The sequence below is a fragment of the Pyxicephalus adspersus genome, chromosome 11 (genome assembly GCF_032062135.1).
Source record: "Pyxicephalus adspersus chromosome 11, UCB_Pads_2.0, whole genome shotgun sequence".
NCBI lineage: Eukaryota > Metazoa > Chordata > Amphibia > Anura > Pyxicephalidae > Pyxicephalus > Pyxicephalus adspersus.
Genome location: NC_092868.1, coordinates 39,324,283 through 39,396,371, shown reverse-complemented (window position 1 = coordinate 39,396,371; position 72,089 = coordinate 39,324,283). Strand labels below are relative to the sequence as shown.

Genomic DNA, 72,089 nt, shown 5'->3' with positions numbered 1-72,089 from the left:
ATTATTAAACCTTGGCACTCATGACCATGTTGTCAGTTCAATGGCTGTCTTTTCATTCGACTTTTGCAGGTACAAACCACTACATACACATGGTAGGGGTACAAAACGCTACCAGGAACACCTTGCATGCCATTTTGGAAATGCTGTGAGCCAGTGGCAATGCTCGTAGCCATCACAATGTAGTCCTATGTAAAAGTCCATTAGATCAATGCCAATATATCCACCATTGCCAGGTGTTATTGTAACAGGACAATCAATGTTAATCTTCACCTGTCAGTAGTTTTAATATTTTGGATGATCAGTGTGCCCGTTATGGATGAGAATTTATCGCTATCATTACTTTGCTTACTTGCCAGTACTCACATTAGATACCGGCTAAAAAAGTAATATTATATCTTAAAGGGACGCAGAAGAGGCTTTCCTGTGAAGAGGCTTTTTTTTTTTTTTTGTTACCTTTTAGAAAAATACCTTTTTTAAAAAAGCCAAGACATTCTCTTTTTACACACCAAAAGAATTGTAGTTAAAATTTGAATACACCTTCTTGCTAGTCATAATTCTTAAGGTTAGCACATGTAAGTAGGGGTATGAATATGTCAATTGTTATTTAGGATTGCACATTCAACCCCAGAACTTTGAAAGCTCCCAAATCACCTTAACTGACATTCTTCATTATGTATATAATTCAAAGACATATCTGGGTTTATCCCAGGCTCATTCAATATTAGCTGCCAGGTATCTTTAGTTTAAACAAGACTCCAATCTGGTACACAGCGGTGTACCGGCAACACTATCAGTATGATTATACTCAGGATATTAACTACACTTGGCAGCAATACAATAGCTCCAGCTAATGCACACCCCTACTGTATGTTGCCTATATATTTATTTTTGTGCACGCTATTCATTCATTTAGGCCATTGATATAGGCTTAGTTGGAATGATAGGGATTGGATTTGATATTGAGAAACACCTAGTTTGATGCACAGTTAAAAGCTTCATCTATAAACAGGCGTCTATCTAACTGTTTCAGACATTCCTAGAGAGCGGAGCAAGTCTTATTTTTACAGGGAAGGATCTCTGTATTTAGACTGCCACACCTTAGATAAAACTCCGCACACACCCCAAAAATAAAACACTCTGTACTGAGCAAAACAGGAGCTGTGGTGGAACAGTTCTGTAAATGCCAGATAATAATAGCTGCCTAATGTCATATAATACCTGCTATTAAAATAGATCCAACCCAAATCTCTAAATCTTATATAAGCTTATATAGGTTTTATATATAAAATCTTATCTATGTTTTAATATGATTTGTCATTTTAAATGGTTTAGTATATATGGAATCTGCAGCTGGCTATCCTGCTTGCTTAGACACCTATGGTATTGGGTGACCCTTTAGGTGGCCATGATGAAATACATTGCTTAGGACTGATCCATTGGTGTTGCCATCAATAATCCAGAGCAGAGCATTGATGTGCAGCTGAGTTAGGGACAAATTCAGGCGATTGAAAACCGAGATGTTAACCGTTCCCAGCCACACCTCATTAGCTACCATGTTGTCAACTGCAACAGTTGACAACTGCTTTGTCCTTTGATTGAGGTTGAAATTCAGGTCTTTCTCCAAAGTAAGTAAGGTAACCATACGTCCAGAAACAACTTAATGCTTCAGGAGCTGCAGCACAATCCATAGCAACCACAGCTTAATGCAAACACATGCACAAAATAGTAACCAACCTCTCCTATTCAGCTGAATGGGAGCAGTTAAATGCTCAACTGAGCCTTCAGTAGCACCCTGTGACCAACCATTAATCTAAAATAGCCCTTAAAACATGGAGGCAGAATGTGGCTGAAAATGACTGGAAGAAAGCAGTACTGAGCTGTAAGAAAAGGCAAAAACAGTATTTAAAAAAAAAAAACTATTTTTTTTTTAATTTATTGCACTATATTTTATGCAGAAAAGTCTTACCTCTTACCACCCACCTCCCCAAACACACACAAGTTCTGCATTGCTTGTCATTCTACTGCTTCCTATTATGTCCTATGCTACCATTCCTATGTCTGGTATCATCAGGAGCCAAATGATACTGCATGTTCAGTGCATGATCTGGTGCCTGGAAAGTGTTTGCACATTGCTATGATGTTAGTATCATGCAGCGTGTTTTTGGATACACGTCGGGCATGTGATGGGACATGCCAATTGTCCTTGCCTATGCAAGGAATAAAGAACAGAAAATTACAAATCTAATAAAAGTCTAATTAAAATAACTTTTAAAAAAAAAATATGTTTTTTTTTTAATTAGGGAGGGGGGGTCTTTTTAATAAGATAATATTAAATTTCAGGTTAAAGGGAAACTGCAATAACTAAATGTTATCCACTGTTATGAATTCAATTGACATTTATGTGTTGCAGGCCCTGCACCATTGAGGGGCTTCTCATCTCAGCATGCCATGCCTGTTGAAGCTATTGTATCCAGATTTGTTAGGTTAATGAACATGATCTGCTTCCGGATCACAAAGCATGCTGAAAATTGTAGTTGCCAACATCATCAGGGCAAATAGATGCTTATTGGTAAAATATTTTATCAGCTGAACTCCTAGATCCTCTGTGGCTTGCAGGCTGTATTTCTATGCGGAAGACTTTTCTGAAACTTGTTCTCTATCAAGCTGAGGACTACAAGTTGCCCACTTGTGGTCCAGTACTTTAGAGACTTTTGGTGATGTGGCTTTATTTTAGGTCCAGTAGTAATCAGGGTTCACATTTCAGAATGAAGGTTCCAATTCATGACTTATATCAACATCTAGATAGGATATGGGTTACGGAATGATGCTTTATATTCTGTGGCAATGCATAGAACTTTTTCTAAGGTGACCTAATGTGAGGGTAGAATGTTGTATATATTATTATTAATAAACAGGTTTATATAGCGCCAACATATTTTGCAGCGCTGTACATTAAATAGAGATATACATGTTAAATTAGCTTTTTATAATGTAAAGTCACTGTTCACAAATCAGATCAGAAGTAAAAATATACCCTTGTGTTCTAGCCCTTAGAAAGATTTCTCCAAACAACATTGAGTTTAAACCCACCCCTCTACTAGCACTGTATTTACAATAAATGGTATGATATATCCATCTTTTATTATCAAAAATCAGCCATTTGCTCTTGCACTAGTTCATTACAACCAGAACTAGAAGCCATCTCTCATTGCAGTGAACACACCAAACTTTTTAAACATAATATTCATCACCGTCCTTCATTTTACTGTTAAATAAAAGTGAACAAACAAACCAGTAGATCTAGCTATAAAGGCCCCTGGTTGATTTCTTACATTTTTAAAATAAAAAAAATGATGAAATGAAATGAACAGAATATTGGAACCCAAATGCTGCCCACTTCTTTAAACTAAAACTTCTTTAAACTTCAAAATACTTCTTTAAACTAAAACTTATTTTGCAACAAAAAAAGATTTGCTTTGTACATTATGTTCACCTATATTATAACTTAGAATTATTCACTCACCAGAAATGTTCCTGAGTTGTGAAGAAATAACTCCGGGATGCTCCGACCACAGCACAGTTCAGGATACTACAATGTTATTGTTCTCCTAACACTCCCTCTCGGTCATTGGATCAGTCAGTGCAGTGCAGGTTGTGTTATACAAACTGGTTACTCCTCCACTGTCAGGTGCTTATAAAGCTTTACTGTAAAAGGTGAGTCAGCGTAGGTGATCCTCCCCTAGCAGAGCAATCTGAATCTCAGGTGTTTGCAAGAAACAATATTTGCTTTGTGAAATTTTCTCCCATGAAGTTCTTCAGGTATATTCTAAGATACTGACCTGTGCCATTTAAAGCTTAGCAATAATTAGGTTCAATGTTGGGAGGATAAGCTGCCATCCATATAAAGTTTACTAATTTGGAGGAATTCCTAAGTAATAGCCTGAGTACACATGAGCAGGTTTTTTACTTCTGATCCATTGGACCTTAAATGGAATCAAAGTCTAATCCTGACCATTTACAATCTTATCCTCAATCCGTCATGAGCAGATCAAATATATTGGTCAGTATTAGTAGACACTGTATATACAAATGATTGATACCATCATTCTGACAATCTGATCACTTTTCCATCTGAGAAAAAGGATGTAAAGGTCAGACGTGTGCAATGTCCAGAGACTTTTGAGCAATTGGTAACCAATTCTAAATACAATGGGATCGGTCGATTAAGTGTAAGATTGACAGCAAATCCAACTGTATGTAACAGTCTATGGAAGTCTGGGAACACTAAAATCATCCCCTGATAATTTATCAGAAAGGAGGTGCATGGCTTCATTCTCAGTGATTAGTTTCCAGACCCCTTTTCTCTGGGTAATTATTACATTGTCTGGCTAATTAGGCAACTTACACTCATACCTGGACATGCTGAAAAAGGAAATAATTTTCTTTTTCTATTGTTTATAATGAATTGTATAGAATGATATTAGAGTAACACCTGAACAATATTTGTCTGCAGATTTGCATATGGCTTATAATTCCTTGGAACATATTGAACACAGCAGGTGAGTCTCAGAGATAAGAAACCATCAGGGGGGTTTGAAGACTACCAGTACTTTTAGGTACCCCTTAAATGACTCCTTCTCCTCCGTGTGTTATAATTATCTGTTGTCCCCAAACATAGATCTTCCATTTGTGGCCTTTTGGGTTCTGCGCAAGAAATGGAGATTTTGGGGGTTTCTCAGAAAGTGGGGGACATTTTTAGGGTACTAAATATACAATTACGGTATCTTTCAACTCTCCAGCAGCAAAAACTGAATTATCAGGTTTGGGTGATCTGAGCTTTATAAGTTCTATTCCAGGTTCATGCTTCCCCACTTTCCTGGTAAGCTCCCTTGTGTGCATTTTTTGGTCCTTTTTCAGAAGTCTTTTGTCTATTCCCATGACACGCAGGGTTCTGTTGTCCAAACAGTTAATGATTCCAAGAGTGGTATTAACATGGTGCCCTCAATGTATGTGAATTCAATATGCCATGGTGATGCCCTCTAGGAGGCTAGCCTATGATTTTCTACACTTGCAGGCTGTCCTTAGTTTTTCAGGCATAATGACCATGGGAGTAGGGCATAATTCCTCTAACATTGCCATGTTCTAGAGCCAGTTTTCTCTAAATGATTGTATATCGGAGTTTTATCACCTAACCTCCCTGGCGGTATTCCCGAGTGTGGCATGGTGTTCATTTTCAGTGCCAAAAGCTGTTACCTGAAGCCACACACGGGGTGTAATTTTAAATAGGCTTGGAAAGCTTACCTCGTCCCCACATGCCTGCGGTGTACTCCAGCAATGCATCTGTGTCGCCTGGCGATGCCTACCCGGCATCTGCGTCCTCGGAATGTGAAAGTTGGGGACGCAAGGCCGGGGGACACAGTGTGCGGCTGGGGGGTGGGAGCATGTGGATGGGGGCATAACAAGGTGGGAAATTTAAAATATTAAGTAAGTACTGCTTTGAAATTTAAAAATACTTATATAATCGGACCGCCAAAGAGGTTATTGAGGCTTAGACAATGAGATAGCTAAATACATTCCATTTCTTGGCCATCAGTGGTTTAAAGTGTAAACAATGATGTTGTCTGTCTGCTGGATCTCATGGTATAGCCATGGGCCACTAAACTCACTTATATATATCCTCTTGACCCTGAATGTTTTTACTCACTTAACTCACTTTTTCCATTATTCTGCAGGGGTTGAATGATTTGTTCACTTGCTTTTTTAGTGCTTCTAAACAGAAAATAGCCCTTAGCTTTTTCCTACACACACCCAAAAATGATCTCCTTTGCCAGTTCTAGGCTTTCTTCTTCCCCATTCCATTCGAGGAATTCATTGTTGACAGATTTCTACCTTTGTCTATTGATAAGAACTTTGCAGTAGGTGTATGCATTATTTACAGTACATCAACCTTCCCCCCATATACGTAGTATTTAAAGTTGCCTTTCTAGTTGAAGAATTGAGTGAACAACAACTTTAGTAAGCTATCATTAAATATTTTCTGTAGTAATTTGCTTTCAAATAAAGAGAACAGCCTAAATAGTCCATCACTATTCTTTTACAGAAAGTAGACAATCACAGTACTGTCCTAGCCCTGCAGGATAAAAGTAAACAATTCAGATTTCTATCAAAAGAAATTTCACAATTACGTTTAACATGAATTCCACCAATGGATGTCCTTAGTTGCTTGAATGAATAATATAACAAGAACACATATACAGGTAGTCCCCGGGTTACATACGGGATAAGGACTGTAGGTTTGTTCTTAGGTTGAATTTGTATGAAAGTCAGAACAGGTACATTATTTTAATAAATGCAATTAGGACAGATGTTTTTCTCAACATATTATTAGGCAGTGTGGTGTCAGTTACTGTATAAAATCCTCACTGTGAGCTAATCACAAACAAAGCAAAAAATAAATCCACCCCTTTCTGTAGCCCTGTGTACTTCCGTTGTGTTGTATGGTGAGTCTGGGGATTTTGGAGTAATGACATATTAACGGAAGGCTTTGCCAAAAAAGTTATACATTAGCAGTACTCTGCGTCTCACTTTGTTTTAGACTGTAATGTATTTTATAAGTCACACATAAAACTGTTCATGGTCCTAGCAAGCTAACAGTAAACCTACCCTACCACAGACATACAGTTACCATAAACAATGTCCATCTTCACTAGATGTGATTCAGTCTAAGCATCACTGATTTATTATTTTTGTGTTATACTACATATATTAATTTTCGGATCTGAGCAGAATCACACAGTTTATATATCCCGTCGAATATAACTAATAAAAACTTTGATTTATGGCAGACTGATCAAAACATAATTGGTCTGATGGACTGGAGAAGATCAACTATGACCCTTTACAGAAACAAAGGGACAGGTTCTTTTTTAATTTTAAATTTTCTTGTGGACATGATTGCCAGATTTGTAGGTATTTGGTAATACCTGACTATATTTAATCAGTCACCAGTGGACATCCCTGGGTGATCAGGTATGAAAGAGTTGGATGTTCAGCCTGACAGATCTCTACTGTCTCTCCAAGGTAAAAATACCTGGTTTAAGAAGCCTTTGTGGCTATTTATGGGGGCTACCTGTTAGTCCCTCTTACCATAACATGTTTGGTTATATGTTTTGCTGCTCCTCAAATTTTTGGTCTACACCAACCTGCTGACCATGAACAGGGTTACGTGTGACTTATAAAATACAAAGTGAAAAGCAAAGTACTACTGAGGACCATCTGAAAATCTTATTTACTGACCTGGAGCAATCATGTAGTCAGTATAGTCAGAACTGGTATACATATCAATCCCAGCTCAGTTATCCAGTAGGGAATCAGCACCACAACCAGACAATCTGTATTTTCAGAAAAAAGACAACAATGACAAGCCTCCAAAGTAGTTTAACTTTCTGTTTAGTTTTTTTGCAATGTTTCTTCCAGACAAGATTTGATTGATTTCTGTATATGAGTAATTCCTTCTTCTATGAGTTACCTAATGGAAAGTTAATGATTTGTTTGGCTTTGAGTGTTAAGACAAAATTGATTGAATAAGGAAACTTTAGATATTAGTGTGGTTTCCTCATGGTGTGAGTCATTTGCAGTCAGTACTAAATATCTGGCGCATTCAAGTTCCTAAAATGACTATGTTTTTATAAAACATATTGCCAAAGAACTATTTTTCCCCCTGGCTCCCAGCTACACATTTGTGGGAATGGGGACGGGTGCTGGAGTTACATTATTAGTGGTCACCCAGTTACTAAAGAGGAGTAGCAGAGGGAGTAGTGGAGAAGATATTGGGGATGGTGACCAGATTGTCAACCTGCTAGATGAGGGATCAATAGAAAATAAATGTGCTGTAATTTGCAGGTATATTGAGAACACCTAAAATATGGTGTACAAAAAGTGAAATATAGTACAAATTGAAGAAAGTGAAGATATGAGATGTTAGATGACAGTCCAAGACAATGTATGTCTACAGGGCTTCTGTAGAGCTCAACAGCTCAGAATCATTTGGGGAAATATCGGTTGGACAGGGTAGAAATCATTGTCCAATCCCTATTAGTTTCCAATATTATAGTGCCTGCAAGGCACCTTCCCCTAAGACTTCCATACTTCCCTATAGACTGAAAATGACCTTTCATCCAATACCAAAAGGAAACCTAATTATAGAGACCAGTATAGAATTATTTTGTATGATTATAAATGAAACAGACTGATTTCGGTCAGTTGCTATCATCCTTGCCTTATCATAAATGTAAAATATTAATACCATTGCTAGCAGTGTAATCATGTAGCTTATGTAACCTTATTGAATGTAATGAATTTCAAAGATATACTCATGAAAATCTGCAGGTGACCTAATAATCAGTAATTTGCATAAAAAATAATTAAGACACATAAGTAAAGTAGCTGTACTTAACAGCAATGCATAGCTTAGAATGCAGGTTTGTGATATTCACATAGATAATCTTTTAATACCAGTTGTTCAGATGTTATCAGAGGCATGCCACGTATGGCAGCTGAACAGATGCCTTGTAAATGTGTGTAAGGCACGTTATCCATCATTGAGAGTATAGTTTAGATATGACACATTAGTAGTGATTAACAACTAATTTCTCCAGGCATTTCCTAGGACATGTTATTCTTTTTGTACTTACATATCACTTGGCTAAGCTTTACCAGAGCCTGTTCCAACAGTCATAGAGATTGCTTATGGTGGTTTAGCTGACAGTGTGGACATGGCATACATAATGATCCTACCTAAAATTAGGAGTTTAGTGATGACCATTATGTGGGTACCACAATTTGTTATCCTCTACTTACTTTTTCTTGGGGGAGCAATCAAACCAGCAGGTGAAATTTTTGACTAACGAATATTAGGATATGGTTGGTATTCATGTCATATCCACCTGCATAGTTATGCCCTGCTAAATTATGGGTTCAGTTAAGGATTCCATTTTTTCCATAGCTAATTTTAGCCCTTTAACAGGTTAATGGTACAATTTAAATGCAAATATGTTGTCAAACAGTGTCGGAGCCCATGCATACCGGCCAGGAGAGAACCCCAAGCCGATGCTAATATACCATTAAGATTCTTCACTAAATATACACAGACAGTAACAAAAGCTGAGCATTACATGGCTGCTTGTCCAGACCTGAAAAGGCAGCACATGAAAGATCAAAGCCTTTTCCGTTCCCAATTAAATCACACCATGGAACAATTCATGGCTCCCCACAGTGGCTCAATGGCTCCAGTTTTATCATTTAGTTGGTACCTGACTTAAGAATGTCATGCAAGACTGTATATGTACAGGTAACAGCAGAACATAGTAACGACCAAGGGACCCTGCTGTGTACAGCACAAGAGAGGGAGTTGGAGTAGTAAAACTTTGTGAATTGATACTCAAAATTGAGAATGAAAAAAAAAATCATGAATCCAAGCTTCCTTTTTTTTTTACTTGTAAAGAAAAAAACATTCATACTTCCATTGCTGATCTCCTCCTGAAAATGCTAGATTCCTGCCTGGATTCAGTACTTTTAGATCACACAGCTAGAACAAGAATGATATAAATGAGTGTGAGAAAAGTGTCCCAAATCCTTATCTCTTTACTTGTTCTGGATGAGCGACTTAGAATGTATTAAACCCAAAGCATCGCAATGACAGCTAGGAAAATAACATTCTAAAAAGAGGAGGTCAGCAATGGCAGCTCAAATAATTTTTGCCCAACAGATATACTTTAAGACTTCTTTCATTACAGTCTGCTTTATTGCTATACACTGAGTTTTATCCTTTTTGCAGGATACATATACACATCCAAAAAATGTCAAACTTTAATATTCAAGTCCATATCCCTCAAAAATAAGAAAATGACTGTTCCCTGGATGTCACCATTTTCATCTTCAGCCTTTCATTTCCCAGTGCACATAAGCAGCCCAGCCATTCTTCAGCATCAGCTTTGCAGCAATTCCTTGGTGATTTTAGAGTAATGAGCTCAGTAAAGGTTGATACTTTTTACTGTCAATTGATATTGTGAAGAGTATTCATCAAAAGCTTGAAAGTGCTAAATTGCTGCAAAAAAGTGGTTACGTTGGTCAAGGAAATCCAGTTGTATTTGTTAGTGATGGATTGTGTTTTCAGCTCTGGTTTTTCAGCACTATTTAGAGCTTATTCTCTTCAATGCTATTAAAGAAAAATCTTTCCTCAGTGGTCCCCTGTGTACCTTTGGCAAAAAGACTCGAATTTAAAAGGCATTATAAAATTAAATCTTTTTTGTAACTTCATTTATAGCAAAACTGCAAAGGTTTTAAAGTGAACCTAACACCAGATGTATTTTATGTTAAACATATATCCATGCCTAATAATGTGAAAGTGTAACAATTGCAGTTATTAATTATTTCTTAAAGAGCTTCCCCTGGCAATGCCCCTGTCTGCTTTTCCTTCCAACAAGATGGAGCCATATTTTGGGTACAGACTTGGAGATGACATTGTCAGGTAACTTCAGATGCATGAGCAGTCCTTGGCTACATTCTCATATGTCTGATTCAGATTTGCCTCCGTTGCAGCTTTTCATGCACTGACTTGCTACAAAGTTGCAATATATAAATAGAAATATCACAGCTTAAAAAGGAAAATAAAGTGGAATCAAATCTGCAATAGCATACAATTCTGACTCCTTGTTTCCAATATAAGTATCCTACATGCCTTTGCCCCAAAGTGATGTCATCTGTGTTGAAAGTCCCTACATTTTTCTCAGTACAGTAGTACTGGTAGCAGCCATTAGGCATGGCTAGGTCATATTCTGTCTAGAGGAAGAATTATAAATGTCAGACAAAAAAACAGCTTTCGTATGGCTAAGATAGGGCCGAGTTCCCGCAGTCAGTACCCTTCCCCTCCTCCGCCCCTTCAACCCCAATATAACACAACACACCACCCTGGTTAAATGGCCCTAAGACCGTTTATTAACAAAATAACCTATTAAAAACATTTAAACTCTTTTATAGATAACTATATATAACCATAAATAACATAATTAAATAAATAATTTACCTTAAATAACCAATAACAATACAATAATTAACCATAAACAGCAATAACAAATCCCTTTATTAAACATCTTTACTTAAAACCTTGATCAATTTAAACACTCCCCCAGGTCCTCCTCGAAGGCCCCACTACTTTACCCCCCATACTTTTGGGTCTGCACTGCCATGATATATATGCTCCCAGCCACAACCACCAGCTCGGAAACGATACCAGCAGCACTCGCAGACCTTCCAACCAGAACCATTCAACAACTACTAACACCGACCCTACAGAGAGTCCCATAGATGAGACTCTCACCCCCATTGTAAACTAAAACATATTCCCTCCAGGACCTCACCGCCAGCCTACTGCCCACCACCACGCCCCCCAACCCCTTAGATGGGGGGGTGGGTGGAAAACTTTCTTCACTTTCTCCGTCCCGCTGCAAAAAGATCCTTCTCTTCCATCTCTTGCGCCTTTTCACTCTCTTCTCCCTCCCCTCAATACATCACCCAGCACACTACTAACAACCTCCCCTCAAATCCTTTCCGCACTTAACCCTTTCACTGACTGCTCCCAATCCCCTCCCAGTCATGCAGGCCCTCCATTATCCCTCACTACATTCCCCCACTCCAGGCCTCTGTTTATCTGTACTAATTTAAAAACAAGATTCTGCTCCTAGAAGTAATAATGGTGTGGCTACTAGTAGGAGATTCAGGGCTTTGCATTATATTCTTTGTAAATGTTGGGTGGGTTCCCTCCTCTTTCCTAAATCACTTAATGTATGTGGGTGAAAAATGTACCTATAAATTCTAAAGTTAGAATTATACTTACCTTACCCTGCTCTTCACCTGCAGCACCTAAGCAATGATAAAATCACTGTCCTGTAAAACACAAAATAGTCAGAATACACTCTTGCAATGGACTGGAGTATCTTTTTGCAAGATATCACCTCCTGTGCATTCCAATAGAGTCAACCTGGAAGCCATAGCCAGCAATGTGGACAACAAGGGTAAGGTAAGTATATTGCCAACATTATCCTTTTAAGCAAGCTTCCTTCATAAGCAGACCTTTAAGAATGAAAGGCCAATAGTAAGCATTGTCAGCAAATAATGGCTTCCTCATTTTTCCCAGAGGTTTTCTAATCTGATAATATATAACCCCCATTGAAAGATCACATGATGATTTGTTTGTTCTATTTTGTTACATCTATTAAAAAAGGGAAAACTGCTTTAAATGATAAAATAGGATGAAGCAGGGCCCTCGTGGTCATTATAGGTTTGGACAGCTTTTTAAGGGATGCTGGGAATTTCTATTTAAGGAATAATAGTATTTAGTATGCTATAAACAAAAGTATCTGTGTGGCTTCACATGTGCTACAGATTGTGCCCGCAGCAATGCCAGGCTTGTGTACATTGCCAACTCCATGTGACCTTGAGAAAAACCCATTTTACTGACCTAATTTCATTGTTTACACCACTGCTACATTGTCTTGTTTTGCAAAAAATCTATTGAAAACAGTTTTTTATTGTTTATCTCTTAGCTCCCATTGGCTGCCTGTACTTTCAATGACATCACTGGTTAGTTCACCTTTACACTTACTACATTACTTCTCTGATAAAATTCTGGTTTCATCCTGCACCAGAGGATGTCTTAGCCACAAGGCCGTAAACCTAATGACAGCCTCTACGTGATATCTCTGTGTGTTGGGCTTATTGAGCCATTCACATTTATAAAGCTCCGTAAAGTCCTCTGGTTCATTCTAATTAGGTCAGATGGAAATATGTTGTCAGACTAAGACGTGCTATCTTTCCTAAGCACAATTTACAGTGTAGTTTGGGACTTTTTCCTTATTGCTTATTTCCTTATTTTCCAATCTCCATAGCTTCTCTGCAAAGCTCTAGATGGAGGGCCCGTCATATGTGATCATTGGTACCTGTATTAATGAAAGTATACAGCAAGGCAGAAATAGATCTGTTCAGCAAGGTGTGGCCTACATTAGGGGATGTAAGGGGAGCACGGCACGGTAAGGGGGATGCAAAGTTAGCATCATGCACATAACTCCACTGAGCCAATTTGTAGGACTTTAAAGGAACTAGGTAAAATATGACTCATTATACAGTATAATAAAAAATTATATAATATAATATATTTTTATTATATAAATTATATAATAAAAAAGATATATTAGCAGTTACAGAAACATTGTTTGTACATTCACTCTCACAGTGTTAGACACGTTTCACAACATAAGCCTGATGAATTGATACACCTGGTCATTGGATTCAGAGGAGCCCAAGAAAAAAATTCTTTATTGCTCCAATTTTGTATCAGTGTACAGTGATGCATGTTTAGTGGAATGAACATTTATTTTTACTCTATAGGCAGTAATGAGCACTTCCTCAAAAGTGCTCGTTGTCACTTTTATAAAGTGGCATTTTAATAACTAGACATCAAAGCTGATACCCAAATCTAATAAATGAATTGGTCCATGTTTGGGGACCTAGGAATTTCACTTGAATGCCCATTTTGGGGGACAAACATTTTATTACATAAAGAAGATATATTACGTATATATAAATCAATGAAAACTATCTATTAAAACACCGTAAGGATAAGCTGAGCCTAACATGGATAATGTCAAGCAATCTATGAATCATGGAAATGTATGGAAGTGGCCAAAAAAATTGTCACTTGTGCAATGTCTCATTGTCTGCTGGACAACTGCTTCCACAATTTCCTATTGATGTTTAGGATTTGAAAGGTGTTTTGAAAGAATTTCTGAAGAAGTACAAGCAATTGGCGTGTTGTTGCTTCCCTTACTCTTCAGCCATCTGCCGGAACACAGCCCAAAATTTTATTACAATAATGCTGAATTTAGTTTTTTTTTACAAGAAAATGAATAATCCATAAACTATCTTGGAATAAAAGAGAACCTTTAAAGGAGATTCTGCAAGGAATGTCTAAGGGATGGGTGGCAGAGAACAGCCTGTATATAGTTCCAAGTAAATGACAATTGAATTGGGGTGGAGTCGGTCATGCTCTTATAAGCAATGTGCGCACATTTTCATGGAAAGGGATTGTTGATTGAGCTGCATTCATAGAAATGATGGGCTGTCCTGGAGAGTACTCACAGATCTGCTACTGTAAATAGGTTACATCCATCCTGCTTCAACAATTACATAAAGAGCTATTTATAAAAGTAAAGGTTTGGAAATATTTATTGTTAGCTAACAATTTGTGATATCTGCTTAAGCTGGCATGGCTGTGATGGGGAGATATGACTTCTGACCATGGTCAAGGACTGGCTAAACATGTATTTCAGGATTTAGGGATAAGCAACTACATGCAGGATTTTCACTGGTGTTCAGCAGATATGCTGACTGTTTAGAAATATCTCTAGTAGTTTTAGTAGTGTTCTGTTTCATTTGCACCTCTCTAGATGAACCTATACTGGTCATCCATGCAGTTTATACATCAAGTACTGGTGCCACCATACTAGGAGAGAGTATATGTATCAAACACATGTATGATCGTACATGATATTATGTATCCTCCTGATATCATGTATACAAGTTGCTTCTACATCTACAAGACCTCACTAAGCATGGCTCCCTAGAAGCAGTGTATGCAGCTTTGCTATTTTTGTATGCTTGTGCATGTGTACATACTTGGGTGTGTCTGTTGTTATTCTGCTTACTAATATTTAATCCTGTATACTTGGAAACATTGCATTGCTATATAGGTTATATGCAGCTCTAATTCTGTTTATTGATTATTTCTCATGTACACACTATGCTTGGTCATGTAACATCCAAGTGCAAGGCAGCAGGGACAAGCATCACTGCCCTTCTCTCCAGCTCTTTGGCCTCTCTGCAGAGCTCCAAGTGGAGGTTCAAGCACAGCGTTCCCTGCCTGTAAATTTACAGCATAGTCTATAACAGTGTTTAGTGCGAGTTTTAGGAACAGAAGTGGAAAGAAAGGTGGGGTTTTCAACTAGGGTTCTGCAGACATTGCTAGGGGATCTTCATGCCATGAATAGATTTGTGCCTCTCCGTCAGTTCAACTGACTCCAATGATCCTTTTAGCTATATGTAAGGGTAACATTCTTCCCAATGGCAAGCAATGTAATAGGCATTAACAGATAGTTATTTCAGGGGTTCTCCCATGTTAAAAAGTTATGACCAGTCCTCTTAGCCCTCCAAGCTTATCTTTAAACTTGAATCTTTCTCATCTGTTGATTTCAATACAGGGATGAAGACAAAGGTGAGTGAGGGTAATGGATGTCCACATATACGCAGTTTGGTATCAATCTTTGCAATTCATTTATGTCACAATGGCACCTAAGGGATAACAAATGCATTGTCAGTGCTTTTCCTACCTGAAAAAAATTGTTTGACATGGCAGCAAATGTCTTGAGACTAGAACAGCTGTTCCTGACCTTTTTAACATAGCAAAACGCTTGAAACAAGTCTACAGGGAATTCCTGCTATAATAACTATTTGACAACAGTACATGATGGGGTAGTCAATTGGAAGAAAAACTTTTACATTGCTGGCCAGTGGGAACAATGCCACCTTTACAGATCATTGGTGTAAATTGACCTGAGAGGCACAAATTGCTCATTGCCAAGGAACCCCTAGGAATCTCTGGATGAACCTTAGAGTTCCATGTATCCTTAGCTGAGAAACGCTAGACTAGAAGAACGTTCTTCTGAGACATCCAGGAACCATTTTAAATTGGTTAATACTCCTGTACTGTCCATACCACCGAACACCACTACACCACTAAATAGAACGCATTCCCTTTAACAGAACAGTAGCTTGGGAAGCAGGAACATTCACCAACTATTATAATCTATACTCAAATATACCCCTGACCGGGACACAGCTTTGGCCAATTCAGTTTTCTCAATAGGGTCACTTTATTTAAAGGTTGAAACACCTTATATTTTATTTTGCTGTAATTTTATAAGCAAAGCAGTTTGCGAAAATTCCCACTACTAGAAAAGTAATTCTTATAGAACTTTGACTCAATTTAATTGATCATATGAGAACATATACAAGCTGTGTGTTTATAAAGCTGTGCATATTCTGGCCAAAAATACTATTTTTTTGTATTATCATCTGAACTCTATCTATATTTTTGGGTTGTTTGAATTTTTTTCCCAAAAAAAGGTATATTATATATGGCTTGTTATTGCATTCATTTAGGAGACATTTCTGTGACACAGTTAGGGTTTACATACTAGAGACTTTAAGTAGAGGTTTTATTTTTATATAACAACGAACTTATCAAAAAAGTTTTGTTACATCTGTTTTATAAACCAAAAATAAATCTTGTCAATGCTGTCCTGTGCCCCTCATTTTCATCTTCATATCTTAAATATACAAGTCTATTAGTGGCCATGCTTTGGTTAATAAAGCATCGTATAGATGTCTGTTACTGGAATTGTTCTTTTGTGATCTTTTCCAATGGTAGGAGAACAAACGAGCACTGTACACAAAGCATTGTTCTGTTCTATGAACAGATGATGGTGAGGACGACCAGTGGCACCCCAATGTGCTCTTCCTCCTAGAAATGTTCAGTGGTCATCTCCACTCACTCGTTCATTGCTCTGCCAGGGCAGATTGATAAACAATATTCAGGAAATGCCGTACACATGCTAGACTATTATCACCTGTCTTGGGTGATAATAATCTAGTGTGTGTATGTAGCTCATGACTCTGGGAATAACTGAGTAGTTTAAAAAAAGACACTGAGCAAGCCTGACAACACAGTCCACAAAAATGTTGTGTTGTCAGACCACAGTAAGTACATTCCTGGCAGATCCACAAGCATTTTTTCATACTTGCAGAGTCTTTAAAGAAATAAAATATGTACATAGGTGTATGCATTGCAGAGATATACGTTACGTGTTTTTTTTTATTTTGTCATGACAAGTTACAATAGTAATTACAAATGACCAAATAAGTCTTCTACATATATTCTAATGTATTTTTTTATGTTAGAGTTTCTCTTTTGGTTAAAGTTTTTAATCATTAAAACAAAGGTAAAAATATAATATGACCTAAACTTAAATCTAATGACACTGTAACAGAGTGAATCTAAAGTATAAATAAATCTCCAAGTAGAAGGTTATACTTTTATAGCAACAGGGAGCTTAACTTATCTTGAACCTATTCTGACAACATATCACAAGGTGGAGGTGAATTAGGCCAACAGAATAAAGCCAAACTAAAAGGGAAATTCTAATAGCAATCAGGTTGATAAGTGAACACAAACAGTTTATAGAAGCAAAGTGGTGGACAGAATATTTTTTTTGTGGGCCTATGTATTGCAAACTGTACTGCATAGCATTTTCTTGCATCTCTAATTATAGAATTTAGAATTTTTTAGGGGTGACAACCAAACTAGAAAGGAAAATGATTGCCAAACTACATGTTTCAGCATCCCTGCTTTACAATGCAAACAATTGTAGTTCATAGGAAGTAGGTGGTGAGAAGATGTAATACATTAATCTGCAAACATGGAACTGAGGGGCAAACAATGTTTTTTTTTTTATATTTTGTAAAGTTAAGTTCCAAAAGTAATACTAATTGATATTATTATTACCAACTGTATTGATACTTTTTATTAACAATAACATAATACTTAATAATGCTTTAGGGATTTGCCTTGTTCTGTGTTGGGTAAGTTGGGCTTTAGGTCAACAAAGAGATCCTATACAACTTTGTATACTTCCTTAAAACTTAAAAATCTAAGTACAAAATTGAATTTTACTCATTAAGTGACCATTGTTAATGTATAACAGTAAAGAACAATTTTGAGAAAGCTCTTTGGTCTCCTTGATATCTCTAGAGGGACATCTTTGTAAAAGGATAATGAAGTTTACTGTTATATAAAATGGTTGAAGGATGTGAAAGCAGATATAAAATCTATTGGGTTCAAAAGATTATGCAAATGTGCAGGAGATAAAGATGACTGCAAAGCTGTGATAAAGAATTGATTCTTAGTAGACCACGGGGGCATGTACAGTAGATGAGATTGTAATTATAGTTAAAGATACTCACTTTTTTGTATTGTATTGCTTGTAATTAGAATTGTAGAATTAGATTTAACACAGATTAGACATTTTATGTGGGAAAGATTCCCCCACTCAATAGATTCACTCTCCCCCGTCCTTTTTTTTTTTTGGAGTTTAATAATGCATTGAAAATGGATAGTTTAACAGAAAATGAATATAATGATATATCTATCAGACATTTTGAGATTAGTTGTATGAAGTCAATATGCTGTCAAATGTTGAGTTGAATTAATTGTTTTTAGCTATATAAAGCTATATAAATCATATGTATTGTTTTTTTGTTTGTTTGAAAATGAAAAATGTATTAAAGATATTGAATTGGAACACAAAAGATGATCCAGATGTGCAGGAGATAAAGATGACTGGAAAGTTGTGATAAAGAATTGGTTCTTAGTAGACCATGAGGGCATGTACAATATCTTAATATACGAGGGGGTGCTGAGAAGTCCCTGGCTTTGCCCCCTTCCAGATGAAATAGAAAAATGAGTGTGGGGGCATATGACAGCCTAATATCATAGTATGTAACTGTGCAAATATCAGGTCTTTGCGATTCTTAAAACTGTTTTTTCTTTTAGTTAGAAGCTGTACAGGCAGAGGCACAAGCAAGTTTCAAGTCGTTGGAGTTACAGTTGCCATAAAATTTTTGTTTCTCCAGGAAAAGTCAGCATTTTCCAGAGAAAGGCAACATTCACACTGAGATGTCACAAACACTGGGGGAGAAGTGCCCTTCCTACAGCACTGTCAAAACCTGGATATATCGTTTCAAGACTGGGCATTTCACCGTTGAAGCTAAGCCACGCAGTGAGCGGCCCCCCAACCTCAACTGACCCGGCAACCTGCGATGCTGTCCATGAGCTGATTATTGACTGGCGAATATCCGCAAAAAAGATAGCCCAGATACTTTACATTTCACTGGAGCATGTTGGGCTTGTTATCACCACTATCCTGGACATGCACAAGTTTTCAGCAAAGTGGGGGCCAAAATGTCAATGGAATGGCGCCACAGTGGGTCCCCCTGTCTGAAGAAGTTCCAAACCCAGAAATCGGAAAAAAGTTATGATGTCAGTTTTCTGGTATTCCCTTGGTGGACTACCTACCTCGGGGCTCTAGTATCACCGGACAGTATTATGCTAACCTCCCAGACCAGCTGAAGGAGGCAATTAAGACGAAACAACCTGGAAAGTTGACAAAAGGGATCCTTTTTTTGCAGAACAATGCACCTGTGCACATGTCCAAAGTTGTGGCTGCCAAATTGAACACCCTGGGTTTCCATTTGGTCCACCATCCCCCCTACTCACCTGATCTGGCCCCTTTAGACTGTTATCTGTTCCCGAATTTGAAGAAACACCTGAAGGGGCAACGTTTTGAGGACATTTCTGACGTCAAAGATGGTGCTGAGAGCTCAACCGAAGGACTTTTATTTGAACGGTCTGAAAAAGCTGCAACTACGCTGTACCAAGTGCATCAGTCTCAGGGGGGTATATGTTGAATAAATGTGTTATTTCATAACTCTGGCTCCCTTCTTTCTGGGTAAAGCCAGGATCTTCTCAGCACCCCCTTGTATATACAGTGGTACCTCAGTATAAGTCCACTTTGGAAAACCCCCAACTTGGTATAAGTCCTGTTTGGACACACAAAGTTTTGCTGGGTATACAACCTTTGCTTGGTAAACAACCTTTGTGCTAGAACTTGTATGGGTCAAAATGAGTCATAACACTGCGCGCTACCCTTATTTACCTCTCTTGATACAAAGCCACGACTGCCCACGAGCGTCAGTACGCCAGCTACCATTCAGTGAACAACCCGCGCTATAACTCTCTGTGAATTACGGAACATCTCCTCCTCCCTTCTCAGCACCATCTTAGTAGGCACTCCACTCTTCTCAGCAAGGTACAGTGAGGTTAAATATTCATTTATTTCATCTAACTGCTTTTGTATTTATGTATTTTAGTATTAAGCAGAGTTTAAATTATTTCATACAGACACATCAATGTATAATATGCCAATACCAATAGGATTTTTTTTCATGGGAATGGATTAATTATTTTCCTTTTATTTCTTATGGGAAAATTTGTTTTGTATAAGTCCTGTTTGGTATAAATCCAAGGATCTGGAAGAAATTAGGGACTTATATCAAGGTACCACTGTATATGTTTTTCTTATTTATTTGTATTTCTTAATATATTATTGCTTCCTTATATTTATACATACAGACATAACAGAATAAGCCATGGTATTTGCAGGAGCTGCAAAAAGAAAAAATCTGAAAGAAGCTTCAATATACATACATACAAACTTTACATAAAAAGCCCACAAACAACACAAAAAGTAACATGTTGCTGCAATCAAACTAACAGGTATCTTATTATAATATTTTATATAAAACACTATTGTTTTTTATGTCTGGAAAACCAATTTTCTGCCATGTCATTTCTATATATTGTAACCTAAAGAAATGTATCTTAATTGGAATAGCTTCGTACAATACTTTGTGTTAATAGCACAGAATGTTCCATTCAATAATTCATGATTTTCTTTGAAAACAACTTCAAAATTTGTACCTAAAATCAGTCACTGAAGTCCTAATTAAAAAGATTTATGAAATAAAAAGGCACTCCGGTAATGTATATTTCCATTTCAGAGGGGTTGAATTGAGGTGGGACTGTTATAGTCGTGGGAAACAATAGTTATTGCCGGTGGATCATAAATATGCCAATGTAGTACAGTTGGGTAAAATAAAATGTTATTAAAATAAGATAAAAATGAACTGAAAGGAAAACGTGATCTGTTTAAAAAAAAATGTCATTACTGCTCAGTTACCTTTTACTAAATCTGTGCAAAAACTTAATGTGTCAGAAATTAAGTTTCATAGATTGATTTAAAGAGGAACAACCATAACTGGGCTTGTGGGGGATGGAAGTTGGACTTTAAAGTAGACCTGAACTTAAAGGGAAGATTTGCTATTTTTTAGAGAACAATTAGAAATGTAATTGTTAATGCGCATTGGGATTGATGTACACGGCTGCACATGCGTGGCATTGGGATTGATGTGCCTGGCTTCACATACTAGGCATTGGGAGTAATGTACCTGGCTGCACATGCTTGGCATTAAGATAGTTGTATCTGGCTATACATACTTGGCATTGGGATTGATGTACCTGGCTGCACATGCTTGGCATTGGGATTGATGTACCTGGCTGCACATACTTGGCATTAAGATAGTTGTATCTGGCAATACATACTTGGCATTGGGATTGATGTACCTGGCTGCACATACTTGGCATTAGGATAGTTGTATCTGGCAATACATATTTGGCATCTGGGAGTGATGTTCCTGGCTACACATAAGGCCAAGAATAAAGTACCAATACTCCCCCCACTAATATCAAAGCACTGTTGCAATTAAACTGTTTGGTCTCAATTCTAAACGCAATGTCTGGAGGAAACCAGGCCCCACAATACCATCCTATCAGTGAAGCATGATGGTGGCAGCATCATGCTGTGGATGTTTTTTCCAGCAGCACGGACTAGGAAGCTGGTCAGGGTTTAGGAAAATCAATGACCCATAGCACACAGCAAAGACAACACAGGAGTGGCTTAGTGGGAACTCTAGCTGCAACATAACAAAATTGAAAAAAAGTGAAGGAGTCTGAAAACCTTCTGAAGCCACTGTATATTCTATATAGATATACAATAAAGATTATTTGCAATATAAAGCCCTTGTTGACCTTTTTGGGAATGCAAACCCAGTTTGAAAAAACAAAATGAACAAAAGATCATCAACAAAGGCCTACAAATGTCACCCTAAAAACATTGTGCCCTGTATTGGGGTATAAAGAAAAGTTCCCTCTCTGATAATTACCTGTCCGATTCTACTTTACATGAAGATAAAAATCTCTTGCGTTGGACACTTTTCTGCAGCTGTTTCTTTGCTCCTTGCAGGAACCGATTAGAACTGAACATGTGGATACTAACTGACAGATGGAATAAAAAATCTGAATCTGATAGCTATGAAGGAACATTTTTTATTTAAGACATGTTTGTTTCTGCCTAGGAACATTCACATTACTACATCTCACTCACAAGCAACATCTTTCTTTTCTTGCTAGTGAGTCAGGGAATCCATAGAATAAGGTAACAGATCACTTAGTGATCCTTTTGCTGACAAATTTTTTTTTTGATCGCTGGGATGTTGGGATGTCTGTGTCCAACATTAGGATATGTTATTGCATTATAACTTTACAAACAACTCTGCATAACAAATAAAAGCATTTTGCATAAAACATGTACATTTATTTGCACACTCACTAGGGAAGAGTAATTAATCAAGAAAAAGAAAATGAATAATAGACAAAAAGGACACATGAGAGTTTGCCATTCTTTGGAAAAATACCAAAACCAAAGACACACATTTAAGAAACATTGCAAGCACAATTTCAAGCCTTTCCTATTTTCATTACATTTCATTGATAGTAACACAAACTTGTATTTTCCTAATATAGACTGTGTTCAGTAAACTAGGCAATCCATTATTATTACTATTATTATTAGAACAAATTGTCCACCTGTGCTATAATTATCTGTATAAATATACGTCTAGTTGTGATAAGAGTTTATCCAGGAGGCAAGCCGCATGAATGGCTTAATGCCAATTTCTTGCCAAAATGTATTTGTTTTTTTTTGGAATAGGGAATGGTGAAAACATCTCTCAGATTTAAAATGCTCCATGTGTCCCCCTAGGTTCCTATAGTACTGTATTGCATTTTCCTTGGCAACATTTCTACACAAGTTTTATATTGAAAACATATATAACAACACATGCGGAATCTTGAGCCATGAAGAAGGGGCATAGGCTGGTTCCTGAAATGTGTTGTTTTTTTTTTTTTTCCACAGAAACTTTTCTGATTATACGGTGCAGCACTTTTTTTTTACCTTCCTTGCTCCAATTACAATAATCCTCAGAGATTCTAAAGCTATTTTATTATATTTTTGTTTTTATTTGGGTAATTTACTTATGAAATGTAGGCTGTTCACTTAGCAAAGTGAAAAAGGTGAAGCTTTGCTCACTTGATGCATGATTGGGTATTCTTTGCACAATGTATTATCCCTACATTCACTAATCTTAGTAGTATTGCTTTGTGAAAAATTCAACTTGCTAAGAGAACAGCTAAAGCTCCATCAGTGAATCAAACCAATGAAAATTGGAGTTGCTTTGTGTGAGGGGTTTTCGTCTCGCTTTCTGTCCTCTTTGACACCTGCCAAATGGACAGAAAGCAGCCAGAAATCTCAGAAAGTGGTTCACATGCTGTAATAAAAAGTTTATTATACCTGTAACCTGGCCTGTCTTTTGTATTGTACTTTCTGCTTGCCTTTCCTGACCTACACGTATGCCCATGACCTTGACACTGAGCTGCCCATTCATATTATATGCCCTTGCCTGCTGCACAGTTACTTGACAAAGGTTATATGACCACATGTCAAAAGTCACCATTCTGAGGACCACAGCCTGTTTACATCACATAGTAATACCCTTAGTTTCTGGAAAGTGTCTCCGGTAAGTGTTGCATGCTCCTTAGCCTTTTGCCTCAGGGTAATCCACACTAATAAAATACAAGATTTACAATAATCCACCACAATTCTTTATTACTACTGCATGTAAATAAATAAATAATAAATAGCTACTTTAAAGTTGCACCTGCTCTTGTAAATTTCACCCTGATTCATTTTTACTTGTCAACTTTCCTCCTATAATAATGCTCAACCCAGGTTTTGTCACATCTTAAATTTGTTGACGAAGGGAAAGTAACAGTGAGATTTCACACACCATTATTACACAGTTGAATGCTTTTATTACCCATTCAAATAACTCTAGGTTGCTAATTGTTCAAACAGCATGTCTGTATATATAGTGAATTGATGTTAACTCTAAAATGTACTAATCTGTGAAATGAATGCCTGGGGTATATACCTTGTTAATGAGTAATAATTGTTATTTCAGCCTTTGTGTAAACTGTATTAGACTTCATAGTTGGCAAATGTTCTTTTCTACTTTATCAAGTGACTTCAGTGAAGGTACTAACACTATGATAGGAGCCCAACATGGGTCAGAGAAGTGTCAGAAAGCTTTATGGTTCATACATGCCATATGCATCTTATTTGCCCACGTACTGGCAGTGCCAACGGTAATAGGCTTAGCACAGGCAGGTGCAGAAATGTTTGGGAGAGTTCAGAGAACATACTACATGTAGTTTCATAGTCTGAGGCTCGCCTATGATACCTCTCAAAGCATTGTCATCGATGTGGGTGCCATTTAGAAACCTTGTATATGTTACCTTGAACAAAAGGTTGGCGATGCTGATTTTTATTACAGGGACACTGCTGGAATTGGAAGTGCTGATAAACCATTGCATGACTATAAATGCAAAAATTTAACTTAAGCCAAAAACATATTGGTTTTGATAGACTAGGGAAGGATTATAACTCCTTTTGAGTCATAATGTTATATGTTGATCTAGTGGAGAGTTATCCTCCATTCCTGTCTTCATGACAATGGTTTCACCTGATGGGAAGTGGAGTTAAAGCTGCAACAGAGACACAGACAAAAATAAATGTTTGATAGAGGTTCCAGCCATGTGTTTCCTATCCGTGGTTCCATGGAACCCTAGGGTTCCTTCGGAGGTTGTTAAGGGTTCCTTGAGCAATGAGCAGTTTGTGCCTCCCAGATCAGATTAATTGACACCAATGAACTTTTCTGGCTATGTGTAAGGGTGACATTCTTACCAATGGCCAGCAATGTAAGAAGTATGCTTCCCATTGACCACCACACTAATGTACTGTGAGCTCTGAATATAGTACATATAGAAGGGATTCCCTGATGATCTAAAAATTATTGTAAGGGTTCCCCCATGTTAAAAAGGTCAAGAAACACTGTTCTAGCCTTTCCCTACTCTACTTAAGAGAAGCATTTTTTTTTTGTTGGAGATCAATGCTCCTGCCTGGTAAAATGTGGTCAGCAGGACAAAAAAATGAGGTTAAATCTCTCTAACAGTCAACAGTAGCAGTAAATGTGATAAAATTCTTAAATTACATAGAGTGGCTTCAAAATGGCTAGCTGGTTGCTCATTTCTTTAACACTTGCTATCGGTAGCAGCAAGACCTCTCATTCATTCAGTGGGTATTGCCATCTTCAATAGCAAAGTGGTCACCAACTAGCTAGTTCATAACTGCTTTGTAAATTCATACCCTTCCCTGCACTATCCAAAGCTAAAATAAAAATATGTTGTGACTGATCATACACTCAATCAAGTCATGCAAATTTGTTGGGATCTATCTGGTTGATCCCATGGGTGGCTCAGCAAAATATCAAAAGGCCAAATTGCAATGTGGGTCCGCAATTTTATACCTGTATTTCCTGCCTTTTTGTATTGTAAAATGCATACTCTTCTTGTCCCAATAAATTGTACATTTATCTGTAATGTAATTGTTTCTCCTATGCTTGGCCTGCTATACAAGAAAAAGAGCAGACAAAATGTAAGAAAATGGCACTCCAATCAGGCCGCAGACTTCTCAAACAACTTTCCAAAAGCTATCTTTTGATATTTCCATCTGCATTTCAGTTCTAGCACCTTCTAGTGACCTACAAAAAAAAATGAAATAAGTCTCTATAATATTATGCTCCAGCCTTTGGTGATTTATGCGGGTAGAAATAGAATTTGTCAAAGAAATTAGGATAAGTGTGTCTGTAGTTTAAGAACCTCAATTCAATAATTCTGATAAAAATTAGTATTCTGTATTGCCAGAAGAAATTGTCTTTGTGATTGCGTTTGGGGAAGTGCAGAGGAGGAGGGGGAAGCCTTAATGGTTTTGCTAAGGGGAATCATCACAGATCGTTAAGTAGCGATATAAAGCATGAAAACCTTTAGCAATAGTTAGCTTTAAATTAATAACCGAATATATACCAACACCACATTATGTATACACATGGCTCTATACTATACCAACTTGTGGTGTTATGTTCTATCATCCCCATTTTAAACATTTACATGATATAAAACATACACTGAATACCACGGAGGTTTTCTTAGCACCTGCATATTTAAATAGTTTCATGTATTTGTTTGAAGATAGCTATATACACTGAAACAGTAGAATTGCTTCATTATGGTTAAATTGTGTTAACTTGCTTTATATATATATCTGTAACTACATAATGACATTTAATGTATAAGATCTGTTGATGCGCTTTATGTTTTCTAACTGTATTATGCCCAGAATATTGCAATGTTTTATTGTTTTATGTTGGGAATATGTTACAATGTGTGCTGTTGTTTTTCTAATGTACGCTGCAATAAGTTTTGAAAGTGACTCTGCCACTAGAATATTAACAGGTAAGTCACTTAAATAGTGGTTGTATGTTTTCTCTGGTGTCATTCTCCAGAATCTAGCCACAAAATCCCCAGCTACTTACATAGTGTCTTCTAATATGGGCTGGGTACGCAACCATTGTCTGGTTCTAATAGGAATACAAGAATACTAACAAATATACATATATAGGGGTAGTTTGGTCATAAAGAAAGCAGCCCTGGACTAAAACCTTGAAGGCAGATGCGGGCCCAGATTGGTATGATAGAGAAGGGGAAAAAAAAGAGAATAAAGCTTCTAGCCATGAATAGGATCGGATAGTAATAACGTATGTGCAATGTCAGAATAGGAGGAGGAATGAATGTATACTGCCAATGTACTAACTTAAAACATCTCTGTTTAATTAAAAACTGATAAAGTTATTTTGGCATTTACCGTGCTCTATATATGGTAGGTTTTGCTAATATGGTGCACTTTAACAAATGGGAAGGTAAAGTGGCCATTGGTATGCGCAGGTCTAGGTCACGACTGGTGCAACTCCAGATAATAAGACCCACTTAGGTAGTGTATTTGCATCATTGGTTGGCTGTTGGGGCATTGAGGTAATCAAAGTAGTCTTCTAATCATGTTTGCTCTGTTTTGTGGTCCATATATTTTGCTGTGTATTACAAATTAGAGGCAGCATTTTATTCTCAACATGTAAGCGCCCTAGGTAGAGGCTGAACCTCCTACAGCCATTCCTGTAAACAGAATGGACCATTACCTTTCATGGACTCCGGCAGGACTGTTGTTTTTAACCACCAAAACCTGCAACCAATCATAAACAAATGTTTCTAGTTTATATGGCTTTTAAATTAAAACCGTAGAGACCCAGTCTGATCCAGCAGCTTTACTGCTTGTAAAAAAGTGATCACATACTTACACTAAAGCTGCTGGACGAGAAAAGGCATTTAGGTTTCTTTTACTGTATTACTGGGAAATATTATTGCTTAGCGCTTTGCTAGAATAGTATTTGTTATTTACAGCTGTATTTATTGAATGTCCCATGGTGGTCAACTGCTCATAACATTGTATACTCACTAGATCAGTGTTTCACAACCAGGGTTCCTCAAGAGTTTGCTAAGAGTTCCTTAAACAACAAACAATTAAAATCTCTCATTTACCAGTGACACCAGTGATCTTTTTGGCTATCCGTGATGGGTGACATTCCTCCATTGGGCAGCAATGTAGGAAGCATTATGACCACCATGCTAATGTACTTTGAGTTGTGAATATAGTAATTAAAAAAAGAGCTTCCTGAGATCTGAAAATTATTTCAAGAGTTAAAAAGTTTGAGAAAGATTGGACTAGAGTCTTTTAAAATAACAGAAATAATCAGATAGCAGTAAACAAGTCATTTCATGCCCTTGACATGCTATTCACTACAGATTTCTTATGTTTTTGTGTTCTGAAAGCATGTTGGTCATTATTAGTTTCACTTCGGCTGCATAGACAATGCTTACCAATTTAAGCAACAATGGTACATTTTCTGGGCGCTGCTTAGGTACAATGACCATTTCTAAATGTTCCATATAACATAGTAATTCTTCATTTTTTTAGGTTGACGTCCTAAACCTTCAATCCCCGTTAAATAATAACCACTTGCTGTGCTTTACTGTCATTTATCACTAACCTGATTTTGATATTGGTGTAATATAAGTATTTTTTTGGTCGACCTTTGCATTGTGGTTTTGGGGGCTTGTGGGTCGGGGGGTTGTCATTATCCAGGACGGAGTTCGGGCATTGCGGCAGCTGTGCAAATACAGTATTCTCTATTCTTCATTCTGCTATGCAGAAAGAGTAAATGATTGAATGATTTACTAATAAATATACCTTTCTTTGGTGCTAATTGTACGCATCTGTTGTGATATGGTAATAGCTGATAAACACAAGCAAATCCTAACCCTCTGCCATGTTTATATTGCTATTTGTCTCTCTATTGGGGATATTTTACCCTGATTCTATCAAGACATAAAATGATGAGTTAAACTCTCCAATAGGATCAGAACCAACCACAAAAATACATTTTAGAAGAATAAGGAAGGGTTAGGCATTCAGTGTTTTTATTGCTGCTCATGCTTTCCAGGTGGCACAATGCCCTGCATTCGTGGCACAGGTGTCACAGGGAGGGCAAAAGCTCCTTAATGCAATCACAAATGGAAATAGAAATGTAAACTTTTTGTTCACTTCAACCAAAACCAAAAACTGAAGCAAATTGCATCTTTTCTATCAAATTTCAATTCCGAGCAATGCAATGTCTCATAAGAGCATCCCCTGCCCCCATCCTCACCTGATCTACCCTATAAAGCCCTTCCTAATATGCACAATTATACCTTAGCTCTCATATCACATATAAAATGTATATAGGTTTGTGGAGCTGAATAAATATGACATAACACAGATGTCTTCTTTTTTCTATGTGTGCCCTTGCACAATTTTTGTCCTATTAAACTTGCAAACAATACATCAAATATATGTCAGGAAAACCAGTCTACAACTATGCAAGCTTGTAATTTTATGTACTAATTATGTAACAATGACTGAGCCAAATGTACAAAGAATAAAATGATTCCATATATGAATTCAGTACAAAGAAGTCTGTAAATTCACCTGCCCTGTAAATATGGCACAGCATGGCAGGTCCTTTGTGCCCAGCCTGAAATGATAAAAGATGCTGTAAAACGCAAGGAGCGAAATTTACAAGGGACACTGACGTCAGTGAGTTGCTTAAACAGAGGAAACAACTGTTTGTAACTACTGACGGCCATCGGGCAGAGATAAGATGTTATAGTCATTAAAAAAATGTAAGTTGTGTGCTCTGGCACAGACAGCTTACTCTGAGCATTATTCCCGTCTTATAATCATACTGAGAATAACAATAAGGATAATAAAAGTGAGACTATACCAATAAATCTGGAGACACTTTGATTTTTTACTGCAGAATTATTTAAAGAACTCTAGCTAAAAAGTTGGTTTTGAAATGGTGAGCTTTTGAAGTTGCTTTGTGTTGATGAAAACCATAACTAAATGACAGTATCAGAAGCAACTAACATTTCTTTAAATTAAAAATTGTTATAAACTTTTCTTTCTTTGTTGTAACTCAGTGCTACTCATTTCCTGCAGCCACTTTCTGTATGTGACATGTATGACAGAGACAACAATGTTTAATGTCTGTGTCTGTGTAATGTGTATTAAAACACCCACATGCAGCCCCCATTGGAAGTGTCTGTCAGGTTGACCATGTAGGACAGGGGTCGGCAAACTTTTTGGACTACTAGGCCATTTCAGGAGGTCAAGAAGGCACACTAGGCCAGAAGAAACAAGGTGTCCAAGAAAAGGTTTTTTACAACCGTGACTGCAAGGGAGCAGCTTCAGTCTTCCGCTCATCCGTGGCGTAGTCTCTGTACGTGTGCAAGTGCTTGGCATCGAAATGCCCCTTGAGATTCGACCGCTTGAAAGTGCTGTTGGTGTCGTTGCACACTAAACACAGGGGTTTGTTGCCGAGTTGGACGAAGAATAATTCATCAGTCCATTCAGGGTTGAAGACACAACGTTCGAGGTCAACTTTCCAGAGGGTGGTAGCTGTGCGTTACTTCTGCTCTTTAGGCATAGTAATTGGGGTTACTGTGTGGGAACTCGATGATATCACGGGAATTCAATTAGGCCGGATCCAACAATAAATAACTGGGGGGGGGGCGTTAGGCCGGACTGGAATACTGGCTAGGCCATATCCGACCTAAAGGCCGGAGTTTGCCTACCTCTGATGTAGGAAAAAAACTTGGAGAGCGGGACACAGGGTGTAAAATTATGAACATGCAGGTTTATACATACTGAAAATGACATGATCATAGTAATGTTTATTTGATATTTTAGTTACTGGGTTTAAAGCTACTTTAAAGCAGAAAGTCCACTAAACTCACCCCACCTACATCTTTGTATGTATGTGTGCATTTTTTATATTTCCACTTACCAACCCCGGATGACAAAACTCCTGGGCTTGCACACTAGATTTAATTTAAATATTCCTGCAATCCATGGGAAGGATGAACACAGTGGAGCTGATTTATAACACTTCCCCAAGACTGGAGAAGATTTACTATCAGGGGAGTGTCTGGGTAATTCAGGAAACCTAAACTGTACTTTTTAAATAACATTTGCCATTATTTGCCAAATGTTTTCATCCTGGACAAGATCCATTCCAGGTTTGATGGTCCTCTCAGGTTCTTCCATCATAGTCTATCCTCTGCGGTTTTAGGGAGCTTTAATTAATCAGGCCATCTGTTGGGCATCCACAGCTCAGTGTAATTTCAACAAACTTTGGAAGCAGAAAGGTAAGAAGATTTTATTATACATCTGTACACTAAAAAGTCTTCCTGCTAGGATTTTGTAGGTGAAATACCAACTTACAAAAATTGTAATTAGCAATCCATGTACTTGTCTTGCTTGGGAACATGGAATAATGTGAACACACAATGGCTGATACCATGCACAAGAATAAGCTGACAAAACAGCAAACAAAGCTTAGGCCAGTGTTACTCAACCAAGGTTCCCCCAGAGATTGGTAGTCTCTTTGAGCAATGAATTTTATGATTCTCAGGTCAGGTATATTGACACCAATGATCATTTTGGTTATCCGTAAGGGTGACATTATTCCCAATGGCCAGCAATGTAAGGCATTCTTCCCACTGACCACCACACCAATGTACTGTGAGCTGTAAATATAGTAATCATAGCAGGGGTTCCTTAAGAGCTTTAAGAGCACTGGCTTAGGAATAGGAAAAATAGCATTACATCATGGAAACATTTTATTTTTCAAAACTGGTGATTTTTTTTTATTGCTTTACACTATGCAGATCTTAAATCAAATAATTGATATGCTGAGCAACTATTGTGAAATTCTCTCCTCTGTGTGACCCGTATATATAGCATGAAGACATAATCAATATACAAGCTGTTAAGGGAAGCTGTAAAGGTAATCTGCCAAAAGTACCTTATTTCAAAGGTTTCTTCTGGATCAATAGTGACCATTAGGATTGAGGTATCTTGCAATATGTTGTTGGTAGAGGAGGGACACACTGACATAACAATAAAATGATCTGTTTCATTTATTACCCACTCTCTGTTACAAAAGGAATAAAGAACCTGAAATATAAAGAACCTGACCAGTTGGGGAGCAATCACAGCTACATAACTCTGTATCCATTCCCACCCAGGGCTCTATGGAATCTGCAGGTTCCTCCAGAGGTCATCCAGTGTACATAGTTATGAGAAGAGAAGAAAATAAGGTCTGATATACACAGTCTGATTTGTTACTTTAGACCCATTTATGATCTGATAAAATAGTCAATCTGAAATAAAATAAACTGTTGATTGATCATTACCATCTGATACTTTAGCATAAATGATCTTGCAGTGTGTATCAGCCAAAACAATCGTGATCACCATGTAGATAACAACCAACTGATAATTAACATTCATAATACTTACATTTGCAGGCCATATAGTAAATATTGAGAACTCCCTTCTCAAGCTGACTTTATCTATTTTAGTATAAAGTTACATTAAAGCACATCTTTTAAGAATATTTTACATGTTGGTGTGTTTTGGGGCTTCCGACCAATTGATTTCCTATCAGAAAATCAGATCGGTCATTCACGTAATATTTGCAGCTGATGTGCTTGTGTGGGTTCACTGACATCAACTTTATCTTTGCTGTTTAGTTGGCCTTTTGAGTCTTAACCAGCAGAATACTTTTTCTGTGTGTTTTCATTTTTTTGTATATCCTTCGTACAACGGGATGACATAGTTTTTTGTATATTTCCTTAATTTGACTTTTCCTTTTCATTTGGTTGGGACACCACTGCTACAAGGCACATGATGCCCAAAATTGCTCTTATGTATATCCAACCATTAAATTTCATAATATAGATTTTCTTACCAGGTTGCATTTGAGCATTCAAAGCAATAAAAGTTATTTGTAGTACATGTTGGGTTCGTTGGTCTTACATTGCGCATGTTTCAAGCCTGACACTCCCCCAACTTGGTGTCAGTAACCAACCCCTTCCATTGCAAGGTCAAAAAAGGAAAATTCCCCCCTACATTGTGAAGCTGTATTTCTTTTTGTTAAGACCTGCCTGGTTTGCTATGCTCCCAGGAATGACTAACTGCAAAGTTTTATACACCCACCAAACACTGGATGACAAAAAGTGTAGGCTTCTATAATGTGTTTCACCCTATCACAGGGTTTAGTTTATGAACACACATGAGATTTTTGTTGCTGCAAATTTTCTTTTCTGATCGCTTCCAGTGACACATGAATCAACAAGGGCTGTACACAAAGTGCTGTTCTATAGAGAGGGGAGGGAGGAGGACAGGTGAGTGGCACACCGTTGTGCTCTCTTTCATAGGGGTGAAAAGTGGTCATTCTGTAATGGTCATTCATCAATCTGCCAGAACAGAATACATGTCATATTTCTGCCCAAGAAGAGCATGACTGTTCATTGTGGGAAACAAGGATTTGATGTGCGTATGCAGTCTTAGTCATAGACCTATATATAAATGGAGGCAATGTTTAAATGTCTGGAACAATTGTGGCTGAGGTTTCTTCTGTGAAGCCCTCAGGGAAGGGAAAACTAAAAGAGGAACTAAACTGAAAAGTGCATAAAACAAAAAAAAATACACTTACCTTTAATCCCTCAGGGCAGGCTGATCCATACGGAGGCGTCTTTCATTGGATCCTGTGTCATCCCGGCATCCTGATCCTCAGCCGGCGCGCCGGGTGCCACCATTTTTACCTCTTTTTTCAGGGTTCTTCATCCTACGTCACCCGACCCAGGTGCGAGATCAAGTGACGTAGGTTTAAAAAAAAACTTGCTGATCTCACTGTGCATGTGTGAGATCGGCAAATTTTTCTCTTTTCTCTTTTCTTCTGCGCATGCCTGAGATGCAATTCATTCTCGATTTCTTAGGTGGAACTGCACCCTTATTTTTTTTTTTTTAAAAAGAATGTTGCACTTTTTTTTTAACATAAAAGTGTTGTCTACACTTTTATGTAAAGTGAATATATGTAAAGTGAGTTTAGGTATGGTTTAAGTAAGACCTTTAAACCTCATCATTTTAAGACAGAAGGCCTGTGAGCTTTGCCACATTCATCATATGTGAAATGCTTTTCTTTTACCGTGAAGGACACTTGTGCAACTGAACTACTTGGTTTTTTTTTTTCTTTATGGCATAAGCACACCTCAGATTTGTGTAAATGGGCTTTATAAAGGCTGCATTTTGCTTTGTCTGCATTGTAAACAGATGTCAATAGGAAATGTTGCGTCAAAGGGGTTGAAAGCACAATAAACAAAACCTCAGACCATCAAACCACGAGCAAATGTGCTTATTTATGCCTAAAGTGCACTTCAAATGCAAGTCAACTACAGGAAAATAAACCCTATCTACACAAGATCTTACAGGTACACGGGATGTCCCCTGCCCCCCAGCTCCCATGGTCTGAGAAGGTTTTTGGTAATCTTTGGAAAAGACTATGGGAAGATACGGAGAGACAGCATTATGGTAGGGACAATATTATGGTCAGCAAACAGTGTTAGGCCAATAAATTTTATATTGTAATTTGAATGACGTTTAGGGACAAATGTCACAACAAAGTCTTGCACCATCATTTTATTATTCTACTCATACGGTACTAGACCAGGCCAGAAATTGAGGGAAATTCTCTCGTAAACAACTTTGTTTTTTTGTGTTTTGTGTTGTCAGGGACACAATTTACCTAAAGTGCAAGTCAGCAATCATTATGAATGGAGATTCTCCCCCTGGTATCTCCTAAAGTGGACTGATATTGAAAGACTACATAATCTGCCATTTCCGGCTAAAATATACAACTGGCCTGGTTGGTGTTCTGAGCCTATAAAATCCTCTAAAGCCCTGACCCAGAATGAATATGCAGCTGGGGTGTTCAGCTAATTGCCCCACAACTAGTTATCTGCATGCTTGTTTCGGGTGTCTGTGATTGAAACTACAAGACCACTTTTACATCCAGGCATTAAGCGTTCTTTAGAATGAATTCAGCAATGGCAGCTTCCAAAATCTCTCTACATTTGGTAGCGTGGAGCAGAGCCCCCACAATATCTACATCAATGTTTCTCTGCCTTTTTACATGGAAGAACCATTAAAATAACTTTAGGGAACCTCTATAATTAGTAACTGCTATAATTACTATATTCACAGCTCACAGTACATTAATGCAGGGGTCATAGGAAAATTCCTCTTACATTGCTGGCCATTGGGAAGAATGTCATCCTTACAGATAGACAAAAAGATTTGTTCAAGGAACCCCCAGCAATCTCAGGAGGAAACCTGGTTGAGAAACACTGATCTATATCCTAAAGTACCATAAAACTATTTGTCATACCTACATACTACCAGCTCTATGCTCCCATACCAGCCAGTACCCAAGCACAGTGATGGAAGGGGACCATGTGGGAACTTCTTGACGTTCAGATACAGATTGACAAACAGGCAGAGCCAGCTATTCTCCTGGAATATTAATCCAAACCCATCATAAACCTCCAATGCGATTTTATTTGTGTACCAGCAACAGGGTATCTGTAGTTTTGGCTTAAACCGCATTATAAAACAAAATAAATGTTTGGTTAGGTCAGGGATGGGTCAAAATGGCTTTTTTTCTGTGTTCTAATTTGAACACAGATAACATATATTTAGCATATTGTCAGCTTCTCTGGCTCCAACTCCAACACATAGAGCATAATTTATGAAAGCTCTCAAAGGCTGGAGAGGATACACGTTTGTCAGTGAAGCTGAGTGATCCAGCAAACCTGGAATGGATCTTGTCCAGGATTGAAAACATTTGCTAACAAATAGCAAGTGACTTTTAGGAAATCCATTCCAGGTTTGCTGCATCACCGAGCATCACTGTGGAAAGTATATTCTCTGAAGCCTTGGAGCATTTTACTTTGGACAGTGTGAATGACAATTCATTTACACTGTTGAATGTAATGACCAAATATTATTTGATGTTATGTGATATGGAGCCTCCATCACCTAGAAATGCCAACACTTTAACAACGAGCATTATTAAATCAGATCCAATGTGTTAAACTTAGTTGTTGCAGGAACCTGATTATGTAATGAGCACATTTCAGGAAATCCAAAGAGAAAGGAAGAGCAACAGCATCTTGTTTATGTTGGGAAATCAAAAAACCATATTCAACATGCTAACTATGGAAACATACTTTTCTGTTTGATACCTTTGCCACCTTTTTTGAGGGAACTTTCACTTAGGGAAGCTGCGCTGGAGTATTTCTCATACTAGAGAAGTGTATCATCCTCCATTCCTTACCGTCCCAATGCTGTGATCTGTTCCCCCACTTGAGCTGGCTTAAACACACACACACACACACACACACACACATATAAATATGTAATTGTACAGTGATTGATCTGTCCACATAAGTTCCTCTGTCTGAAGCATTCAAGTGTACAATACTAAAAATTCCTTTCTCGTCACACGTTTGCAAATATACAATATGTGGAAGATACGCTTCCCTGCCAAGCTTCCCAAGGCTGATTCTACATCTGTAGCTAGCTAATGGTCACTTCTCTTCTCTTGCTATCCCTAGCAGCAAGCACTTGAATGAATGAGAGATCTTCCCAGCCTTCTATATAATGTACAAAATTTGGTGATATATTCACTTTAGGAGGGCAGGGTGGCCATCACCTAGCCAGTCTGTAGATGTTCTGTGTAAATTCAGCCCAATAATAATTTATGAGTTACCCATTTTAGGACATATGAAGCATTTAATTAATTGGAGCAGGTATGCCTAGAGGACACATATTGCTAAAAGCTGCACAATCACCAAAAGTCCAACATAGCAGCATATCAGCTAAAGGACTATTAGTGTGCTGCACTAGCTAGTAACTGTGCTTGGAAAATGTTGTATTGTGTTTGTTCTGTGAATAGCATTTTACATAAACCTTGCTTGAGGAAGTAGTTAAACATTGTTAATACCCACTGACATTTGGGTTTCCTAAAATGCATAATCCAGAGGGATGCTAGAATAAGGCATGAGGGTAAGCCTGGAGCAGAACATCTCGTTTCTTTGTGGAATTGAAAAGAAACCTGCCAAAGAATAGAGGAATTTATCTTAGACAGTTGTCACTTACATTACAATAATTCCCTTTACTTTCATTATAATGTCAGTAACATTTCATATTTCATTGCCTTTCAGTGTAACAAGGACCACCAATACAAAGGGTGAATCTACCCAGTAATAAAAGCATGACAGGTGTTTCACCACTTTATCCGAAACACAACTCTCACCTTTCAAGAACTCAAACATATGTTTTGGGTAGACTAAGCCTTTAAGAAATTAGCATTTTAGAACAGTGTGGGTAAGGAAACGTGTGTAGGATGCTGATTCTGAGGACATCCTTGTATGATCCGTCACCCAGCTATGCTAAGAGTCATGTACTGTATGCTGCAGAATAAACAAACCGGCATGTACAGTATGATGCAAACGTGAAAACATGGCCAGGTATTAGAAAGCACACTTGTGATGAGAAGAGACCTGTCCTGCCAGAAGGTAATGCAGATCATTATTCCCAGCCAAGAAATGACAGATAGATTTACTAGCACCCATATTGTACACATCAGGTTGTTTATTGCTGGCTGTAAATCCTGGGGCATGCAGTTCTGCCAGGTGTTCTAGGTGCAGCTATAATGATTATCTGCAGAGTTCATGTAGCTTTTACTTAAAGTTTGCAAATGTATTGGACATCAGAACCTTGAAAATAAAATCCTCACCTCCTGAGCTAACCAATACTAAAACTCCCTAACAAACTCCTAGGTAGCAGAACAAATGTTTAATTCATCTTTAGCAGAAGTCTACATTTGTGCCGGCTGTATCAGCCCTATAAGCTTTCACAAACTTTACCAGGACCATATCAGGACCCTGGAGTTGCCCTCAGAAGTCCCCATACAAGTCTGTGAATATCCAGATGTATGTAAGGACATGGCTCTGCTAAAAAGTTAAAGCGGACCTAACCTAAAATTTTTACCTTACATAAAATGGTAAACAACACTTTTATATAGGGTACTAATTACCATCTTTTTTAGAGAGGGGTGTTGAAACCATTTTTTTTTTAAAAAGGGAAAAAATGTTAGGCATCCCAGGAGGCTTCTGGCTGCTCCTTCTTCAAAAGAGTAAAAAAAAAAATGCCGATCTTACGCACCCACAGTTAGATCAGAATTTTTTTTCTAATCCATGTGACGGGATCTCACGCCTGTGAAGTGCAAGATCAGGTAATGTGGAAAGAGGAAAGAGGAAGGGTAAGGAAGATGGCGGCACCCAGGTCAGAAGGAGGACGACGTAGGACCTGATCCAGGAAAACTCCGGAGGGATTGACGGACCTGCAAAGGTAAACGTAGGTGAGGTTTTTTTTGTAGTTTACTTCCACTTTAGGTAAGAATTTTGGGTGTGACTATTAGTACAAATGGAGTTCAGGAGCGCTGGGAAAGAAGAGCTTTTTTAGGGTCCATTATTTCCTTGTGATACATGACAATATGCATTGTGTTGCATTGTAACGTGTGTTGACCTTAATAAATTGCAGATTAAATCGGAACTAAAGTTTTGCGTCCACAAATTGAAATCAATATCCGCTTCAGCATTATTAGGCCAATCAAGATGACCGAAGATCAAAAAAAGGAATTCCTAATAACTCCTCTGCAAATAGGTGAGGCTCCTTTATAACGAAGATGTGCAAAAAGGTTTGTAAATCTGTCTTTTTCTATATTCTTCACTAATGGTCAATGTTTCGTACCAGTTTTGCTTTATATTCAATAAAACAAATAAAAGGGCGATACCAGAAGAGAGCATTTGCGGCCACTGCCTTCGTTGCTCCTGCCGTGTCAGGCAAGAAATTGTTTTCACTAACAATGGTGCTTGTGTAACAGGGTCAGAGCTCTTCTCTCTGTCTTCTATGTCGAAGTGATGCAAAGAATTGCCTGACATCACCCTTACAGGAAACATTAGATTCTTCAGTGATTGTCATAAACACAGTTATCCATGAGTGCTTAGTCACATCGTAGTGTTTATACTCTGACTAGAGGCTAAAAGGACCTCATGAAAAACATATTCCAAGAACTTTTTATATTTTTCCACATGCAGGCCAAGTTGCCTAACAAATGTTATAGTATTAAGGAATGGGACAAACTGGAACTGACCCCAACCTGTGACCACCATATTTTTCAACATTACAATATTTTTTCTTACATCTTTTCTTTTTGGTCCGCCATCAGGACAGATGAGGGGACAACCTGTATTTGTGTCGGCTGTCTTGAGCAGTGTTTTTCCTCCGGGGTTCCTCCAGAGGTTGCTAGTGGTTCCTGGATCAATAAGCAATTTGTGCCTCTCAGGTCAGTTTGAGTGATACAAACAATCTTTTTGGCTATCTGTAAGAGTATCAGCCTTCCCAATAGCCAGCAATGTAAGAGGAATTCTTCCTGCTGACCACCACACTATAGTACGGTGAACTGTGGATATAGTAATTATAGCAAGGGTTCCATTAGGCCCTGAGAGCTATCATTAAACAGAATAGACTAGGTGGCAGAGCAGAGAGGTGGCTTTTCCTTTATAGTTCACTGCCTGGCCAGAATAAACTCCCCAAGCCTCTGGGGGGGAAGTGTTTTGGTCTTGGTCTGACCAGCTCTAGGTTCAGCAGCATTATGTTATGAATATACCGAATGCTATATAAATCCTGTTTAATAATAATAATATTAATAATAATGACCAGGTTTTTCCATCAATTAGTTTTGTCTATGTGATGGCAGGAGCATATGTATAATACAAGGATTCATTGGACTCAAATTAGGAAAGAGTGGTTTGGGAAACATGAGACGTCATTTACACTCATTGATTGCCCAGACATTAAACCCATTGAAAAGGTTTGAAATGTGCTGGGGAAGATTTAATGCAGCTGTTCGACTCTCCCATCATCAATACAAGATGTTGGTAAGAAATTAAAGGACAGAAATAAATGTGACATAAGCTTATCAAAATGATACAATGACGAATGGGCTTCGCAATTAAAGTTAAGGACGGTCCAACAAAATATTAGAGTGTATGACATTTTTTTTTGGGCCAGGCAGTGTTTTACCAAACATTTTCCTCCACATTCATTAAAACTACATTCATTCGAAAAGCTTGAATGCACATTTGCAATACCCTGAACTGGATTCTGAACAGGAACATGCTCCGTACAATTGGGTGGAGCCTAACAAAAATGGTTCATTTAGGCACGAGAGGCTGTGAACCTACAGGCTCCAGCCCTGGCATTACCTTCTGACATCCATGCCTAAGGGTTCCTTTCTTTTGACAGTCAGTACTCTACAGTATCCATTTGTTCTGACAAATTAAAAAAAAATATAGAATTTTATAGCAAAACATATCCTATCACTAAAGGTTTAAAAATAGGTTTGATCTCCCATTTTTGAGCTCCATAAACAAATATTCTTATGAAATATCATCAAATAAAGAAGATAATGTTATCTTATCTCAATCCAAGGGATTAAAGGAATGAATCAGTAAATCTGAGGGTGTTCAATATCATAAGGAAATAAGGTAGGGAATAAAGCAGGAACTAAAAAAAGAAAAGGATCAAGGTCTTCTTGTTGGGCAAGTTGCACTGTCATAGCTCACATTGTAAAATGCAGACAATGATGACTGAGGAATAAACAAATATTGCATCAGAAGCTATGACCAATAAGGTGTAATGTAAAGAATAACAACTAATCATGTTTTCCCATTTTATCAGTTAGCTGGTCCAGCAAAAACTAAATTGACGTCCGGGTGTTGATAAGGGATTCGTCTCTTTACCTTAATAGGTGAGTTTTGCACAAAGAATGAATAAATGGAAAACTGCTTTGTAACAGTGACATTGGATGTGAGGAGGCTGCAGTTGAAGAGTAAATCGGCTTAAAGCTGCGTACACACTTCCAATTTTTGTCGTTGGAAAGGATCTTTCACGATCCTTTCCAACGACAAGGGAGTGCACGATGCATGAACGATGCTGTACATACAGCACCGTTCATGCTCTATGGAGAGGGGAGGGGGAGAGCGACGGAGCGACCCTGCTGCGCGCTCTCCCCCTTCCCTTTCATTACGATCGGCTGTCGTCCATCGTCCGTGGATCCGGCAGGTCGGTCATCCGGACGATGGACGACACCGACTGTACACACGGCAGATTTTTGCCCGATAATTGGCCGATGCCGATTATCGGGCGATAAAAATCTGACGTGTGTACGTAGCTTTAGGTACTAAGCAGGTCCTCTGCCACCATGTAACAACAGGCGCTGTCATTGGTACTTTATACTTATCCTTTTGAATAAGGACTTCTTACTCGTTGTTGGGCTTCATACAATACAATGAATACATAAAGTGTTGTATGTATTTCCTTTATCATTTTTTTCACTAGTTTTTTTTTTTTCGGTCCGGCACATATGAGAAATGAAATATGAATGTTCCATATTTGCCTCCTGTGGCTAGGAGGTCACACTACAAGCTGTTCTAAAGGCTTCTTTATTGCTATGGTATGAATAGCATAGCATCAAATTATACAATTATTTTGCAGAAGCAGGCTGGAAATGTTCTAATCTTTTTGTTATCAGAAAGCCATGCATTCTTTACGGTTTAAATGCCTCAGAGGCATCCTGTAATAAATGTTAATTTTAAAGAAAAGATTTCATACCAATGATAAAAATGATATCTAATATTTAGAAGTTCGCACATTTTAGAAATAAGCCAAAAAATAAAACAACATGTATATATAATATTAACAAAACTAGATGGAAGCACCCTGTTGCACAGATGCTAGATTAGCACAAAAATGCTTTTCAGGAGATGAAAACCTGGTGTGTATGAGGCTTTAATGTTCCAATGGGGAACCAAAGCTAGGGACCTCTACTATTGGAAGGACACTGATCAGTGAGCCACCATGATGGTTAAAAGTAGAAAAGTAATAGGAATTGCAAAATATTATAAAAAATGTTGATATTGCCTGAGATGGTTTGGCATTTTCTAAACCTGAAACTATAGAAGAACTTTTACAGCAACCTTTACATAAAAAACACTATTATATATCAGCTAATAGGATTTGTGTTCTCACTCCAGTTGATATTATTCCACAATTAAAATGTAAAATGTAAGACTGTACATAGCATAAATATCCAATGTGTCATTTTTTGGAAGCAGAAATTTTTTCACAAGTTTGAAAATCAATTTTTTATGGATGGGAATTCATAAATATTTAAAAGTACCTACAAAACCTATTAACACTGAATCCCAGGATGAGTCATGTGCAACATCATTTTATTCAGAGATGTATACCTTATGCACTGTAAACAAACATTTACTATGAATCTGGGCTACCGAAGCTCGAAGAATATGTCATGGGTGAACTGTGGATAGTCTGGCTTCATAAAAAATTTCACTTTTTTAAGACATATAGATGCAAAAAAAACAAAAAAAACAAATATATTAAAATAATGGAAAACTGTATTACAAAAATAGGACAAGAAGTTTCAAACTTACTTTTTTACTAGAGCAGGTACATGGTACCAACTTGACTGGCATTCACCAACTTGACTCTATTGTTCTTGCTTTTCTCTGTGTTTTATTCGACTTTTATATTTTATTCCTTTATTTTCTTACTATTTTTTAATTTTTGGTTTTCATTTTTTTAAATTAATTTTTATGAGTAACCAATAGAAAAGAACAAAAATAAAATACACAAAACAACCACAATACAACAGTGGGGTATACAGTTCATAGAAAAACTTGTCCCATTTGTCATTTTGCATCTGTCTATGGGCAGAGAGGGATGACAGCCAGCCAACTACTCCTAGAGAGACACTCCAGACAGGTAGTAAGGTATGTAATGTAGTGGGGTATTGCATGCTTGTTCTGGATGTACTGTATTGTTTAAAATAACAGAAAGCAGGAAACTAATTTTCAGCAATGGCGGTCCTGTATTTCTCTTAGGACAGATTTACTTGAAACAAAGAACCAAACTCCACACCCAAGTTGGTAAAAAGTGTCAGAAAGCATGACAACACAATTCAAATTTAAAGATGCTTAACAAAAGACAAAGAAAAAATTAAACAAAATTAAATTTATTAAAGGCATTGAAGTATATTAAAATACAAACAAAATAAAAAATAGACAAAGCAGTGTTCAGTTTACAAAGAAAATTTACAAAGAAATTCAGGAACAAAAATAGTCCAACATTAACATTTTCTTAGTATGTAACCAAAAAACTGCATATTCTTCAGTCGGTCCAATAAACCAGCATAGTATTGCCATCCTTATAAGGAATAGTTATGTAATTGCACAATAAAATTGCAGATAAATAGGAGTCCCCCCTTCCCAAAATGTGCTATTTATGTTTTGTGCAGACAAAGATCTGGATCAGACCTTTCAGTAATTTGTTTGAACTTCATAAATTCTTTTCACAGTTTCTGTGGGTAGGCTGATTGTTCTGATGTTAAGTGCTCTTGAACTGACAGTGCATTCCAGATCTTCCATCTCAATACACTGGAGAAGGCTAAACATTGCTCACTTGAGTATCTGTAGCTGGAGTAAGCACCACTGGTGCAGACGATTTATGCGTTCTTTCTCGTCTAACATATCTTGGCTTTCGTCCTGAAAACGACAAAGACAGTCTAGTATAAAAGCAGAAAATATACGGGAACGAAGACGGAGTATGTCAACTGCTGGATTCACCCAATAAAAAAAAAAGGTTCCGTTTTCCACTCAACGGCTGGAGTACCTTAATGTTCCACCATGCATGTATAACCAAACTTTGTTTTAGTTTGGCTAGAGCTGGGAAGGGTTTGAACCCTTTACAATGGTATTGCCATTGGTATCCCTACTGGGGGAATTCAGCTTCTGTATTTGTCCTGTGACTATACCACCAGGACACCCAATTATGGGAAATAAACACATTTTACAGTTGTTTATAGAACAGGAAATGGTAATTTTTTCCCATTTCCCCATGGGGTAAATCTAAACAAGTAATGCCTGCTCTGGTCATAAATATACAAAACTGCAATATTCTTAAACTTGTAAAAACTTCCTCTAACTGTTGCGTGTCTGTGACAGGAAGAAAGAGGATATCTTGCCATTGGAACATGGAAAAAATAATTCAAAAAGATTCCTTTCTTCTATAATACTAAATTAAAATAAACCATGAACAATCTAAAGGGCCTTTCAGACAGTAAAATGTTTCTGAGTTTCTCTAGCCAAATATGCAAACTGTGCAGAAATGGTTATATTTACCTGTATAGCTTGGATTTGGAATCATTGATGCCTAAAATTAAAAAAGAAGAAATAATTAATAGACAAAATTAAGCTCAATGGATGGGACCCAACATATTTATATTTTCCAATGCTCTCTGTTTTAAGTGGAGGATCAGTGTTAAGTTCATGAAAATGCTTTCCAAAAAAAAAAAAAAAAATCTGACTGGGGCTATCAAAATTGCTATATCTGAGGATTCCATGAAGGATCAGACCTTTGGATGATAGAATTTTAAGCCATCTTGTATATTGACTTGACAATATATCTGAAAAGGTCTCTACGTGGGAGACAAAACACCAGCTTATATCTGCTCGGGACTACAAATAACAGGCTGAAATGTTCTAGCCTGATGTATCCCCATGACTTTTGTGATAATTTCTACTAAGTTTTTGGTCACATTTAAGAGCTTCTCACCAAAATCATTTTATTAAAAAAATAATTGCATGGCTTGAGTTTACCCTGACTTTAGGTATATCCATATCCCTATTTGAAATAAGGGGTTGGCACCATTGACTTAAGGGCATCTAGCGCCTATCCTACTATTTTATGTATATAATTCCCTATCCCTAGATGTATACTTACCAAGACCATTTGTATACTTAACCATTTGTTAACATTCTAGGCCTAAAAAGTTCAAAGGGACAGAGTCTTTGCCCTGGGACAAGACCCAGAGAAGTCAATTGGGCTTTAAGAGTGGGCACTGGAATTTAAACAAAGAAGAATCACTAGTGATTAGATCTTGGTTGGGTTACATCAGGACAGAGGATGGGAAAAACATTGCTACACTTCATTTAAAACTCCCAACTATCATTCATGTTTTGGATAATGCAGAAAACTGGTAAAAAACTGAAAGGAGTTTTAAGATTAAGATTTTGAAAGATTTTCTGTTGCATTAGCAGTACAGAAAGTAAAGGTAAAGCATGTCATCCTTTAAGTGCACAGTACACCCCCTATCCTGCTGTCTGCTCTTAATCTACCTTACTGTAATACCTCCATCTACAGTAAACCTCACAACAAGATACATATTGCAGGAATCTCTATTATTATAGGGTCTTCTGATTAAGCATCAAGTGATAGCAATCATTGGATCTTTGCTAAAATGTTACCTAATTAACTGTAACCTTAGGTAATCAATGTATACAGCTTTTCTCAAATATTAAAAGTTTCTGAAGTCTGTAACTAATGAAAAAGTGCAATTCTTACAATTATTATTTTTATTTTTTAAGTGCTAATATATTATGCAGCACTGTACAATTAATAGGGATTGCGGATAACAAGCCTCCATATATATTAAGTAAAAACAATTGCATGGGAGAAGAAGTGGATCCTTCCCAAAGAATCCTAACTGTCTTCTGTTCTCTGTTTTCTGTATCACCAATCACATTCAAACATTTAAAAATATAAACCTTTTTTAATTTAGTAGTTCATTTTTTAAGACAGCAAACATGCAGGGGTTGCATTGGGAGCAGCTCTCTTGCACATCAGCAGATTATTATAAAAGTGTTGCCATACTACAGGAATCTGTATAAAGTATAAAGGTGGTAGACAATGCATACACCACAGGCTTTCATTTTCAGTTTTGGGAATATTGAAGTACACCAATGCATATCAATATTTTAAGCAACGTTAATCACTCGTTGATCTGAATTCAATGGACATCCGAATGAATGGTGTAACTTTACAGACTTGTATTGCCTTACTGAATAAGCCTGGTAAAGTTTTTTGCAAAACTCTACATAAGGCTAACACTGACTTACCATCTCACTAGGCTCCAAGATAGATGCTGCAAGAGAAAGAAATGACAAATCTTTACTACAAGTGAGCATTTTCTTTTGGTGAATATTGGTGTAGAGCTATGACTTGTTGGGTTTCATTGGTATAATCCCCACCCCCTTCAATCTTCAAAACAGACAATGACACAAACATCATAAAAACTAAAAAAAGAAGTCAATACCCAAGCATTAGATGAAGCATGCATGTCCGTTAAAAATATGAACCTGTATTTTCAATATGAACATTTGACCTACAAATGTGCCACACATTTCCTGCTCCAATGTCTTTGGATAGCTGGTACACCAAGAAAAAACAATGGCTTCCCTTGTTTGACTCTAAAATGCAAATCATTTTCACTAATTTCAATGAACCCTTTTTTAGGGATCTGTTAAAATGGTCTTCCTTATTTATGAGGTTACTGTTTCATTTGAATTTAATCCAACAATCAAAATATCCAATTCTAATTGCAAGCCTGTGTTGACCACACTTTGGTACCACGTTTGGCAGGTAACTAATAAATGAGTCTGTAACATTCTACAGATAAGGAAATGGAGTTGGCTGTGTGTAAACACACACCATGGCAAAGTGACCAGACTAGCATAAACATAATATTAATATAACTTTAGCAATATTGTGTTTATGGCACAGCAAAGACAATGCATTGTTAAATAATAGGAATAATTAGACAGACACTATTTGTCTTGTTTTGTTATCCCGTCACATGAAGTCAGGTGTTCTGGGCAGCAGCCACAAATCCCAAGTCACCGAGTTTGTGGCTGTTGTATGATGGCCATAGCTCATATTTTTTTATATTGTAGTAGTGAAATTAAAGGAGACACAGTGTGTAACAGGCTAATCAGACATCCAACTCTCCTGAAAATGTAAGATGTAATGATTCTTCTGATGGCCATAGCTCTATATAAGAACAAATATTCTAGGAAAGGGTAGCAGGAGAATACCCAATACCACTTGCATGTTGCCAGCATTTAGCTGAAAAGAACAATACAGTAAGAATGATAAGTTATGTAGATGTAGCATAACCAATTCTGGGGAGAAATCTTTATGTACTTCTGTGCAAGCACATAAAATATGTATTGAACTACAGTACATTTTCAAGTGAGGGAAACAGATCTAAAAAAATATATATACTAAATTCTCCAGATAAGAGATCAAAAATCTGTATGATCTCTACAAAACATCCCAGGACATTTTGTCAAATAGCTGGCCGCCAAATACACATCAGACCACGTACACACGTCAGATATCAGAAAAGGCTGATATTGGATGAGAATGTGGCGTGTGTGTGTACAGCGCTTGTCCTTCGTCAATTATGGATCTGTCCTGGCAGATCCACGAACGATTGTAATGAAAGTTAAGAGGAGAGTGTGCAGTGGGGTGCCGCTCCATCATTCTCTTCCCCCCCCTCCATAGAGAAGAATGGCACTATATATACAGCCCTCGTTCATGCATCTTTTAGTCTTTTGCCATTGGAAAGGATTGTGAAAGATCCTTTCCGACGAGATTCTGGCGTGTGTACAGCGCTCGTTGTCTGTCGTTCTGACGACCATCCCGGCAGATCCAACGATTAATGTGCCGGGTCCCACTTAGTCGTTCTCCCCCTCCCCTCTCCATAGGTATATACAGCGCTTGTTCATGCATCATTAAGTCTCAATTATTGCACATGTGTATTACAAGTAAAGAGTGAGAAGTACCTTTATTCCTTTTGTAGAAAATTTCTGGCAGCATATGTGAACGCTTGAGGTAAAAAAATGTGGCCACAGAAAAAACAAGGAACAGGCTGATGAAGAAAGTTCCCAGCAGGAGAGATGCAGCTATTCCAGGATTGCCTGAAAAAAATTAATATCATGCATTGTTTAAACAGCAAACAACCTATTTTCTGAAATACTGAAAAAACCTCTGGTGGGAAAGAGGATACCAAATATGTATCACCCAGTAGGTGTTTATGTACATGTGCCTTAAATGAGTGTGTGTATATAATAATAATACATATTTTATATATACACCCCCAACATTTACATACACATTTGTCCCTGATCTACAGGGATTTTGGTTGTGTGCTTTTCAAGCCTCCTCCCAAATTCTCCACAGTCAGGCTCATATATTTATGCTGCTATCTCCATGTAAAAGAAATAGCAATGTGAATGTCTAGGCCTGATCCTGAAGATTTTGGGAAGAAGCAAGGAGGCAACAAACCAAGATAGTAAATGCATAAGGAACAGGCAAGTATACAACTTGCAGGGGACATGTACACATTTTACTGATATACAGTATATTTATTACTTTTTTCATTTTTTTCCCAACTTCCCTTCATTTAATATTTATAAATATTCATCTACAATCAAACTAGCCGATATAAACAAAAGCTCCAGTCTTGTTTTCTGCCAGTTCCTAACGAAACCTTAAACGTTTTGTCCCTAAAAAAGTCAATGCCAAGCAGAGCCTAGAGAATCACCACCAATCATTAATACTCAGAAGAAGAACTTACTTAGGTGATGAGGAGCAGACTGAGTTGTGCTGAGATTCATATGGATTTCCAGTGCTTGAGTGGTAACTGAAACAAAGAAGAAACCAAACTTAGCAATATGGCAATGAAAGGCAACTCTTAGGGTTGTGACACCAATGCAGGGACAACAACTTAGGGTTGTGACACCAATGCAGGATTGGTGGTGGAAGGGAGATATATTTGCCCAGGATTCCTCTCCTGTGTGAAGTAGCAGGTGGAAGACTCTCACCTGTGAGATAATTAACGAAGAAGCACTAAGGGTGGGGATATAACATAGAGCCAGGAGCTCAGTCAGTAGCACTGCTGAGAGACACAGACAGGTGGCCTGAGTGAGTGAGCTCTGCTTGGAGACACAGACAGGTGGTCTGTGTGAGGTAGCTCTGCTTAGAGACACAGACAGGTGGTCTGTGTGAGTGAGCTCAAGTCGGTCTGTGTGAGTGAGCTCAAAAGTGAGTAGAAGGTTGCTGAAAGCTTGGTTTTGAGCTGACAGGGGGAAAGCCCTCCAGCTGATAGACAGGGACATCTTATGTATAGTAAGTGCCGGACAGGCAAGGTTTTCTTTTGCTGTTTTTGGTTTTTTATCTGCAACTTTCAATAAACCTGGCTGCAAGTCAGCTTAAGGCTGATACCTCGGTGTGTGATCCGAGTTGGATGAACCAGACAAGTGTCCTTTGAGCCCAGGAAAGGCGATCCTGAGCGTAACTCCTCACAGGGTCAAATTAAAGCAACTAAAATGCAAGGAAATGTATCCCTGAAGTACAATACTGACTTGCTTCTGAATGTAAAACATAGGCACAGAAGCAGTCAAAGAATTGACTATGTAGATGCTGAAAACATCACAATGCTCCCTTGGCCAAAGAAGAGAGAAAAAGAATAGAAGAAGTGTTGAAAAGGAAAGCGTACCTCCCGAATAAGAAAGAAAAATGCTAAACACAGTTGCACTCTTCCTATCCTAAAAGACTTCAACAGCATTTCCTTTTAGTGGTGCAAATATTTCTGATGGTATTCAGAGTTATAAAATACATGTAATATTTCAATCAACCTAAATCTCTAGTGACCATTTCCCACAAGAGCTACTAAAGATTGTTCTGTTCTATGAAAAGAGGAGGACAAGCAGGAGGTGCCCTGCTGCATCCTTCCTAATAGCAAACAAAAATAAGTAGTTAGCTGTTTAGAAATGCAACACAGAAGACTCTAACTGACATGAAGGGGGCTTCTGTACCAGTGTTAGGTTTTCACCTGAGATCATCACAAAAGTTTGTCTCATGCAACAAAAATCTGGTGTCTGTACAAGGCCTCAGGCTGGGTACACATGTGCATCAACTTGATTACGCAATCCTTTCCAATGACAAAAGACTGCACGATGCATGAACGAATGCTGTACTTACTGTGCCATTCTGCTCTATGGAGAGGGGAGAACAACTACGTGGCAACCCGCTGCTCTCTCTCCCTTTCACTTTCATTATGATTGTTTGTGGTTAGTGGACCTGTCTGGACAGTCGTTGAAACAACAGACGGCAAGCTCTGTACACACACCAGATTCTCGTCCGATATCAACCCTGAGCTGATTATCGGACAAGAATCATCTGGTATGTATACGTAGCCTAACTCTCATTTTACTGCAGGGACTACGGACCCCATTTTATAGCCATATTCAGCACATCCAATGGGATGTTGGGAATGCCACATATCACGTATATGAATACTGCACATATTTTTTTAATATTATTTTAATTTTAATGAGAATATTGGGAATATGGATTTTTTTTCCAGAATTCCAGAATTCATTCCAGAATGAAAGTGCTAGTTTGAGTAACAATGTGTTTTCCAGGTATTTACAAGACTTCTAGAAAACTTCCCTAAAGTTTTAAGGCTAGAATTCACAAGCTAAAGCCTGCATGGAAAAGGTATTAAAGTAGAACTCCACCTTAAATCCAAAAGTCTTCCTGGCAGATATGGGACATTGCAGGGTCTCCTACCTCTTTTCCCTCAATGATATGGTCAGTCTTTGAACCTTTATAACACCAACACTGTTACCTATAGTAGTGAGAACCCAGGATATGATGCTGGCCAACATTCATCCTGAAAAAAAGTGCTACTGGATCTCAAAGTAGGAGTGCTACACAGGAGGCCAGTATCACTGCTAAAGTACATATAAAATGAACAGAGGTTTCTTATTCCATTTCTAGACACTCTGCTAAACACATTCTTTCTTGGTAATAGTTTGCAATGCAAATACTGTACTGTCTATAGCAACCGCATTTCTTTTTACACTCACATAATGAAGGTGCACAATAGAGGAACTGTTTGAATAGTTTCTCTGATCAACACAGTTCTGCTTTCAAAATATAAAAAACAAACCTGTATGTGTAAGAGTTTTACCAAAGTCTGTTTTCTTGTTGGTTATCTTAGAGGTACATGAGGATTTCTTTGCTCTCTGGTAATGATCAATCACACTAAACATTTGGGATTAGGAGATTAAGCATGTACCTTAAGTGAGAACTCTGTTAACACTTCACAGTTGAAGAATTTATTGGTGTTGATTAAATACACATGAAGTCTTTGTACTAGAATAACACAACTGATGACTGAATTACATGTCAAGGTAGACTGGTTGTTCAGATATGCAAACAGTGGCGAGAAACAATAACAGTGATAATAATGGTGTGCAAACGTGTAGAAAACAGCAAAGGCGTGTGATATTTATAGCTCAGGACTTTTTTTTCCCACACTTGGGCTCCTATTGTTTAGGAAAATTCATTTTTGTATTTAGGAAGATAAAGTAAAAAATTAGTTATTTTTTAATTCTTTTGCTCAAGAAACAATCAAATGAATAGGTTTGATTACTACAGACAGACTTCAATGAAACGCCCTATAATTATTGGCTGATATTTGGTGAGAGTTGAACTTTAAACTCTAGGACACTTCCATTAAGTCTTTGACACCTAACTAATAAATTATTAGAAAACAATGGGCTGGATTTATTAAAGCTCTGGAGACTGGAGCAGATCGACTATCACTGGTGAACCAGGGTGATCCTGCAAATGGATTTCTTAAAAGAATCAAATTCTAGCTCCTGTGCTTTGCCTTCAAATCCCTCATCAGTTCTTATACCTTTCTGACCTAGTAGAGAAATACACCCCTAGCTGCTCTCTCCAATGACATATTAATGACTTCATGACTCATAACCTCATCACACGGCTCCAAGACTTTTCTAGGGCTGTCCCAACTCTTTGGAATGGTTTTCCAGGTCACATTTGGCTAGCTCCTACTTTCTGCTCCTTTAAAAGAGCCCTTAAAACTCATCTTTTCAAACTGGTCCACTCGTCCTCCCCCCCTCACTACTTACCCACCAATCTATATTCCCCCTCCTAATGTGTGCCACTTCCCCACCTCTTAGATTGTAAGCACTTCGGGGCAGGGTCCTCCCCTCCTCCTGGGTTACCGTCTGTGCTTGTCTGTCATTTGCTACGCCTATTAAATGTACAACGCTGCGTAATATGTGGGTGCCTTATAAATCCTGTTTATTATTATTAATAATAATAAAATTAATAATATTAATATTATTATTAATAATAATAATAATAATAATAATTAGTTGGCAGAGGGATCAAACACAAAAAGAGAAGTGGATATGCCACTAACACTAAATAACACTGATGTCATCCCCATAGTTTCAAACACATTTATCTGTTGCTTGCATAATACACAATGAATTTAAATTTCACTTTGAACACAACAGGTGAGAACAAATGAACAAGAATCTGGTTTCAACAGAACATTTTTTAAGACCAAAAAACAAAAAAACAAAAAAAACAAAACATCACTATATAGCCAAGACAGGTGACGTGTTTACGCAAGAACCGAGGATAGGAGAACCAACAATATTAAATGCTGCTTGTCCTGTCTAACAGGATGCAATGCTTTACCTTTACAAGAACATTTACCAAAGACAGGTAAATCCAGAATCTGTAATGGAGGGGTCAGTCAATGCTTCTGATGTCTTGTAGTAACTTATCCAATACACAAAACAAAAAAGCATCAATATGTTGCAGCCCACAGTATTAAGATGTCTGTTTATCGGTCTGTTTAGGCTCATTGACCCTACATGTGCTTTATAATGAAAGTCACAACACAAGGTACAGCAGCATACGCTATATGTGCACACTGTATCCAATATTCATTACACTGCTTTGTTAAAGCATGCTGAAGGTTGAAAATTTGTGCAGGACCTATTTTTCTGGGGTAATAAAAGCCCAAATGGGCCTTTTAAACAGATTTGTGATGGGCTGCAAGAAGTGATGGTACACATAGGGATGAATAGGGAGACATGAAATAAAGTATTGCTTTCAGATTGCCGTTTTATCTTTCAGGTGCAGGCTAAACAAAAATTAAGCTTTCATGAGGAACTCCAGGTTATGACATAATGTTTTCAAACAATGCAGAAGAGCCAGAAGTACAATGTTGTGAGTGGTGATGAAATTATATCACATGAAAGAACAAGTTCCTAAGATCCCCCTTTAGAATCTCATTTGTTACATACAAGGAATTCATGTGGTGCAATCTGCCTACCCAGTTTCAAGCTTCCATTAAATGCTAGGAAATCTAGAAAGTCAAAAAAAATGCAGAAATGATTTATGGTGTGTGTAAGATAAAATCTTGATTACATTTTTTTACAGCTACTCCTAAACTGAAAGCGTACAATGTAATGGAATTAAGTTTGAAAAGCATAAATTCTATATCCAGTACAATGTCAAACTAGGGTTAGAAGTTCAAGAGCGCACTGGATAGAGCTGGGCTAGCAATCTGCTAAGTGGTTGCAGCAAGTACAGTCTGACTGCTTTGTTCCAGTTTCTAAAACCAGCTTTCCTTAATATTACAAATACTTTTATTTTAAAGCTTAGAAACAAAAAACCCAAGTAGACAATGCACTGTAAGAAGAGAAAAAATTCCATGCATTCCTATTAAAAGTCTGCCACGCACTAGAATCAGCTATCTGTCTTGTGAAATTTCAACATAGAAAATTTAGAAAAATAAAAGTTCCAGGTAACAGGCCAACACATCATGGATGTCACAGTACTCCCCTTCTATCAGGGCCCATTGTAAATAAGGATGGAAATGGACTCATGCACTATTTGAGATATACCAGTTCATATGCAAAGATTCATTCTTTCCTGTATGTATATCTGATATACCTAGACCGTCTTAGTCCCAGCAAACCCGAGGAAGCATTATCAGGCGAAATGTGTTGGGCGACTGAACAGACTGGAACCGTTATCCCATTATTGTTGTGTAAGTAGAACATTGTCTAGCATGAATATCCCAACCCTGTGATGGTGTAAGGTTCTTGGCGATATACAAAGTTATTGCAATGTAATTATGTATGAACTATTTTATCAATATATAATTATTCTTAAGCCTTTAACCCCCGTGTTTCTTGTTTCTTTGTATTCTACTAAATTATGAGGCTGCTACCACTTCTATACCTACCTATATGGAAAGAGACTTTCTAGAAATTTACCCATACACCAGTCAATGGGTGCAAGACCAGTGTAAATGAACATTTTTTTGTATATGGGTTTCCCATTTACCTGGTTACCACCATGCAACCATTGACCAATGGCCCTGTTATTCAGCTGTCATGAACACTAACAACCTACAAAGCCGTGCTTCTTTAAACAGAAGGGATCACCCCCATTGGCTGGTGACTATTTGGGAGTGCTCCCAGCCATACATTAGCTGATGGCAGGAACTAGCATTCCTGATGCTTGATAGAATTATAGGTTGAGAATGCCTTACTTAAAAAAAAATAAAAGTTTTCCTTAACATGCATAGTTTATTCAATTTCTTATAGTGTGTGGTCACCTTTAGATTGATGCTGGAGTAGAATTACTTTTTACTTAAAAACTGGCCTTAGCAGTTGGTTTTGTTTTTCTCAACCCCATTTTTTTCTGATGAGCTGTTTCTATGGGAACTTTCATGTTCACTAGTTGGTAGCCAGATCCATAGTTCTCTACAGCACAGACCCCACTTCATTTTGTAAAATAAAATTTTGTTCCAACAAATCCTGTCTACACCTTTCCAATTTCACAACATGTCTACTTCTAATTAAAGCAAAAATGTTTTTAAAAAATTGGCTCACAGATGCTGCTTGGTGCCTTTCACCTCTGCTAACCAGAAAAGAATTTCTGTTTGCCTCTATAAACTCTGGTTCCTTCTGTTACTAAGAAACCCTACAAACCCTAGAGTAAACTTTGACTCCTGGTGCTCACCCCTGCGCCTTTCCAATTCCTCTATTGTCCAGTGAGAGCTTTTTTTGCTTTCACTGGACAAGGACGACTCTGTCCTAGCTCCACGGGCTCATGTTCAGCACAGGTGGGGAAGGTGAGCCCCCAATATCCAGAAAAAATAAGATCAAACTAGTCTAAAGGAGTCTTTACTAAAAGTTTAACCCACTATATGGTACTTACTCTTAGGCAATATTACATTTGAAATAACAGACAGGTTTACTTTAAAATAAAATATTGTTGGGAAATCAGTGAACAGAATATTTAACCATTAATAGAATATTGAACCATTTTTCGTCTATAATCAGCCAACAGGTAGCGATTTGTGCAATTACAATAAAACACGGCATGCACTTAGGAGTTACTTACTATTTGTGCACTCTGTAAGATTGTAAACTACTTCTTGACTGGAGTCATTTGCACATTTAATACAGGAGGTTCCTCTATCACTGGTCCATATCTGAAAGCATCCTGGGATTCAGAAAACATACAAGGTAGTAATTACATATGTGCAAAAAATAAATAAATAAATATATATATATATATATATATATATATATATATATATATATATGTATATATTTATATTTATATATATATACACACACACACATACATACACAACAAAAAAATCCTGCAAGCTCCTCCTACTGCAGTTTTGCAGTAAAGCACATGCTAAAACACAGAGCTGGAACCCGTGTGCTGCAATGGACTCCAAGAAAAGTGTTTTGGGGCAAGTATAAATAAACTGACTAAGCTTTTTCATTCCAACTAAAGAACATAGGAAGTCTTTATACCTCTGGACATTCAAAAGCTGTTCAGCAGAGGGGTGGCCAACATAAATGATAACTGTGCAGACCAGCAGAACAATGCCACCTGAAGGACTTTATATCAGAAGATGGCACCGATAAGGCTGAAGCATCCACCCTGTGGAACTTTGACAATATATAAACAGAAGATCATTAGCAGCCTTGCAAATCAGGGAAAGAGTAGCTTGATGCCAAAAAGCCCCACAAGCATTTAAATGTCTATTAGAGCGTGCCTTCACAGGAAGGGGTGGAAATGGACGCAGGACTTATTAGAAGTTGGGGGAGCCAACAGCTTAACAAATTGCTTTCTTTTTAGTTGAAAAAATGGGGGCAAGTGTTTTAATAGATCCAAGGCTGGTAGAAGTAACAGATTGATTCTCTGGTCTCTGAGTGGTGTGGACTCCATCAATACAAGCAGAAAGTCTTCTTTAATTTGGGAAGTAATAGCAGCAGACTGCAACTCCTCAATGGTAAGCTCAATATTATGGTAAGCTCATTATTCAAGGACAGCAGTAGTATAACCCAGTGGTTAAAGACATCCTATGCCCCTAATCAGACTAGAAAGAAGAGGATACTTTACTTTTAGAGAAACATTGGTTCTTCTGCCTTCTAAAGGTAGAGTAGGGTGCATATTCTATCCTGTAGCACTATTACCTGTTACTAAAGCACCAAGATAAAACCTGGTACGAGAAAAAAAATCAACAGGCTCAAGAACTGTCCCATGGAGCAGGTGGGGGAGCATGGCTAGTCATCTTCAATAAAGCCATTAATTGCATGAAGAGAGCATAGAGTTCTCCCCATAGAGGATCAGGAGGTAAGTTTTTTTTTAGTTTAGTGAATTTGTGGGCAAATTGGATCCTGGCTTTTTTTAAAGTGAGTCTATGTTATGCCTTTCCAACCTAATATTCAATTAAATTTGTTATCTGCACAGCTTTTTCCAAGGCAGTTTGGAGTTTCCTTGTGCACTACGAAAATGCACAAAGCTGCTTTTCATAAAGTTGTTATATAGTAGTGTGAATCCAGCCTAAATGTTGGACGTATTTATATGTTTTATGTTCACATTTTTCAGTGTCTTCTTCAAGAGCAAATGCATTTGTAAAAGAAAAGAACTTTAGAAAATATTTATTTTTTAAATTAAAGTCTGGACCAAGGCAGCTGCATTTTGACACATGGTTTTTACCAAAGATGACCTAGTGACACATAAAGAAATTATACATGCTGTGTGAATCTGAATGTTGTGTTTTTCTTCTGTTTACACCCTGAATTCCGATCAGAAATACACCCCATTCCTGAGTCAGCTCAGCCTGCAGAATTTGTGTCATTTAATACTTCTCTTGTGAGCTAAGGGGATTTAGGGTGTATCCTTCCATCAGAACAGATGATAGGAGAGGGAAATATCTTTGCAGTGATGTAGAACATCTACACTACATTCTGGTGACTGTGTTCCAAACCATTGTCCTTTACACTCTTCAAGACATGAACTGTTTATTGTCTTGTCAAATCTTGCAGTTTTTAAACAGTTTATTTAGGCAGCGACCAGAACTAACAAAACATAGTTCATAAATGTAATGGCTGGAAAGATGGGAAGGTTATTGTTACATTGCCCCGAACCCTATTATGGTACAAAAGTATGATAATTACTGCCATCTGAGGTTTTAGGTTACTTTTCTCACAGATGTCAACACTCTTATAAGATTCCATTTAAAGGAAATGTATTATGAATCACATAAACACCTGAAAAGTACCTTATTATGTTTATTTCCAGGCTTCTGCACATAACTCCTGGCATGTATGGTTACCCAGCCAGTCCTTAACTGCCTGCCCGCATGGCTGAGAAACAATACCAAAGACTGGGCTTTAGTAGTCATTTGGGGCTTGCTGGTAGTGATACGCTGCCATCAGAAATACCAATATATGAGCTTGGATAAACAAGGATGTTGCAGCAGGAATGAAGCGAGGGAGGGTGGCTGGTAAGCATAAATGCTGGGAAAAAATAAGGGGGTATGCTGTTTAGACAATGTAATTTTTGCCTATTGATGAAAAAAAACTGCATATCTTTAAATGGTACCCATAAAAAAAAAGACAAGTGCCATGATTGCTAAATTGGTTTCAAAATGTGCAAGCTTTGAAGCTGCCACTGTGATCCTGGCTTCGCTACCTAAAATCAGCATGCTAGACACCATCTACCTTTTGCAGACTGCTTACTTCAGGTCAGCGACAGGCAAGCTAACTAGTAACCAACAGCAAACAATTAGGTTTCATTTTTTTCAGACCTACAGAAAGATGAATTGAAATCAGTTGGAGTTAAACCACTTTGTCTATTTGCCTAACCTAAAAACATGCAGCCATGCAAACCGATAGAAAAAAAAATAAAAATAAATAATATATATATATATATATATATATATATATATAAATTGTATCATGGGTGGAGAATCCACACTATAAATAGGTTCAGTGTTATATTGCGAATATCATTTTAGTTGTACCACACCAACCCTGCCAGATAAAGTACAGAACAGGTTGCAGAACATGCAATCAAAATGTACTTTCTTCCAATTAATTCACAAGACACTTATTTTAGCAACCCAACTTGCTAATAAGATGCATGGATAGTGAAGATATAATTAGATCTTGCTGTCACACATCTTTAACACTTACGCAACAAACCTTCATTAAAGACGATTATATCAGAGTTTATGTAATTTGATGGAAACTTGGTATGGCTGACATTTGTTGGCACTGGCAAGTGAAGCATAATTACCTGGACTGCATCTTTTGTCAGCCGGACATGAGCCATTTAGGACCAGCCGTTCACTACAGCAATCTGAGACCTGACAGAAGCAAATGGGTGAAGATTAATATTATTGTTATCATGTCTGGGATTCTATAATGTATAAAGGATACAAATCCACCTGAGAAAACATCTGAATGTTGATTTTTAATGATCTATCAGCAAAATTGTTGGAACACAGGGAGATTGCATTCAATCATACTATAAATGGTTTCTTGACAAACTAGTACTGGAAGAAAATGGAAAGGCACCCGTGGTTGGGATGGATGACCATGTACACCTTCCTGAGTGGACAAAGTACAGTTGTGCCTTAAATCATATGTCAGTTTTAAAATATATAATAACGTATGAAGCACATATTAAAAAGTACATTTCTGTGTTATTATTTTATTAAACAGTATCTATATATATATATAGCCAACCCAGGGCTGTACATTAAATTGGGGTTGCAAATTACAGACAGACACAGGATGAGGAGAAGACCCTGCCCCGAAGAGCTTACAATCTATGGATTTGGAGTGGTGGGAAGTAGTGAGGGTTAAAGAGACAGAAGAAGACAGGTGGGCAAGTTTGAAGAGAGAGTTTTAAAATACAACAAATGAAAGGGGTAGCCAAGGGATTGTGTAGCTGGTCAGGAATGGGATGGATAATGCTGGATGTCCAACAGCCAGGAAATGAACTGGGCTCTATTTGCCTTGCTGCAGCTTCCAAAGCTCATAATGAGAAGCCAACCACGTAAAGTAAAAATCAACCCTTTTTTTTTACAGGAGAAGAGTATGTACAACTGTGCGAGACTAAAGGCAATTCAGCTTTTAAGAGCTTACTGGATGAATAAACAAAGCTGAACTCCAGGCACACCGCTAAATGCAGTTTAAAAACAAGTATTTATGTAATGCAGTAGAGGTATGCAGATCACAATGTAAAACATTTACAAACCCTTTATGTATAACACTAAAGCTTTAAATTTTAACTTTTTAATTGTTTTGGTTTCAAACAATCTCCAGGTCACCAGGCCCTAGAAAGATGCTAGAGATTACTTGCAAGTTTTATTTTACTACAAGTTTTACTTTATAGACATAAATTACAATTGCTGTAGTAACATTATATTTCATTACCGTTAAATTGAGCTGTTTTTCTCCAATTGATTCAGAATCTTTAATTCTGGGCATCACAACAGGAATACACTACCATGATAACATTTTTGCAAATGATATGAGTAGCACCCAGATAATTTTGGACATACATTCCATTGATGCGGTTGTCCTCTCCAACCCTCTGTTTGTTGCACTGTCTGTGGGGCAGGGCTTACAGCTTCAGTGGAAAATTTAGGTTTTTGGTATAAGTAAGTGATGTTTTATTTGATTTGGAGAAATGCAAGTTGTGCAAGCTTTTGGTATTTTTGGATTTATACTCATATACATAAACAATATCTTTTGTTATGTAGAATACATACCTACCATACTCCTGGGGAAGCAGACTAGTTTATGTGAAACCCGTTGAGAAAGAATGTGAATATTCTGCCTAGGGTGAGAACCCAATTTGTGTGGTGGGTCTCCATGGACAATGGCAGATTTAGGAGTAATACAGGAAAATTTTGTAATATCTTTGCTTGTAAATTTTTGTAATGATTTTGTGCACTGTTTTTAGTCTACTATGATCAATAAAATACATTTTAATGGATGTGGTTTAACAATGCTACTACAAAATCCCTCACTATCTACTCTTTTTGTATGCAAGTTTTACTCACCTTGTCACGCTTGGGGAGACAGGACTAGGGGACGCTACGGCTTGCAAGGGAGTGGTGTGAGCCCTGAGAAGGGCCAAGGCACAAAGTATAGGCAGTAACCAGGTCTTCTACAGAGCATCTAGCCGTGAGGATGTAGCGCTGCTGGTTACTGCCAGGTTGTAGTCCTTGGACTCACCAGGGTGAGCAGGTTGATACTCAGTACCAAATCAGCAAGCAGAACAATTGTCAAGGAAGGCCAGGTCCGGGCAGGCCAGGACACTGGAAGCAACAGGAGGCACAGGTGACACAGGGATAACCACAGACCAGGAAGAACCCTGGAACTGCACAAGGGAACTGGTTGCAAAAACAACAGACTGGACAACAAGGGGTTACACATAAGCTGGACAGAGGAAACACTGAATTAACCAACAGGTGTGGAGTAAATGCTCAGCAGAGCTATAGGGCTCAGCACTAGTGGAGACACATTGCACGAACGCTGAGTGTTGTGTCTGAGCTAGTCTAAAAGCCAGGAATGATAAAGAGGATATTTCCTGATCGGCCAGCGGGATGAGCGAAACTGATAAGACTTAGAAGAGCAGGCACGCCCAGAGTTATAACTGTCCGCATGCACAGGGGGGAGGCGCCTGTGGTTTAGAAGATCTTATCAAGGAGCCTGGTTGTTTAATTTTTCATGCAGGCAATCAGGGTTCTTGCAAGAGAGGAATTCCTAAATACTTTTTGCAGGTATCTTGCTCTGTCTCACATAAAAATAGCACATGCACCTGCAATGTACAGCCTGTCTCCACCTAGATGCTGGAAAAAAAAGCTCACATACAGCATGGTGTACCCAGAAGAATTGGCTGTGGGGAATGTAGCAGTGACAGGATCCTGGATTCATCATTGCTAGAGGGCACAGGTGTGTGGCAATAGGTGTGTGCCAATTATGTCAATAGCTTACCAACACTAATGAGTTTAGCTCCTTCTTTAACGCAATCTTAAGTGAACTTTCTGAGGTTAGTACACTTGCAGTATTTTCCTTTAGCATTAATACCTCACTAACTGCTTACAGTATTGCTGAAACAGTTTTTTTTAGGGACCCAGGAGCACAATGTTGTTCATGAAATGTAAATATTTCAGCTCTTCTGTTACAATCCATATATACATCCCAGAATAATTGTTAGCATAGCTTTAGGTTTACATGCGTGTATGATGCAAACTTTAAACTGGGATTAGAAATTTAGAGTATGCTTGTACAGTATTGTGATTGCATACATTTATTTGGTTGTGCTCCAACAGCAGCCACTTATTCCTTTTTTAATTCGCATTCGTCCTGGGTGTGCCTAATGACCCAATGAGAAAGAAAGAACATAGAAGAAATAAGAACATACATACCAAAGAATTCACGGATTCTCCCCTGGATTCCACAATTAACCTGCCCAGGAGAATGATGAAGGGTACAGCCATTCTAACAAAAGAAAACTGGTGTCAGACACGTGTATTGGTATCCAGGAAGCAGAAAATAAAACAATGTGAAGAGAACACACAGGCACAAGGGACACTCACAGCCTTAAATGCCCTTTGTCTTATTCTTTGCATGAATTAGGCAATTTATCTACATCAGAGCCAAGAAATAGAGGTGTGCAACTACATAATAGCTGCCATGTATCTTGTCAAGGTTGGAAAACAATGACGCACACAGGCAGTATACTTTGCAGAAATCCGAAGCAAAATATAGGAAGACCTTTTTACAATGTTCCCTGAAATTAAGAGAGAATATGGAGAATATGGGCTAAAATACAAGTCTTAAAAAGTTTGCCTCTAGCCTCTTTACCGTTACTAGAGTAACAGTTGGGTTTAAATATTCAATCCTATGTGGTTACATGCAGCAATACCGCAGATGTCTAAGTTAGAAATGGGATCTGACAAACTTTTTCAAGGGAACAGATCCTCCTATCCCAAGCCACATTATTATTATTATTAATATTATTATTATCCCACTAATGAAAAAAGCTGCTTAACCGTCTGGCCTTTTAATCTATTTGACTGTTTTTGCAGTTGTTTTGGAGACTGATAGAAAATTGAATGTTTGAAATATGTGTGTTACCTTACTAAGGGGCAAAGCAATAAAAGAGGTAATGACAACATAAAGGACTGGCACATTATTTACTTTAATTATATGTGAACCTTACAGTTCTGTACTTTCAGCTCCTCCTCTGGATGATGTTGGTAAATGGGTTCCAATTAGCCCAACATTTAATTCAGATGAAGCGCTGGCTTGCACTGTGCAATTTAGTTAACATGTACAGTGGCAAAATGTGGTCTACTTACCATTTCTAACCTCTAAGGCCTGTTTTATTATTGCTCTCAAAAACTATAGAAAATAAGACTATAATGGGAGAATCTGGATGATTCAGCAAACCTGAAATAGATCTGGTGCAGGCTGAAAACATTTGCCAATTAATAGCAAATCTTTTTGACGATTTTCATTCAAGGTTTGCTGGATCACCCAGCTTTTCCCATGATATACCATCTTCTCCAGAGTTGGAAAGTTTTATCATATCAGGTCCATTCTGAGGGAGCATGTGGTCTACCATTTCTAACTTCTTCTAAAGGTTGTCTATCATGTTGATTGGTGTATTTAGTGGTTTGCCTGGAGTTCACCAATACAAAGGCTGATACACAATCCTTGTTTTGCTCCAGTTCAGAATTCCAGAATAAACTAATTAACATGGCCCCTGGTACTGTTGTCTGCCCTGCCATGGACTGAATCTGGCTAAGCTGATGGTATAGTCAAGCATGTGCAAATTATTAAAAAGGTAAAGCCCTTCATGTTCTCACAGACCAGAATAAGTTTTTTAACATTGAACATATTTGAACATATAATAGCAACAGTATTGGTGCATTTTGGAGAGGTTATGAGGAAACAGTTTCCCAAATAGTTTGGGTCAGTCTTAGTCTGGACCAAAGCAACAGGAACCCATTAAAATCTCATAGTGCGGCCATTATATGTTCAGACTCCAGAAAAAAAACAAACAAACCGTATTCTTGTCTGTGAAAACATGAGATTTTACTTTTTTTTTTGCACTCTCTTGACTATAAGATCCAGTCCATGGCAGGGAAGACGACAGTATCGGGGCCATGCGGATTCGTTTAATTTGGAATTTTGAATTACAGAAAAAAAAACAAGGATTGTGTATCAGCCTCTGTATTGGTGAACTCCAGAAAACCCACTAAATACACTGATTGGCATTAAAGACAACTTTTAGAAGAAGATAAAAACGGCAGCCCACATATTCCCTTAGTTTGGGCCTGATATGATAAAGCTCTCCAACACTGGAGAAGATAGACTATCGTTTGAAAAACAAATATTCAGCCATTGGGTTAAGGAAGGTGAACTGTATCTTACAAACCAGTCACAGCAAACTGCTAGCTGACGTTGCTTTTACAGATTCTGTAACTATTAAAAAATTCAGCATTGAGACGGAAAGTTTAAAAGGGAGAGTTCATTGGGGCTAGAATACATATTGTGTTTTTACATCCCAGTTTCATCATTCAATTACCAGCTTTTTAGCCGTCTTCCCCTTAGCAGACTTGCATTTTAAAGACCAATCTTTGCCCTTACACAAATTAACTTTTTTTTTCCTGCCTAGTTGCTATGTAACTGAGAATGTTATCAGTAAGCTCGTGGATGAGATTCACATGCAAGGATCTGCCATTAAAAGAAAAATCAATGTAGCTCAGAGGAACTGTTACAGTGTGGAACAGCTGATAATAAAAACCTAAATCACCATGGCATGCCATCTGCAAGTGACAGGGAGATGGGTCGAGGGAAACCAGTTCCCAGCATTCACTGCCTGCACAGTCATTGCCGCAGCAGATGAAAAGGGCACGCATAACAATCATGCATAGACAAAACCCTGGCTTGTCACCGATATAGATACAGCGTGGATAATCTCTTTGTTTGATATCAGATACTGGAAAGACTTTTAGAGCCATGCCGTACATTCAGACAGGATGACTGCTTACAGAGATTAGTTAGAGCACAACTTCTCATGATAGTACAAACCACAAAAACAATATACTTATGAAAAGTAATTAAAAAGTAGAATTAAAAACTCTAAAACAAGTATACTAAAATTGAAATGTTTTACCTACCTTCTTTTTAATAATTATCAACCCCTAAATTATTAGTTTGAGCAGAAACTAAATTGAAGAAAACATTAAAGTGTAGCTAAACTTGGTGATCAAGAATGAATGGGAGCGCAGAGCTTCCCGGAAAACCTAAGTCAGGCAGAGGGAAGCTCTTGGCTGCTTCTTTATTAATAAAAAAAAATTGCTGATCTTGTGCATGCGCAATGAGATGAGCAATTTTTTTCCCAATCTACATCACCCAATCCCACGCCTGCACAGTGTGAGTTTGGGTGACGCAGGAACAAGAAACCAGAAGAAAAGGAAAGAAGATTTTGGCGCCCGGCGTTTCGTCTGTGCTGGGCGGAAGACAGATCCCGGGATGACAGATACCAGGACCTGATGGAAGAAACCTTATGACGGATAGACTGCTCTGCAGGATAGAAGGCAAGTGTGGTATTTTTGGGTTTACTTCCACTTTACAGTAGTACTAAATTAACATATTTCATAACAAGCCCCAGTTCCGGAAAAGCCATTCCAAAACATGATATTGCCACCAGCATGCTTCACTGTGGGGATGGTGTTCTGTTGGTGATGTTTTTGCATCAAGTGTACCTTTTGGAATTGTAGCCAAAAAGTTATACCCTGGTCTCATCAGGCCAGAACACATTTTCCACATGCTATTGGGAGACTTTATGTGTTTTTGTCCAAACTATAGCTGGGTCTGGATGTTTTTCTTTGTAAGTAAAGGTTTTCTGTCTTGCAAAGCTTTCGTATCATCAAAAAAACACCGTCCTCACTATGAAGCATGGTGGTGGCAGTATCATACTACCGGGTTATAAATATGGTTTATTCTTTTGTCATACTTTTTTTTTTGCAGTTACATGGCGACACAGACTCTGTCAGCAACCACTTGCACATTGTGATGAGCAGGTCACTCAAGTAAACGCATGGGCATTTATATGGCATCACACACAGCAAGTGAATGCCAATTTCAGATAGTGTGCCCAACACAGCAGCAGAGCTGGGAGAGGGAGGCAGGGTAACACGTCATGAGAACTGACTATTTGGGAAATCAGATGCCATGCGTTGGCACAGTCCTGAATTTGAAAGCACACAAGAGCCTAATGGACCTGTCCTTCCAGCACAATTTTTTACTAGCACATTAGATCCCTTTTTTTTTAACTAAATGTTTTTATTATATTAAAAAAATGTCCTGGAAAATGTACTTACACAGTCCATAGGTAATATATTTCCACATTTACTTCCTAGGCGTGATAATGACTTAACAAGAGTGACAAATATATGTAGGTCTTAGTTCTGTAAACTTCCCAGGAAAGTCCAAGCTGCTGAAAAATAAAAGATCATACATGTGGTCATCAGACATACCGTAGTACAATATATCAGGCACTGACAATAGAAATATTAAAGTTTAATATTAATGCAAAGCCCAATTTCTCCACACTAAGCTGTGCCTGAGAAGATGCCAACAAGTAATATTCCTAATAACACAAGACTGTTTACTTCTGGAACATTAGGTGACAATGAAAGTCCGCTCAGTGAAATGATGTTGACAGGCCGGCTTTTGGTAAAATATAACTATAAATTTTAGAAGAGAATATGGAGTCCCCTGTCAAAGCTTTTCCGACAGGCTTGTCATTGCTTTTTTATAGCATTATACACTGAGCCACACATGGACACATTGGTGTGTACAGACACGGCATGATTCTGTGTCATCCCAGCCCTGCCAAACATTTAACTGAAAACAGTAAATGCCAGTAAGAGATGGAAGCAGTGACAGCAAAGTACTGGAGGGTTCATTGAGCCAGGTACATATTCCATATTGTAACAATATGTGCACATCACAGCAATAACACTCCAGGTGGCCCAAGGTTTAAAGCAGAACTAAACCCTGGAGATGCTCCCCTGACCCTGTTACTTCCTGGGCATTGATATATTCTCCTTTCTTCTCATGAACCCTGAGCTGCATGTGATCGCCCGATACCGGACAATCTAAGACTTATCCCAAGCAGGTTTATTTCACTTTCTAACATTTTGCTTGCAGCAGTTACCTGAGAACTATCAGTGATGTGAAAAGTACGACAGGAAGGTGAATTGTGTTCACAATCATTGTTTAGTTTGGGTGCTCGAATTACAAAAAGTTCTACATTAAATACTTGTATTACTATTACATATTAGCATCTTTTCTTGCTGAAAACACACTAGAAATCTAATTCTTCCATTTATTTATTAGAATATAGGGGACTGGCAGGCAGTAACTAATTATGCTTAAAGCATAGGTAAAGGTAAAACATCTTTTCTTAGGTTTAGACAGAGTAGGGAAGGGTAAAGACGGTACCCATGGGCAGATCTGTTGCCATTTTAACAACGCTTTTTCATGAATATCCAAGTCCCTGATGATTAGATTCACTGTTTTATTTGCCCCGGTGACAGCTGTCATATAGAGAGAATGTAAGCAATAATCCAGCATTGGGCAGTCAGGAGACAAATGAAGACACCTCTACTGTTACATCTCCCTATGATCTCCCAGATCCCTTCAGACCTTTCTAACTGGAACAAATCCCCCCACATTCTTCTATAGCAGTGTTTCTCAATCAGGGTTTCTCCAGAGGTTGCTAGAAAAATTTCCACTCATATCAGTTTAGCTAACACCAATGATCTCCTTGGCTATCTGTAAATCTAACATTCTTCCCACTGGCCAGCAATGTAAGAGGCATTCTTCCCACTGACCATCACACTAATGTACTGTGAGCTATGGGTATATAAATTATAGCGGGGGTCCTTAAAACATCTGAAAGTTATTTCCTGTGTTTTCCACATTAAAAGGTCTAGAAAAGCTGTTCTGTAGGGTAAAAGTCATAAAACCTTTACACAAGCATAGGTCTCCCTATTTAGCCACATAACAAATTTTTAACAATAACAGAAAAACAAAAATAAATCACATCTTTTTTTTAGGAGTTCTTCTACAGAGGTCTTTCTATGGAGAACTCAGATGACCCCTCTAAGGCCTTCAGTCAGTATGGAGTACAAGATTTGGTGACTGAAGAGTTGTACTGTTTGAGCTGGGGGTGAGATCATTGCAGAGAGACCACTGCTTCCACCCAGATAACAAGGGCCATTTCTGCTCCATCCCAGCAGTAACAGGAATTTCTACTCAGGCTGCAGCTGCTTTCTAAGGAAAATGATCCATAAGACTAAACACATTTTGTTTTGATGCTCCTGTCATAAATGAATCGATTTACACTTACACCTGGAATCTTCCAGGTCCATATGTCCCAATAGCAGTAATTTATTCCGACCAGGGAATGTCAGAATCTCAGCTTTATAGTTCATTGGGGGTTTAACTGAATAAATCTGTTTAATGGTCAGGAAAATTCAATGAAAAAAGTGTACAAAAAACATATTCCTAATTTTCACATTTTTGTCTCATCAGAGGGAGCGAGCCTCACATGAATTAATAGGGCATATGGCTGACTGTCTAGACAAACCAACAAACCACAATGGAAGTTCTCAACAGTACGATTCAACTGAATATTATCTCCTGCCTGATCATAAATGTAAGGAGTACTATACTGGTCAAAATTGTAATGGTAATGGTAATGGTAAGGTAATGAGGTCCCCAATGCCCACCAATAAAAGGGACAACTACACTGAGCACCATTGTAAAGGGATCCTTCCCCCAATGACCACCAATGTATGTGCCCAATACAATGTAAAGGGACAACTACACTGAGCACAAGCATAAAATAATCCTTTTCCCTTTGACCAGCAGTGTAAATGGTGCCCAATGATCGCCAATGTACCCAATGATCTCCAATAAAAGGGACAACTACTTTGACCATAAGCCTAAAGGGAGCCTTTTCCCAATGTCCACAAATTAAGGGTCACTTAATTTGACCACCACTGTAAAAGTGTCCTCCCAATGACCACCAACGTAAAGGACACTAATGATGACCCATGTAAGTGACCAATACAATGACCACCAGTGTAAATGGGTTCTTCTCCCAATGCCTACCAATGAAACGGGCAACTACCTACCATTACCAACAACTTAAGGGACCACTACATTGACCACCATTGTAGGGGAAAACTACACTGACCACCAGGGTAAACAGATATGTCTTCTTCCAATGACCACCAATGCAAGAGACCAATACAATGACTGCCAGTGTAAAGTAGTCCTTCTTCCAATGACCACCAAAGGGAGAACTACACTGACCACAAGCATAAAAGAACCCTTTTCCCGTTGACCACCAGTGTAAAGAACCACTACAATGACCACCAGTTTAATGTGGTCCATCTCCCTATGGCCACCAATGCAAGGGATCACTGCAATGACACCAGTATAAATGGGTTCTTCTCCCAATGACCACCAATAAAAGGGACAACTACTTTGACCACAAGCCTAAAGGTATCTTTTTCCCAATGACCACCAATTCAATGTCACTACATTGACCACCATTGTAAGAATGTTCTCCCATTAACCACCAACATAAGGGATAACTACAATGACCACCAGTGTAAAGGGACACTAATGACGACCCATGTATGTGACCAATACACTGACCACCAGTGTAAAGTGGTCAATCTTCCAGTGGCCACCGATGCAAGTGATCACTGCAATGACCACCAGTGTAAATGGGTTCTTCTCCCAATGACCACCAATAAAAGGGACAACTACTTACCATTACCATCAACTCAAGGGATCACTACATTGACCACCATTGTAAAAGTAACCTCCCAATAACCACCAATGTAAGGGAAAACTACACTGACCACCAGGGTAAAGAGATATGTCTTCTTCTAATGACCACCAATGCAAGGGATCACTGCAATGACCGCCACTGGAAAGTAGTCCTTCTCCCAATGACTACCAATGTAAAAGACCACTAAACCAGTTTAAAGGGGTCCTTTCCCCAATGGCCACCAATGCAAGGGATCACTGCAATGGCCACCGGTGTAAATGGGTTCTTCTCCCAATGAACATCTATGCATTGACTGCCAGTGAAAAAATGTCCTGACCAATGTAAAGGGCCACAGCACTGACCACCAGCATAAAGGGGTTCTTCTCCCAATGGCCACCAATGCAAGGGATCGCTATAATGGCCACAAATATAAATGAGCTCTTCTCCCGAAGAACACCTAAGCAATGGACCACCAATGTAAATGGATCCATCTCCCAATGGCCACCACTATAAAGGGGCCCTTCACCCAATCACTTTTAATTGAAGGGACCACTAAAGTTTTTGTTGACTTCTGTTCTGGTCATTAATAATCGTATTTCATGACCATTACTAAAAATAATAGAGAATGGAAGCTTTGGGTGTCACATTTACATTATTCACAACAATGATCTTATTTTACCAATCATTATATCTATAACTTGCTAATCATATAAATGAGTGGCTTTCCTTGTCATATGATGGAAAAATGTATATGCTGTCCCATGCGATCTGGAAAGAAGAAAGAATCCAGGACAGACTGGAATCAGATGGAAGAGGGATCAGGCATGTTTTTTTTTCTAGAGTAGAAGAATTGGGAGAATAGTCTAGAAAGTGGTGCCTAACGCCCGGTGCCCGAGGACCAGAATCAAGCCAGGATTTTCATATAAACAGCGGGATCTATTTTTAAAATAGGGAATCATTCACTCAAACATTCCTTTGTGGGAATCTTCCAGGTCCATGCGTTTCAATGACAGTAATTGATAACCAGGGAATATTTGAGGGAATGTCAGATTCCCTGGTTTTTACACAGAACCCTTTGACAATAATCTGACACTTTGTTAGCCAGATTTTCCTAAATCCACGCCATCCGTTGGAGAAATATTGGAAATTCAGATCCTGGTTGAAGGATTGGAGATCCCTGACCTAGATGATGAGAAAAGTTTATTAGAGGAGATGGCTGGAGTGATGGCATCATGTTAGGTGAACCCCTTTAGTGGGCGGAGCTGGGAACACCATAATGAAGCTGCAGATGGTGTTCCCAGATAAAATGAAAGATATGACAAGGACCTGAGAACTACATGAATGACAGAACTAAAGCCATGGAAGTGTTTGCAGCTCCCTCCAGAAGGGCCACTTTCCAGCTGTGGTAGGGGAGCACCTTTTAGAAGTTTTATTGATTCTAAACTTTCTCCTCTCACACATAAGTGATTAGCGGCACCCAGTATGAACCGGCCTCTAACAAGCCTCCATAACAAGTCAGAGCAAAGACAGAACCCTCAGTTCTGGGTCAGTATTGGCATCCTCATTTCCTTACCTTCACAACGAGAAGTCACCACACACCCGACAGCCTCTGTGCGTTCTGGGACTTGTAGTCTTCCAGTCTCCGACCTTATTACCTCCCGCCGGCAGAATGCGGACAGCTGAACTACAATTCCCACAATCCCTAGCGGCCCCCTTCACCTACCTGTCCGACCCGCCGCTGCTGATGCAGGTAACAAAGCGGCCACGCCCCCTCCCTCCCTGAGAGAAAACAAGGACCGCCTACTGCGCCCCGAGGAACGATGGGAAGTGTAGTATGGAGCGGGAATACGTAGAGTGCGTGATACGTGCTTTACGTACACCACGCTGAGATGAGCGAAGAAAGCGCTATGGTTTGGGGCTTTTCGGGAAGTGTCGGGAGGGTCTGTGTGTTGTATACAGGGCTGTATGGCGGTAGATAAGGGTTACGGGATGTATCCGTGCATAGCATGGTGTGGGGAGCAGAGAGCCTGCGGGGTGGTGTATCCTTGGCGGAGGGATCTGTATGAGGAGAGCCCGGGTCAGTAGGCCTGCTGGCTGAGTATATGGGATGCCAGACTACTTGTTCTTTTATGTCTCTGCAAGGCTTTTCTTCCAAATTGCTTTCTGGTCATAAAGTGCAGTTTTGCTGTAGTAATGACTATCGCTGGGTTTATTGCCACTAGACAGGAGAGAATCCTTACTTGCAAATGCACCTCAATGCTAGATGTTGGGTATGTGCAGAAGGAGCAGCCTCCTGATATGTGGCGTTAGTCACATATCTCAGAATGGAGAGGGGCCCCCTATTAAAAAAAAAAAAATACTTTTTTTTTATCATGTAAAAGTGATAGACACCCTTTTACGTAATGATGGAAATGTAATGATAGGTACACTTTAATAGGCACATAAAAATTCCTGTTGATCTGAAAGGAATCAATTGTGCTTCTAACTTCCATGGTGCCTCTTCTACACTGGTATTCCAAGAAGTGCAGTGTTCTCCCCAGGATTATTTAGCTGAGTGGTAAGAAGTTGGGCAGGTGGGTAGGCAGGCGGTGGCCCCTGTATTGTAACTCAACTTTACAGTATCCACCCAAAAACAGACAGTTGGTTACTGAAAGATGCCGAGTGGTGAGGCTAAGAGGGCCCAGGGAGACCTTTGCAGTGTTGTCAACCCTGCCCAGTTCCCTCATGATGAACTTCTGTACATATTATTGTGCCTTGTGCAGATAGTATGCTGGGCACATATACTTGCCTGTACCACACTTTCACGATTTAAGAATCAGCAAAACTTGTTGGGTTCTTTATCACCCTTTCTTCCCACATATTAGTGTTCGTGTCTGGCATTTAGCTCTTTGGGCATTGTGGATAGCTAGGGAGGATGTCTTCTCACTACCTTCATGTGATAAGTTTCTGAGGAGCTCTGCTGGCAGGAAAGCACATGGTAGTCCAAAAGCTAAACAAGGAAAAATACTGATTGGTTGCACAATTAGTGTGCAGATGTGAAAAGTCATGTTCTGTGTGATACAGAATTCACAGTGCATAGTAAATATTAGGCATGGAAAGTTACAGGGTGATATTGCTGCATCTAATCTCTTTGTAGGTACATTGTAAGATAAGATTAAGTGTATCTTTATCCTAATTAACTGTTTGCTTATACCCTATCACCATTTTGTACAAAGGAGTACAGCAGGGACTGATTGAGTAAAAGCATTGAATTCTGTAAACAAACACTCCTTTTTCTTTTAGATGGGCTGATACAATGTTTAATGACCTTAAAATAGCCAGTAATTGCTTTGTCATTAGCCATGGTAGTATCTACCTAGAGTTCAACACTGATGAGCAAAGTATTAGAATAGGTATAGTATAGGAATAGGTATCAATGAA

General features: G+C 38.2%; 2 protein-coding genes across 4 annotated transcripts in view; both read right to left on the bottom strand.

Annotated features, from left to right (window-relative positions):
• RNF223 (ring finger protein 223) overlaps positions 1 to 3,653 on the bottom strand; it is an 11,825-nt gene extending 8,172 nt beyond the window's left edge. Inside the window, exons 1-2 of one of the 2 annotated variants that reach the window (XM_072426126.1) lie at positions 3,524 to 3,653; positions 1 to 2,870 (exon numbers count right to left, since the gene is read on the bottom strand). The exon at positions 1 to 2,870 is cut by the window's left edge and continues 8,172 nt beyond it. The gene's annotated coding sequence lies outside the window, so the exon portion shown is untranslated. The remainder of the gene's footprint in view (positions 2,871 to 3,523) is intronic. The other variant, XM_072426127.1, reaches the window with a different exon arrangement.
• A 39,069-nt stretch (positions 3,654 to 42,722) lies between these two features.
• Positions 42,723 to 70,447, bottom strand: C11H1orf159 (chromosome 11 C1orf159 homolog). Of its 2 annotated transcripts, none has more exons than XM_072426128.1 (10): positions 70,243 to 70,447; positions 65,197 to 65,312; positions 61,228 to 61,300; positions 58,080 to 58,149; positions 54,876 to 54,977; positions 48,202 to 48,267; positions 47,408 to 47,542; positions 45,680 to 45,705; positions 43,904 to 43,934; positions 42,723 to 43,267 (listed from the first exon to the last, which is right to left on the bottom strand). In XM_072426128.1, exons 3-10 carry the CDS (start codon positions 61,297 to 61,299, stop codon positions 43,170 to 43,172), a joined length of 600 nt encoding a protein of 199 aa, XP_072282229.1. In that variant the 5' UTR covers position 61,300; positions 65,197 to 65,312; positions 70,243 to 70,447; the 3' UTR covers positions 42,723 to 43,169. The 2 variants fall into 2 exon arrangements, with proteins under 2 accessions (XP_072282229.1, XP_072282230.1); XM_072426129.1 differs by having other exon boundaries at positions 65,197 to 65,309.
• Positions 70,448 to 72,089: the final 1,642 nt, after the last annotated feature.

Bases quoted from the DNA above. Each gene is read 5' to 3' on its own strand.
- C11H1orf159 (XM_072426128.1), bottom strand. From the start codon at position 61,299: ATGGCTGTACCCTTCATCATTCTCCTGGGCAGGTTAATTGTGGAATCC. The intron at 58,150-61,227 runs GTATGTATGTTC...TGCTTCTGTCAG, and splicing joins GAGAATCCGTGAATTCTTTG to GTCTCAGATTGCTGTAGTGA. The intron at 45,706-47,407 runs GTACTTCTCACT...TTTCTCTTGCAG, and splicing joins TTTCTACAAAAGGAATAAAG to CATCTATCTTGGAGCCTAGT.